Source organism: Triticum urartu, chromosome 3, assembly GCF_003073215.2.
Source record: "Triticum urartu cultivar G1812 chromosome 3, Tu2.1, whole genome shotgun sequence".
NCBI lineage: Eukaryota > Viridiplantae > Streptophyta > Magnoliopsida > Poales > Poaceae > Triticum > Triticum urartu.
The window spans coordinates 190,815,848-190,887,394 of record NC_053024.1 but is presented as its reverse complement, the minus strand read 5'-3'; the positions used below and the strand labels follow the sequence as shown (position 1 = coordinate 190,887,394).

The 71,547-nt window shown below is 50.6% G+C and overlaps 2 protein-coding genes across 2 annotated transcripts; one reads left to right on the top strand and one right to left on the bottom strand.

Moving 5' to 3' along the window:
• Positions 1 to 22,213: 22,213 nt before the first annotated feature.
• Positions 22,214 to 34,349, top strand: LOC125546772. The gene is made up of 2 exons (XM_048710908.1): positions 22,214 to 22,981; positions 33,789 to 34,349. Exons 1-2 carry the CDS (start codon positions 22,214 to 22,216, stop codon positions 34,347 to 34,349), a joined length of 1,329 nt encoding a protein of 442 aa, XP_048566865.1.
• Positions 34,350 to 43,513: 9,164 nt separating this feature from the next.
• On the bottom strand, positions 43,514 to 55,178 carry LOC125543561 (protein TPR1). The gene is made up of 25 exons (XM_048706936.1): positions 54,874 to 55,178; positions 53,428 to 53,607; positions 53,189 to 53,302; positions 52,328 to 52,486; positions 52,074 to 52,248; positions 51,862 to 51,985; positions 50,262 to 50,356; positions 50,046 to 50,181; positions 49,792 to 49,901; positions 49,579 to 49,648; positions 49,391 to 49,464; positions 49,190 to 49,285; positions 49,015 to 49,107; positions 48,645 to 48,772; positions 48,316 to 48,562; positions 48,074 to 48,241; positions 47,888 to 47,983; positions 47,624 to 47,779; positions 47,434 to 47,544; positions 47,174 to 47,353; positions 46,828 to 46,956; positions 46,651 to 46,746; positions 46,397 to 46,579; positions 46,147 to 46,322; positions 43,514 to 44,000 (listed from the first exon to the last, which is right to left on the bottom strand). The coding sequence occupies exons 1-25, from the start codon at positions 54,951 to 54,953 to the stop codon at positions 43,784 to 43,786; spliced, it is 3,393 nt and encodes a 1,130-aa protein (XP_048562893.1). The 5' UTR covers positions 54,954 to 55,178; the 3' UTR covers positions 43,514 to 43,783.
• Between the last annotated feature and the right edge of the window lie 16,369 nt (positions 55,179 to 71,547).

Genomic DNA, 71,547 nt, shown 5'->3' with positions numbered 1-71,547 from the left:
ACGGTTTCAACCCATTGTCACCATTGGACATTCTTCCTCTACCACTCCAAGAGCACATCAATTTGGACGCAAGTGCACGAATGAGACATCTCAAGAATGTGCATGAAGATACAAGAAACACCATCGAGTGACAAGTACAATGACTTGCGACCAAGCGCCACATCAACAAGCACCCTATGGTATTCAACATTGGAGATCTTGTGTGGCTACACCTTCGCAAGGACCGCTTCCCCCACGAACGCAAGTCCAAGCTTCGACCACGTGCGGATGGACCCTTCCAGGTGCTTGCACGCTACAATAACAACGCATACAAGATCGACATTCCGAGCGACAAGTACTCCGTGAGCGACATCTTCAACATCAAAGATCTCTCTCCCTACAATGGTGATGAAGAATTTGATCCGAGGACGGATCTTCCCCAAGGGAGGGGAGATGATGTGGAGCATCCCAACGTCATCCCCATGGACCTACCATCTCCTCACCAAGTGCCTGGCGGACCCATGACACGAGCACGTGCAAGAGCTCTCGAGACCGAGGTGACATCACTCCTCTCAGATTTCCACTTCGATGCACATGAGACATTGCTACTACCTCATATGGACACATTGTACATACTCAGGTATCATGGAGAAGCTAAGGAGCGAGGAGAAGAAGAAGAAGAAGAAGAAGAAGAGGAGGAGGAGGAAGATGGACGTGAAGACAGAGACGAAGAAGAAGAACTGCTCAAAGTCTCCAGGCTCCGGACGTCCGACGAACCCCGGACGTCCGACGACCTCCAGACTCCGGACGTCCGGCCTCCCCCGGACGACCGACACTTCCACACCTGAGCCAAAACAGACGAACATCTGACGCCCCACGAACGATCGACGCCCGGACAACCGACCGAAGACCACCCGAGCTGAATCTACGGACGTCCGACAGGCACCGGGCGTCCAGACCCTCGCGAGCCTCCGGACGACCGGTGACCTCCGGACATCCGACACCTGTGTGCTGTTTCGTGTTGGGCCGTAGCCCATGTACCCCTTTGCCCCCCTCTTTTGCACTAAGACTATATATACTCCACCTCATCCAACTTTCTAGGGTTGGCATTGGTTTAGCTCATTTGAGAGATAGAGCATTTCTCATCCATATCGGATCTACTCCACGAGAGAGACCGCGACCTCTTCGGAGAAGATCATTTTGGATTCAAGACCTCCTCGCGGAGAAGAACATCACGACCTCCTCACAGAGAAGACCGGCTACCCTTGTATCGTCCCTAGTTGATCGTGTACCGTGTGAACTCTTATGTATCCGAGGATCTAGCACATGTGTGACTATCTTGTTGGTTTGAGTGTTCCTCTTTGTGCCCCTTTGTGATTTCCCCTCGTGTTCTTCGTGTTCTTCATGGGATCCGCTCCTTTCATGAAAGATCGGCCCCTAGGGTTCCTACCTTACATCATGTATGCATCTTCCCAAGAGTTCGTAGAGAAGACGTGGTCAATCTTCTCCAGGGTCGCCACTACCCTCTTGCTCGACCAGGTATACCTTCTCCCATTCAAGTAAATTTCCTTCAGTTCCATCATATTAAGCTTGGATCAAAATCTGGATAGCATCCTCCTGTTAATGGCATCATTGCTCTTGTCTTCGGGGTTTACCAATAGATTGAAATCCCCGGCCACTAACCACGAGCCAGCTTGTAACTCCCGAACTTCCAACAGCTCCTGCATGAATTCAATTTTGGCCACCTCTAGGTTGGGTCCGTAGACCCCAGTAAACCAACATGGATCACCACCGGTGGGCGTAACCAGTGATGTTAACATGTTATCAGAGGGGTGGGGTGGGATAGCGTCAACACTAGCGGGTCCCAGGCGATCAGAATGCCCCCACGAGTTCCCAAGGCAGGCAAGTAGTAAAACTCCGAGAATTTATTACCCGTGCAATCAGATACAATGTCTGGCTCAATCACTTCCATCTTAGTCTCTTGTAAGCACACCAAACTTGGGTTCACCGCCACTATGGTTTGGAAGACTGCCCTACGCCATGCCCGGCTATTGAGACCACGGACATTCCACACAAGAATCTTGATGGGTTGTGAAGCCATAGAACAGACCCACAAGTCTACCAAGAAGGAGGCATTACGCACTCCCCTCCACGTCCGTTGTTGCGTCTTGCATGGGAGCAGCAGGTGATTCCCACCCGAATAGCGCCAAAACTGCTGTGATCTGCATGTCGTTGAGTGGGTGGTCGAACAAGCGGATGTAAGCCTCAAGAGCCTTGTCTCTGATCACGCCTCCTTCGTGCGCCAAGCAAAGTTTGCGGATTATGACCTGCTGCTGCTTCGATGCCAAAGAGTTGCGACATGCGCCCCTGGCAAGCCTGACACTCCAGCGTGGAGTGGCCAGGGAAAGCTGTCTGCATTGCCTGGTGTGCTTGGGCTTCAGTAGCGATCTGCTTGGTCAAGTAGGCAGGATGGGAGAGAGGGCGCATTGGACTTGTGAACAGAAGGAGTCCAGGCGAGCACACACGTCCATTGGGTTTAGCTGGGTGTCCGGGTTAGCGTTACCGGCGTTGAGGTCACCGAGCGCGTCCGACAGGTCGTCTGAAAGACTCACCACAAAAGTGTCCCAGGCCTGGGCAGGTGGCTGCCCACAGCGAATCACCGAGCATGGTGAGGAAAAACCATCCGACATGGCCCTGTCGATGATGGAACGCGGGGTACCAGCTTGCATGGGTGTGGACGCAGCCGGCAAGTGAGGCGAAACCATGTGGTTGTACTCAATTTCTTGCATGGGAGCCATCTCATCGGCCATGGCCCCCTGTCCGACCTGGGGATCGGTGCAGATAGACAGCGGGCCACCTGCGACTCCAACATCAAGGAGATCTACCCACCCCACCCGCCAAGCCTGGTTCGAATCCTCACTGGACGAAGCCCCGGCAGGATTGGCAGTCCGCCAACGCAACAGGGTTATCGAGGCCGGGGACCCCACCACGGAAGCCGCAGCTGGCTTGATGGTCTGTGGCCCCGACACGTAGGAGGACTGCAGCCCCTCATCCTGAGTACGAAGCAACCTGCCCACACTGCTTTCCACCGAAAGCACCTGAACCGTCGCGATCCTTTCCACATGTCAATCCCCAGAGGTCTTCACTGGTCGCCCAAGCCAACTGGCCTATCCATGGCGCCATCCGTGTGCCCCAAGGGCGCCTCCTCCCGCAGTCGATCCAAATTTTGAAATTTTGGCGTCTACATCGGCGAGCCCTAGTACGGCGCCGCCGGAGATCCTGGCCGCACAGGGTGGGCCTCAGCACCCGGCGGGGCGCCCCTGAAGGAAATATGCCCTAGAGGCAATAATAAAGTTATTATTTATTTCCTTATATCATAATAAATGTTTATTATTCATGCTAGAATTGTATTAACCAGAAACTTAGTAAATGTGTGAATACATAGACAAACGGAGTGTCACTAGTATGCATCTACTTAACTAGCTCATTAATCAAAGATGGTTAAGTTTCCTAAACATAGACATGAGTTGTCATTTGATTAACGGGATCACATCATTAGGAGAATGATGTGATTGACTTGACCCATCCGTTAGCTTAGCACGATGATCGTTTAGTTTGTTGCTATTGCTCTCTTCATGACTTATACATGTTCCTATGACTATGAGATTATGCAACTCTCGAATATCGGAGGAACACTTTGTGTGCTACCAAACGTCACAACGTAACTGGGTGATTATAAAGGTGCTCTACAGGTGTCTCCGATGGTACTTGTTGAGTTGGCATAGATCAAGATTAGGATTTGTCACTCCGATTGTCGAAGAGGTATCTCTGGGCCCTCTTGGTAATGCACATCACTATAAGCCTTGCAAGCAATGTAACTAATGAGTTAGTTGCGGGATGATGCATTACCGAACGAGTAAAGAGACTTGCCGGTTACGAGATTGAACTAGGTATTGAGATACCGGCGATTGAATCTCAGACAAGTAACATACCGATGACGAAGGGAACAACGTATGTTGTTATGCGGTTTGACCGATAAAGATCTTTGAGGGAGTCCTGGATTAGGGGGTGTTCGGATAGCCGGACTATACCTTCAGCCAGACTCCCAGACTATGGAGATACAAGATTGAAGACTTCGTCCCATGTCCGGAAGGGACTTTCCTTGGCGTGGAAGGCAAGCTTGGCGATACGGATATGTAGATCTCCTACCATTGTAACCGACTTTGTGTAACCCTAACCCTCTCCGGTGTCTATATAAACCGAAGGGTTTTAGTCCGTAGGACAACATACACAACAACAATCAAACCATAGGCTAGCTTCTAAGGTTTAGCCTCTCTGATCGCGTGGTAGATCTACTCTTGTACTACCCATATCATCAATATTAATCAAGCAGGACGTAGGGTTTTACCTCCATCGAGAGGGCCCGAACCTGGGTAAAACTTCGTGTCCCTTGCCTCATGTTACCATCTGGCCTAGACGCATAGTTCGGGACCCCCTACCCGAGATCCGCCGGTTTTGACACCGACATTGGTGCTTTCATTGAGAGTTCCTCTGTGTCGTCGTCGTCAGGCTCGATGGCTCCAACGATCATCAATAGTGATGCAGTCCAGGGTGAGACCTTCCTCCCCGGACAGATCTTCACCTTCGGCAGCTTCGCACTGCGGGCCAATTCACTTGGCCATCTAGAGAAGATCGAAAGCTATGCCCCTGGCCGCCAGGTCAGATTTGGAAGCTTAAACTACACGGCTGACATCCGCGGGGACTTGATCTTCGACGGATTCGAGCCACTGCCGAGCGCGCCGCACTGTCATGACGAGCATGATCTAGCTCTGCCGCTGAACAGTGCCCTGGAGGCCGCACCCGCATCGGCTTCGACCCTTAATTCGGAGCCAACTGCGCCGATCGAGGATGGGTGGTTGGACGCCGCCTCGGGGGCTGCGATCCAAACGGCGATCGAGCCGAACACCAGCCCCGCACTCTACGAGACTCATGACTCCAAGGAGTCGGACTCCTCTCCGGACTCCGAACCCTCCGCGCCCCTGCCGATCGAATCCGATTGGGCGCCGATCATGGAGTTTACTGCCGCGGACATCTTTCAGCACTCGCCTTTCAACGATATTCTGAAGACACGGAAGTCTCTCTCTTTATCAGGAGAGCCCTGGCCGGACTACGGTCAGCAAGGTTGGGATACGGACGATGAAGAAATTCAAAGCCCACCCACCACCCACTTTGTAGCCACTGTCGATGATTTAACCGACATGCTCGACTTCGACTCCGAAGACATCGATGGTATGGACGCCGATGAAGGAGACGATGAAGAACCAGCGCCTATCAGGCCCTGGAAAGCCACCTCGTCATATGACATATACATGGTGGACACCCCAAAAGAAGGAGATGGCGATGGAACAGCGGAGGATGACCCCTCCAAGAAACAGCCTAAGCGCCGGCGTCAGTGGCGCCGCTCAAAATCCCGCCAAAACAAATACGGTGATTCCAGCACGGGAGATAATAATACTCCGGAAAGTGCTGAAGAAAACCCCCTCCAGCAAGATTTAGCACAGGAGGATGGAGAAACCAGCCCTCATGAGAGAGCGGCAGACAGAGAGGTCGAGGACGATAATTATATGCCTCCCTCTGAAGATGAGGCAAGCCTCGACGATGACGAATTCGTCGTGCCAGAGGATCCCGTCGAGCAAGAGCGTTTTCAATGCAGGCTTATGGCCACGTCAAGAAGCCTCAAGAAAAAATAGCAACAGCTTAGAGCTGATCAAGATTTGCTAGTCGACAGATGGACTGAAGTCCTTGCGGCCGAAGAACATAAACTCGAATGCCCCTCCAAGAGCTACCCAAAGCGTAGGTTGCTACCCCGATTAGAGGAGGAAGCACTTAAACCTACATCACCTGCACTCGATACGGCCGATCGGCCACCTCGTGGCCGCGACAGAGAGGCCTCTCGGCCCTCCACTCAAGCCGCACCCCGTACCAAGGCACGGGAAAATGCGCCGGACCTGCGAGATATGTTGGAGGACAAGGCAAGGCAAACAAGATTGATCTACGGATCGCGTGGGCACCCCACGACTCGAGACGGTAACCGTCACGCCGGCCACAAATTCGGCAGGGCCGAACACAGTAGACAAAGCTCATTGGAGCTACGTCGTGATATAGCCCAGTACAGAGGCGCCGCACACCCACTATGCTTCACAGACGAAATAATGGATCATCAAATCCCCGAGGGTTTCAAACCCGTAAACATAGAATCATATGATGGCACAACAGATCCTGCGGTATGGATCGAGGATTATCTCCTTCATATCCACATGGCCCGTGGCGATTATTTCCACGCCATCAAATACCTCCCACTCAAGCTTAAAGGACCAGCTCGGCATTGGCTTAACAGCTTGCCAACAGGATCAATCAGTTGTTGGGAGGACCTGGAAGCCGCATTCCTCGACAATTTCCAGGGCACTTATGTGTGACCCCCAAACGCCGATGACCTAAGTCACGTAATTCAGCAGCCAGAGGAATCGGCCAGGCAATTCTGGACACGGTTCCTAACAAAGAAAAATCAAATAGTCGACTGTCCGGACGCTGAGGCCCTAGCAGCCTTCAAGCACAATATCCGTGACGAGTGGCTTGCCCGACACCTTGGACAGGAAAAGCCGAAGTCTATGGCAGCACTCATGACACTCATGACCCGCTTTTGCGCGGGAGAAGACAGCTGGCTTGCTCGTAGCAACAATATGACCAAGAACCCTGGTAATTCGGATACCAGGGACAGTAGTGGCAGGTCGCGTCCCAACAAGCAGAAGCGCCGCATTAACGGCGACAATGCTGAGGATACGGCAGTTAATGCCGGATTCAGAGGCTCTAAATCCGGTCAGCGGAAAAATCCATTCAAAAGGAATCCTAGGGGCCCGTCCAGTTTGGACCGAATACTCGACCGCTTGTGCCAGATACATGGCACCCCCGAAAAGCCGGCCAATCACACCAACAGGGATTGTTGGGTGTTCAAGCAGGAAGGCAAGTTAAATGCCGAAAACAAAGACAAGGGGCTGCATAGCGATGACGATGAAGAGCCCCGGCCGCCGAACAACAGTGGACAGAAGGGTTTTCCCCCACAAGTGCGGACGGTGAACATGATATACGCAACCCACGTCCCCAAGAGGGAGCGGAAGCGCGCATTAAGGGACGTATACGCGGTAGAGCCAGTCGCCCCAAAGTTCAACCCATGGTCCTCCTGCCCGATCACCTTTGATCGAAGGGACCACCCCACTAGCATCCGTCATGGCGGATTCGCTGCATTAGTTCTAGACCCAATTATTGACGGATTTCATCTCACTAGAGTCCTTATGGACGGCGGCGGCAGCATGAACCTGCTTTACCAGGATACAGTGCGGAAAATGGGCATAGATCCCTCGAGGATTAAGCCCACCAAAACGACCTTTAAAGGCGTAATACCAGGTGTAGAGGCCAACTATACAGGCTCAGTCACACTTGAAGTGGTCTTCGGATCTCCGAATAATTTTCAAAGCAGGGAGTTAATCTTCGACATAGTCCCATTCCGCAGTGGCTATCACGCACTGCTCGGGCGAACCGCATTTGCCAAGTTCAATGCGGTACCGCACTACGCATACCTTAAGCTCAAGATGCCAGGCCCTCAAGGAGTAATTACGGTCAATGGAAACACCGAACGCTCCCTCCAAATGAAGGAGCACACGGCGGCCCTTGCAACGGAAGTACAAAGCAGCCTCTCCAGGCAGTTCTCCAGTCCGGCCACTAAACGACCGGATGCCGTCAAGCGCGCCCAGAGTAACCTACAACAAGACCGCCTGGCATGATCCGAGCAGGCGTAGCAATGCGGCCCCAACCCCAGCCCTAGCAAAAAGGCGATGCCAGTGCTTTGCATACATAACTACGCTCTAGAAATACCATGGGTACAGGGGGAGGGGCACCATCACGGCACACCCGAAGCACGGCTTAAACCGCACCAGGGGCCGCCGATTTTTTAATTTTCTCTTACTTTCAGGACTCCATTCTTCAGAAGGCCTGTTCGGCAATTCAATTGCCGCACAAACGATGCAAGAACCAGGGAAGCAGACAAGCCACGCCGCATTACGGAACTCTCAGGTGGTCTCTATCACGAGCAGTATACCTGTTTCGCATACTATTCCGCAGCTTGCCCCTGGAACGGACATGTTAAATAGTCCAACCTTTTGCTTATCGCATTATTTGTATCGTTCTGCTTTGATCGCAGCCCTCTTTAATAAACAATGCATAGCTTTTGTCTATTTTTGCATTACCTTTTTTTATGTTCCTTAACGACATGTTGCACCCGTACACTTTGGTACGGCTGAAATACGCCAGGGGCTTCAGTACCCCTCAACATGGTGTGAGAAGTCAGAACACTTTAACAAGTGCGGCACCCCGAACTTATAGCATTATATGCATCGGCTCCGAATCATGTCTTGGGTCAATAGTTGGGTTTGCCCGGCTCCTATGTTTTGGTGCCTTACGTTCCGCTATATCGGCTAAGGTAGCACTAGGAGAACCACTGCAATTGTGCCCCAGTTGAGCTGGGTCGAGCACCTCAGTGGAGAAAGCTAAAACTGACTGTCATGATGAAGCGATAGCTGGTCACTGTTTGAGAGGTTTTTCGAGTCCCTAAAGACTTATGCCGCTTAGAGCGAGGAGCCGGCTCTGTCCGGCCAAGGCGTGGATAGCGCCCCGAACTCGGTCTTCCGAATACCAGGGGCTTCGCCGAAATTTAAAATTATAGAATTCTATGGCTAAGTGAGAGTGTTCACGCATTATAGTCCAATTGCCTTGTTCGTTGGGCTGAGCGCCTCCCTCGAAGGACCCAAACATGGGAAAAAGAGCGCTCAGGTTTATCCCCGAACACCCCAGCACTAGCGGCACGGGGGCAGAAGCCGACGACTCGCCATCTCTCAGAATTGATAAACAGCCACACAGAAGGTAATATTTTAAATTCCAACAGCATTGCTTAGTGCATATGAACAAGTTTTCAGCGCACAGGACAAAACGAGCAAGTTTCACTCAAAAATTACATCCCTAGAACATTCATCCACCACAAGGCAGGCACGCTTCAGAACATCCTTATAATAATTCTCGGGCTTGCGATGCTCTTTCCCCGGCGGTGGCCCGTCCTTCACAAGCTTCTCAGCATCCAGCTTGCCCCAGTGCACCTTAGCACGGGCAAGGGCCCTACGGGCACCTTCAATGCAGACGGAGCGCTTGATGACTTCGAGCCTTGGACAGGCCTCCACCAGCCGCCGCACCAGCCCGAAATAGCTCCCAGGCAGAGCCTCTCCAGGCCACAGCCGAACTATGAGGCCCTTCATGGCCTGTTCGGCCGCCTTGTGGAGCTCGACCAGTTGCTTCAGCTGGTCACTCAGGGGCACGGGGTGTCCGGCCTCAGCATACTGAGACCAGAGCACCTTCTCTGTCGAGCTGCCCTCCTCGGCTCGATAGAATGCGGCGGCATCGGACACACTCCGGGGAAGATCTGCGAATGCTCCTGGAGAGCTCCGGATTCTAGTAAGTAACAAGTAACTCACGTTTATGTGTTTTCTTTGCATAAAGAATGCCTTACCTGCCGCTATCTTCTTCACCTCATCCAACTCCTGGAGGGTCTTCTGGGATTCAGCCTTGGCAGACTTGGCATTTTCAATAGCCACCGCGAGCTCGGACTCTCGAGTCTTTGAGTCAAGCTCCAAACTCTCATGTTTTTCCATGAGAGCCTGGAGCTCTTGCCGCACCTTGCCAACCTCGGCCTCATACTTCTCACGCTCAGTGCGCTCCGTGGCCGCCCTCTTCTCAGCCTCGACCGGCGCTTGCTTAAGGGTCGCCACCTCAGATGTGGCCCCTACAATAGCCACGATAATCCTGTCATTTTTTGCAATTGCACCTTTTTATATATATTTAAACAAGGTATTTCTTACCTTCATTGGCCTCGAGCTGCTTCTTGGCACGCCCGAGCTCTTGCTCGGACCGATCGAGGTTCTGCTTTAGCGTGTCCACTTCCGTAGTCAGTGTGGCGGACGCAAGCAGAGAAGCCTGCATACGCATATTGACTCCTTTTTGTTAGACTCCTGCGAATTTTATTTGATCCTCTATTCGGCTTTTGTTCCCGAACGCCAAACAGAGCATCAGGGGCTACTGTCTATGCGGTAATATTATTTACACATTCTTTACTTACCTCAAAGCCTGTTAAAAGGCTAGTACAAGCTTCAGTCAGTCCGCTCTTGGCGGACTGAACCTTCTGGACCACCGCACTCATAATGGTGCGGTGCTCCTCGTCGATGGAGGCGCCTTAGAGCGCCTCCAACAGATTGTCCGGCGCCTCCGGTTGGACGGGGGTCACCGGCACGGTGAGCTTCCTCCTCTTGGAAGGAGGTCCCCCGCCGGACTCTGGAACCTTTGAAGGTTCCGGAGCGGTGTCCGGCCTAGAGCCGGACTTGGAACCCTGGGGGGTTTCATCCCCTTTACTCCTGGAGTCCGGGAGGTCGCCTTGCGGCGCCTCCAGGACCACCTCCTCCCGGCTTGGAACCTGTTGGGACAACACTTCGGTGTCGTCCGTAGGGCGGGGGGAGGAAGCCGTCGGAAGCGAGTTCACATCCGACGAGTCAAGTGAGCCGCTCGATGACGCGCCGAGCCGGTCTTTGGGTGGGCTGCATAAACATATTCGACATAAGGAAAAGCGGTGCAATAAACGAATACCATGAAATACTCTGGCATCCGGATACTTACGATTTAGCCAGGGGCTTGGCCCTAGGCGGCCACTCCTCTCCGCCGTCGTCGGCGTCGGTGGAGTAGTCCGGAGGAAGGGTTTTCCCCTTCTTGGACCCTTCAGCCTCCCCAGCTGGGGCGTCCTTCCTTTTCTTCTCTCCTCCCGCTGGAGGGGGAGAGGTCTCTTCTTCTTCCTCCTCGTCTTCACGGGAGGAATGCGCCTCGGAACCGTCGGATGATGGATCCGACACCTCCTGGCGCCAGGCACTCTTTCGAGTCCCCGTAGCCTTTTTTGCGGCCTTCTTCTCCGGCACCACATAGAGTGCCGGAACCAGCAGCTTCGCCAAGCGGGCATCGGCTGGGTCTTCGGGCAAGGGAGCCGGACAGTCGATCTGTCTGGACTTCGCCTTCCAACTCTGTCAAAGGTAAGGGAGCTTAGATCCCACATTGAGTTAAACTATGGAAAACTAATACCCTGTAAAAGGTACAAACAACTTACCGCGCTAGCGTGACGTTGCGCGCTGAATCTGCGATCCTCGGTGGCGGATGCGGGAGCCTCAACGCCCTTGAAAAGCACCTTCCAGGCATCTTCGTATGTCGTGTCGAAGAGCCTGCTCAGAGTTCGGTGTTGCGCCGGGTTGAACTCCCACAGATTGAAGGCCCGTTGTTGACACAGGAGGATCAGGAGGATGAGCATAACCTGGACTACATTGACAAGCTTGAGCTGCTTGTCCACCAGGGTTTGGATGCATGTTTGCAGTCCAGTCACCTCTCCTTTGTTGCCCCACGATAGGCCCGTCTCTTTCCAGGACGTGAGTCGCGTTGGGGGTCTGGACCGGAACTCGGGGGCTGCGACCCACTCAGGGTCGCACGGCTCGGTGATGTAAAACCACCCCGATTGCCACCCCTTCAGGGTCTCCACAAAGGAGCCCTCGAGCCATAAGACATTGGGCATCTTTCCCACCATGGCACCTTCGCACTCCGCCTGGTTGCCGCGCACCACCTTCGGCCTGACATTGAAAGTCTTGAGCCAAAGGCCAAAATGGGGGCGGATGCAGAGGAAAGCCTCGCACACGACGATAAACACCGAGATGTTGAGGATGAAGTTTGGGGCCAGATCATGGAAATCCAGGCCGTAGTAGAACATGAGTCCCCGGACGAATGGGTGGATCGGAAAGCCCAGTCCGCGGAGGAAGTGGGGAAGGAACACCACCCTCTCATGGGGCCTAGGGGTGGGGATGAGCTGCCCCTTTTCGGGAAGCCGGTACGCGATGTCATTAGACAAGTATCCGGCCTTCCTCAGTTTTTTGATGTGTCCCTCCGTGACGGAGGAGACCATCCACTTGCCTCTCGCTCCGGACATGGCTGGAGAAGGTTGAGGTGGGGAGTGCGGACTTGGGCGCTGGAGCTCGAGTGCGCGAGAATGGATAAGCAAGGGAGGAAGAAGGCGTAGGTGAAAAGGTGGATCCTTATCCCCTTATATGGGTGGACGCAACTACGTGTCCCCACCAGCCTGGTAAAACTCGCTTATCTCCAAGCACCGTAATCAATGGCGCAGTTGGGTTACCCACGCCCGTATTGATGAGAATCCCAGAATAAGGGGACACAATCTCTGCTTTAACAAGATGTGCCAAGGAAACCGCCTCGCATGACGCGCTGAGGTGGGATAATGAAACGACTCGAATAAAGGCTTGGCCGTGGTGTGTCACACTACGGAATACGTCAGCATATTAGATTTGTGTAAACATTATTCTCTCTATGGCAATATGTGGAAACTTATTTTGCAGCGCCGGACACTATCTTTGTGTTCAAAATCTTCTATGAAGTACTTGGAGGAGGAACCCGCCTTGCAATGTCGAAGACAATCTGCCTGCCGGACTCGTCGTCCTTGAAGCCTGGTTCAGGGGCTACTGAGGGAGTCTTGGATTAGGGGGTGTTCGGATAGCCGGACTATACCTTCAGCCGGACTCCCGGACTATGGAGATACAAGATTGAAGACTTCGTCCCGTGTCCGGAAGGGACTTTCCTTGGCGTGGAAGGCAAGCTTGGCAATACGGATATGTAGATCTCCTACCATTGTAACCGACTTTGTGTAACCCTAACCCTCTCTAGTGTCTATATAAACCGGAGAGTTTTAGTCCGTAGGACAACATACACAACAACAATCATACCATAGGCTAGCTTCTAGGGTTTAGCCTCTCTGATCTCGTGGTAGATATACTCTTGTACTACACATATCATCAATATTAATCAAGCAGGACGTAGGGTTTTACCTCCATCGAGAGGGCCCAAACCTGGGTAAAACTTTGTGTCCCTTGCGTCATGTTACCATCCGGCCTAGACGCACAGTTCGGGACCCCCTACCCGAGATCCACCGGTTTTGACACCGACAATCTTCGTAGAATATGTAGGAACCAATATGAGCATCCATGTTCCGCTATTGGTTATTGACCGGAGACATGTCTCGGTCATGTCTACATAGTTCTCGAACCCGTAGGGTCCACACGCTTAAAGTTCTGTGAAGATCGGTATTATGAGTTTATGTGATTTGATGTACCGAAGGTAGTTCGGAGTCCCGGATGAGATCGGGGACATGGCGAGGAGTCTCGAAATGGTCGAGACATAAAGATTGATATATTGGACGACTATATTCGGACATCGGAAAGGTTCCGAGTGATTCGGGTATTTTTCGGGGTACCGGGGACTTACGGGAATACGAGGAAGAAGTAATGGGCCTCATGGGCCAAGTGGTGGAAGAGAGGAGGCAGGGCGCGTGGCCCCCCTAGCCCAAACCGAATTGGACTAGGGGGGCGTCCCCCCTTTCCTCCTTTTCCTCCTTCTCCTTCCTTCTCCCTCTCCTCCTTCCTTTCCTCCTCCTAGTAGGAGTAGGAAAGGGGAGTCCTACTCCTACTAGGAGGAGGACTCCTCCTCCTGGCGCGCCCTACAGGGGCCGGCTGGCCTCCCCCCTTGCTCCGTTATATACGGGGGCAGGGGGCACCCTAGAACACACAAGTTGATCTATTGATCTATTCCAGCCGTGTGCGGTGCCCCCCTCCACCATAATCCACCTCGATTATATCGTAGCGGTGCTTAGGCGAAGCCCTGCGTTGGTAGCATCATCATCACCATCATCACGCCATTGTGCTGACGAAACTCTCCCATGAAGCTCTGCTAGATCAGAGTTCGTGGGACGTCATCGAGCTGATAGTGTGCTGAACTCGGAGGTGCCGTGCGTTCGGTACTTGGATCGGTCGGATCATGAAGACGTACGACTACATCAACCGCGCTCTACTTCCGCTTCCGCTTTCGGTCTACGAGGGTACGTAGACAAACTCTCCTCTCTTGTTGCTATGCATCACCATGATCCTGTGTGTGTGCATAGGAAATTTTTTAAATTGCTACGTTCCCCAACAGTGGCATCCGAGCCAGGTTTATGCGTAGATCTTATATGCACGAGTAGAACACAAGTGAGTTGTGGGCGATACAAGTCATACTGCTTACCAGCATGTCATACTTTGGTTCGGCGGTATTGTTGGATGAAGCGGCCCGGACCGACATTACGCGTACGCTTACGCGAGAATGGTTCTACCGACGTCCTTTGCACATAGGTGGCTGGCGGGTGTCAGTTTCTCCAACTTTAGTTGAAGCGAGTGTGCCTACGTCCGGTCCTTGAGAAGGTTAAAACATCACTAATTTGACAAACTATCGTTGTGGTTTTGATGCGTGGGCAAGAACGATTCTTGCTCAGCCCATAGCAGCCACGTAAAACTTGCAACAACAAAGTAGAGGACGTCTAACTTGTTTTTGCAGGGCATGTTGTGATGTGATATGGTCAAGACGTGATGAGATATAAATTGTTGTATGAGATGATCATGTTTTGTTAAAGTTATCGGCAACTGGTAGGGGCCTTATGGTTGTCTCTTTATTGCATAAGATGTAAGCGCCATATAATTGCTTTACTTTATCGCTATGCGATAGCAATAGTTGCAAAAGCAACAATTGGTGAGACGACCATGTCACGACACATTGATAAATATCAAGATGATGGAAATCATAGTGTCATGCCGGTGACGATGGAGATCATGACGGTACTTTGGAGATGGAGATTAAAGGCACAAGATGATGATGGCCATATCATGTCACATATTTTTATTGCATGTGATGTTTATATTTTATACATCTTATTTTGCTTAGTTCGACGGTAGCATTATAAGATGATCTCTCACTAAATTTCATGGTACAAGTGTTCTCCCTGAGTATGCACCGTTGCAAAAGTTCGTCGTGCCGAGACACCACGTGATGATCGGGTGTTATAAGCTCTACGTTCACATACAACGGGTGCAAGCCAGTTTTGCACACGCGGAATACTTGGGTTAAACTTGACGATCCTAGCATATGCAGATATGGCCTCAGAACACTGGAGATCGAAAGGTCGAGCGTCAATCATATAGTAGATATGATCAACACAGTGATGTTCACCATTGAAAACTACTCCATCTCACGTGATGATCGGGCATGGTTTAGTTGATTTGGATCACGTGATCATTTAGATGACTAGAGGGATGTCTATCTAAGTGGGAGTTCTTAAGTAATATGATTAATTGAACTTTAATTTATCATGAACATAGTCCTGATATTATTTGCATAACTATGTTGTAGATCAATAGCTCGCGATGTAGCTCCCCGTTTATTTTGATATGTTCCTAGAGAAAAACTAAGTTGAAAGATGTTAGTAGCAATGATGCGGATTAGATCCGTGGTCTAAGGATTATCCTCATTGCTGCACAGAAGAATTATCTCCTTGATGCACCGCTAGGTGACAGACCGATTGCAGGAGCAGATATAGACGTTATGAACGTTTGGCGAGCTCGATATGATGACTACTTGATAGTCTAGTGCACCATGCTTTACGGCTTAGAATTGGGGCTTCAAAGACGTTTTTGAACACCACAGAGCCTATGAGATGTTCCAAGAGTTGAAATTAGTATTTCAGACTCATGCCCATGTCGAAAGGTATGAGACCTTTGACAAGCACTTTGCCTACAAGATGGAGGAGAATAGCTCAGCTAGTGAGCATGTGCTCAGAATGTCTGAGTACTACAATCACTTGAATCAAGTGGGAGTTAATCTTCCAGATAAGATAGTGATTGACAGAGTTCTCTAGTCACTATCACCAAGTTACTGGAACTTCGTGATGAACTATAATATGCAAGGGATAACGGAAACGATTCCCAAGCTCTTCGTGATGCTGAAATCGACGAAGGTAGAAATCAAGAAAAGCATCAAGAGTTGATGGTTGAAAAGACCACTAGTTTCAAGAAAAGGGCAAAGGGAAGAAGGGGAACTTCAAGAAGAACGGCAAGCAAGTTGCTGCTCAAGTGAAGAAGCCCAAGCCTAGACCTAAGCCTGAGACTAAGTGCTTCTACTACAAAGGGACTGGTCAATGGAAGCAGAACTGCCCCAAGTGGATAAGAAGGATGGCAAAGTGAACAAAGGTATATTTGATATACATGTTATTGATGTGTACTTTACTAGTGTTTATAGCAACCCCTCAGTATTTGATACTAGTTCAGTTGCTGAGATTAGTGACGAAGCTATGTACCTGGGGTAGGGGCATGGACCTGTCCAAAGAGCCCTACCCTAGGACATCCCTAGAAGAAATCACCTTACAATCGACTTGAAGGTATCCCACACGACAGGTTCAAGACACTCGACCAAGAAGCTATCACTCGACCATGAAGCCAACCACTCAACTACCAGGAGACCTAAAGTCACTCCGCAGGCAAACGGTCGGCTATTAATTAGTCTTTATGGTCATTATAGCACTTTATTAGGGGCGTTATCAGTAACGCCCAACCTTAAATGTACCTTAAACCCTGCATTACTGAGGGCAGGAGAGGGCCGGCGAACTCTATATAAGCCACCCCCCTCCTCAGTATGAAGGGTTCGCACCTCTGTTATTCACACGCCAGTAATCCAATCGACCGCCTCCGGGCACCGAGACGTAGGGCTGTTACTTCCTCCGCGAAGGGCCTGAACTCGTACATCGTGGTGTGTTTACAACTTCCCAATAGCTGAGATCTAGCCTCTCCATACATACCCCCCTACATCACTGTCAGAGTTAGAACCACGACAGTTGGCGCCCACCGTGGGGCCGGAATCTTAGCGCCTGATTGGAGAAGTTGCGATTTTTCCGATCCCTTTGATCATGGTTTCGTGCGGATTTTTGGTGGAGGGCCGCGAGATCCGCCTCAGCGCGCTCACGTTCATCGCTGACGACTCCGCTTGGCTTCAGGAGGCGCCACTCGACATCGACGCGCTCCCCGTTCGCGGTGCGACGCATTTCCGCGCATGCGTTCGTGGCGTCCTCCTGTGGCAGCCGTCGACCAAGTATCGGTCGGCCCCCGTATCATCTCCCCGCTCTGTCTCCCACTGGCGCAAGCGCTCCGGCCGGTCGAGACTTCAGAGGTGGGTGAGGCATGCCGTGGCTCGCCAGTCGGCCGCCCCGCAAGTCGCGGCAATCGAGCCCGACGAATCCCTCTGCGGCCTGTTCGACCTGTCGACTGGCTCCGCGGAGACCGCATCCGAGTGCGACAGCAGCGACCCAGCGGCTGAGATTCTGGCGGTCGATGGAACGCACAGTCCTCCCGGTTTCCCTCGCGCTGATGGAGGCGCGGGTGGGGGCGACCCGTCGCATCCCCACGATGAGTATCTCCCCGAACCTCTCACGTCATTACAGCGAGAGGAGCTTCGCCGCTGGAACATGGACGCACTCCGCACTCCTATCGTCGGAGAGACCCCTGAGGCCCGGGCCTTGGAGGACGCGCGCTTGGCTTACTTGGCCGAGCGCACTCGACTGGAGAATCTCCAGCGAGCACTCGACGAGCAAGCGCGCCAGCGGGCTCCCGAGTCTAGTCGACGCCAGCTCTTCCCGCCGACGCAGGTATACCGAACCCCAGTTCAGAATTTGGCCGCCGCGGCCCATATAGCAGAATCGATTCAGCCCTCCCAGTTGGAGGCTGGCAGGGGCTTGTTGCAGATCAGAGCGTTGCTCCGGGCGGCGGGAAACCAGAATTCCACTGTTTCTCAGTCGCGGAATAGGATCCACAGTCGATCCGTTGCAACAGATATAGTCCAGTCGGCTCACAGCCCGAGGTCACCCCCGAGGCGTGAGGGGCGTGGTGACCGGCATGATCAGTACAGAAGGAATGAGCAGTATGACCACCGATCCGATCGTGATGATCGACGTCGAGTGCCAACCCCTCCCCCGAGGAGTGGGTCATATGCGCCTCGACATCGAGATGACAGGCGCCCTCATAGCGTTGGGCAGAGGATTCCAGTCGACCCCAGGGACCCAGGCTTTGACGCGAGATCCATCCTCGTTCAAGGTTTGGTTGACAGGAACAGGGCTCATCGGGAAGGCCAGAACAGAGATGCGCCCGCCAGCAGCAGAGTACGTGTTTCAGGGCCAGAGTGTTTCAGTCGAGCCATCAGGGCCGCAGTGATTCCTCCCAACTTTCGGTTGGCGACTAGAGTCAGCAAGTTCACCGGTGAGTCTAAGCCTGACACTTGGCTCGAAGATTACCGAGTGGTTGTACAGATTGGCAGTGGCAATGATGAGGTGGCCATGAAGCATTTGCCTCTCCTGTTAGAGGGCTCGGCCAGAGCGTGGCTGAATCAGTTAGCACCCAGCAGCATCTACACTTGGGAGGATCTCTCTCGAGTGTTTTTCACAACCTTTGAGGGAACATGCAAGCGACCCGCAGGCCTTACGGAATTGCGGTCTTGCGTGCAGAAGCCGAGTGAAACTCTGAGGGATTACATCTAGAGGTGGATCACTTTGCATCACACAGTTGAGAACGTACCAGATCACCAAGCAGTTTGTGCCTTTAAAGAAGGCATCAAGAACAGAGAGTTGAACCTGAAGTTCGGTCGGACCGGAGAAATGTCCCTGAATCGGATGATGGAAATTGCCACCAAATACGCTAACGGAGAAGATGAAGATCGACTCCGGCGTGGCAAGCAGAAAGTAGTCGCCCAAGAAACCGGAGGCAATTCCAGTCGGAAGAAGAAGCGGAAGGCCGAGCCAGCCGCCCCTGGGGAGGCCCTAGCCGTAACCCAGGGAAATTTCAAGGGAAAACCCAAAGGCCCCTGGAAGCCCAAGAAAGTCAAGGATCAAGATGGGAATGATGTTTTGGATCTGCCATGTCACATCCACACCAAGAAAGATGAAGAGGGTAATTTTATTTACCCAAAGCATACCACTCAACAGTGCCGGCTCCTGATCCAGCAGTTTCAGGGCAAACAGCCCAAAGATAAGGAAAAAGAGTCGGACAGAGTTGAGGAGAAGGAAGATAGCGACGATGGATACCCCCAAATCAATTCCACACTGATGATTTTTGCTGATGTCGAAAGCAAAAGTCGACTGAAAGTCATTAACCGTGAGGTGAATATGGTTGCTCCGGCGACACCCAGTTATCTGAAGTGGTCCCAGACTGCCATCACATTCGACCAGTCCGATCACCCTACGCACATTGCCACCCCTGGGAGGCAAGCTTTGGTGGTTGACCCAGTTGTCGAAGGCACTCGACTGACCAAAGTCCTGATGGATGGTGGCAGTGGCCTGAACATATTGTATGCTGAAACATTGAAAGGGATGGGCATTCCGATGTCCAGGCTCAGCGCCAGCAACATGAGCTTCCATGGAGTCATTCCTGGAAATAAAGCCGAGTCACTCGGCCAGATTGCTCTCGACGTGGTTTTCGGTGATTCAAAGAATTACCGCAAGGAAAAGTTGACATTTGAGGTTGTGGACTTCCAAAGTGCTTATCATGCTATTCTGGGCCGGCCAGCTTATGCACGCTTCATGGCTCGACCATGCTACGTGTATCTCAAGTTGAAGATGCCCGGCCCCAGAGGAGTGATCACCGTTACCAGCAATCGGAAGAAAGCAGAGGAGTGTTTTCAGAAAGGATCAAAGATTGCTGAGGCTCAGATGGCAGTTGTTGAGCTACAAGAGTACCAGAAGACTGCTGATCCGAGTGAATTGCTACGAGCCAAGAAGCCTGCTTCAGAATCTGCTTTTCAGTCGTCCGATGAAACTAAGCCAGCTCACATTCACCCGACCGACCCCGACGCTGCTCCGACTCACATCTCAACGACGCTCGACTCCAAATAGGAAGAAGCGCTCATCTAGTTCCTCCGTGAGAACTGGGACGTCTTCGCATGGAAGCCTTCTGACATGCCTGGAGTTCCCAGGGGGCTGGCTGAGCACCATCTACGAGTCGACCCGAAGTTCAAGCCTGTGAAAGAACATCTTCGACGGTCCGCCGTCCAGAAGAGGAAAGCTATTGGCGAGGAGGTGGCTCGGCTCTTAGCAGCGGGGTTCATCCGAGAGATTTACCACTCCGAGTGACTCGCCAATGTTGTCATGGTCCCCAAGAAGGACAAGTCACTTCGCATGTGCATTGACTTTAAACACATCAATCGGGCCTGCCCGAAAGATCATTTCCCTCTCCCCCGCATCGACCAAGTAGTGGACTCGACCGCGTGGTGTGAGCGTTTGTCTTTTCTAGATGCTTATTCAGGGTACCATCAGATCCGTCTGTATGGACCCGACGAGATCAAAATGGCTTTCATCACCCCATTTGGGTGCTTCTGTTACGTCACCATGCCCTTCGGCCTCAAGAATGCTGGAGCCACGTTCATGAGGATGATTCACAAGTGTTTGCTCACTCAGATCAGTCGGAACGTAGAAGCATACATGGATGATATTGTGGTTAAGTCACGGAAAGGTTCCGACCTACTGACTGACCTTGCCGAAACCTTTGCTAACCTCAGGGGATACGATATCAAGCTCAATCCATCAAAGTGCACATTCGGAGTTCCAGGTGGAAAGTTACTCGGTTTTCTCGTTTTCGAACGAGGAATCGACGCCAATCCCGAGAAAGTTGGCACCATACTCCGGATGAAGCGCCCTGTGCGTGTACACGATGTCCAGAAGCTTACAGGTTGCTTGGCCGCTCTAAGTCGATTCATTTCTCGTCTCGGTGAAAAGGCGTTGCCTCTTTACCGACTGATGAAGAAGTCTGACAAGTTCGAGTGGACTCCAGAAGCTGACGCAGCGTTTGCAGAGCTCAAAGCTCTGCTCTCCACCCAGCCGGTGCTTGCTGCCCCAATCAGTAAAGAGCCTCTGCTGCTGTACATTGCATCCACGGGACAAGTTGTCAGTACAGTACTCACGGTCGAGCAGGAAGAAGAAGGAAAGACCTTCAGAGTTCAGTGCCCAGTATATTATGTGTCTGAAGTTTTGACCCCTTCGAAGCAAAGATATCCCCATTACCAGAAGCTTGTATATGGGATCTACATGACCACGAAGAAGGTTGCACACTACTTCTCTGACCATTCCATTACAGTCGTCAGCGACGCTCCACTGTCAGAGATCTTGCACAACAGAGATGCAACTGGTCGAGTGGCGAAGTGGGCGATTGAACTCCTTCCCCTAGATATCAAGTTTGAAGCAAAGAGGGCTATCAAGTCCCAAGCAATTGCAGATTTCGTCGCCGAGTGGATTGAACAGCAGCTTCCGACTCAAGTTCACTCGGAGCACTGGACCATGTTCTTCGATGGATCTAAGATGCTGAATAGTTCCGGTGCTGGGGTAGTATTGGTCTCCCCCTGAGGAGATAAGCTCAGATATGTTCTCCAGATTCACTTCGATTCCTCCAATAATGAAGCAGAATATGAAGCACTCTTGTATGGGTTGCGCATGGCCATTTCACTCGGCGTCCGGCACCTCATGGTCTATGGCGACTCAGGTTTGGTGGTTAATCAGGTGATGAAGGAGTGGGACGTCAGAAGCCCAGCTATGACTGGCTACTGCAACGCAGTAAGAAAACTAGAAAAGAAATTTGAGGGGTTAGAGCTTCATCACATCCCCTGACTGAAAAATCAAGCAGATGATGATCTGGCAAAGATAGGCTCCAAGAGAGAAGCCATTCCCAGCAATGTGTTTTTGGAGCACATCCGCTCGCCGTCGGTCCAGGAGGATCCTTTTACAGAAGAAGCCCCGCAACCAAAAAGTGCCACAGATCCGACTGAAGTCGAAATTCCCGCTGTGGTCGACCTGGTCATGGAGGTCTTGGCAATCACTCCCGACTGGACGATACCATACATCGCGTATATCTTGAGGAAAGAACTTCCAGAGGACGAAGAAGAGGCTCGACGGATCGTCCGTCGATCCAAAGCTTTCACAGTCATAAAAGGACAGTTGTATAGAGAAAGTGCGACTGGAATCGGTCAGAAGTGCATAACGCCAGAAGAAGGTCGGATGATCCTTGATGATATCCACTCGGGGACCTGTGGTCACCATGCGTCCTCTCGGACCATTGTGGCTAAAGCATACCGAGCGGGATTTTACTGGCCAAGAGCAAATGAGATGGCGAAAGAGATAGTCGACAAGTGTGGAGGCTGCCAGTTCTACTCCAACATGTCACACAAGCCTGCATCAGCCCTCAAGACCATTCCACTCGTCTGGCCCTTTGCTGTCTGGGGACTGGACATGGTTGGTCCACTGAGAACAGGCAGGAGCGGTTTCACTCATGTGCTTGTGGCAGTCGACAAATTTACCAAATGGATTGAAGCTAAGCCCATCAAGAATCTCGATGCTTGCACTGCTATCAGTTTCGTCAGAGGGCTAACATTCAGATATGGGGTCCCGCATAGCATCATCACTAACAATGGGTCAAACTTCGATTCAGACGAGTTCAGAGCTTTTTGCGCCTCTCAAGGCACACGAGTCGACTACGCGTCGGTCGTGCATCCCCAGTCGAATGGACAAGCTGAAAGAGCAAATGGTCTGATTCTCAAAGGACTGAAGCCTCGACTGATGCGTGATCTCAAGCACGCAGCAGGCGCTTGGGTCGATGAGCTTCCGTCAGTTTTGTGGGGACTGAGGACCACCCCGAACCGGTCGACTGGAAGAACGCCGCTCTTTCTGGTTTACGGAGCCGAAGCCGTCCTGCCGAGTGATCTACTTCACAACGCCCCCACAGTCGAGCTTTATAACAAAGACGAAGCAGAGCAAGCCCGGCAAGACGCAGTCGACCTCCTAGAGGAGGAGAGGGAAATGGCTATGATCAGGTCGACCATCTATCAGCAAGACTTGCGTCGATTCCATGCCAAAAATGTGAAGAGTCGAGCCTTCCAAGAAGGAGATTTGGTCCTCCGAGTGGATCAACAGAAACCACACAAACTTGCTCCTACTTGGGAAGGCCCCTTCATCGTCACCAGAGTCCTCCACAATGGAGCATATCACCTCTACAATGTTGATCGCCAGATCGATGAGCCACGAGCTTGGAATGCGGAACTGCTCCGCCCCTTTTACACTTGAGTTCTCCCTTGGACGAGATGTAATAAGAAAAAAAATCTGCAGTTCATTTTTACCAAAGACAAGAGTGTCCCAATAATTGTTGTCACTCTTGTTTGCATACGAAATCCCCCAGTGGGTGACTTAGCTACGAATCCGTTTTGCCTAAGTTTGAAAAAATCCTACCGAGTGGAGAGCAATCCTCCCACTCGGGGGCTTAGCTGCAGTCCAGTACTCGCCTAAGTTCTCCCACTTAGAGACTTAGCTGCAGTCAGGCACTCGCCTAAGTTTGAAAAAATCCTACCGAGTGGAGAGCAATCCTCCCACTCGGGGGCTTAGCTGTAGTCCAGTACTCGCCTAAGTTCTCCCACTTAGAGACTTAGCTGCAGTCAGGCACTCGCCTAAGTTTGAAAAAATCCTACCGAGTGGAGAGCAATCCTCCCACTCGGGGGCTTAGCTGTAGTCCAGTACTCGCCTAAGTTCTCCCACTTAGAGACTTAGCTGCAGTCAGGCACTCGCCTAAGTTTGAAAAAATCCTACCGAGTGGAGAGCAATCCTCCCACTCGGGGGCTTAGCTGCAATCTAGTACTCGCCTAAGTTCTCCCACTTAGAGACTTAGCTGCAGTCAGGCACTCGCCTAAGTTTGAAAAAATTCTACCGAGTGGAGAGCAAACCTCCCACTCGGGGGCTTAGCTGCAGTCCAGTACTCGCCTAAGTTCTCCCACTTAGAGACTTAGCTGCAGTCAGGCACTTGCCTAAGTTTGAAAAAATCCTACCGAGTGGAGAGCAAACCTCCCACTCGGGGGCTTAGCTGCAGTCCAAGCACTCGCCTAAGTGATTAGAAATCCTACCGAGTGGCGAGCCAGACTCCCACTCGGGGGCTTAGCTGCAGCCCAGTGCTCGCCCAAGTGTTTAAAAATCCTACCGAGTGGAGAGCAAACCTCCCACTCGGGGGCTTAGCTGCAGCCCAGTGCTCGCCTAAGTGTTTAAAAATCCTACCGAGTGGAGAGCGAACCTCCCACTCGGGGGCTTAGCTGCAGCCCAGCGCTCGCCTAAGTGTTTGAAAAATCCTACCGAGTGGAGAGAAAACCTCTCACTCGGAGGCTTAGCTGCAGCCCAGTGCTCGCCTAAGTACAGGACACAACCCAATCCGCAAGTCGACTGCTACCTTCTCCTTCGGAGCTGCGCTGCAAATACAAGGTTATTCCGAGTGAAGATCAAGTTCCACTCGACGAATCAAACCATGAAGATATTCAATGAGAAATCAAGATCAGATAAAGCCTAAAAGGTCCCAGACCTCAGATCAAAGTACTCGAGCCCTCGGCTCGGCGGAGTTTAATGGTTACAAATCCACTCGGCATTCCGAGGCAAATTTAAAGCGAAGCATAAAAGTTTTTTATTCCTCAGGAGGAGGACTGGAAGGGGCGACGAACTCGTCCAAGTCGATCCCGTCTGCAATACGAGTGGCAGCAGCAATAAAAGTCTCCATGAAGTCCTGAAAGTTGTGCTTCCTGGTATTGGCAACTTGGATGGCGGCCAGCTTTTCTTCTCGCGCCTCCTTGCAATGGACACGGACCAGAGACAGAGCGACATCAGCACCACATCTAGCAGAAGATTTCTTCCATTCCGCCACTCGACCCGGGACTTCATCCAGTCGGACCATCAGGGACTCGAGGTCGTTCTGAAGTGTCGTTCCAGGCCAGAGTGATGTGTCGATCCGCGACATCGCAACCTTCAGCCGAGCAAGATAATCAACAACGCTGGTAACACGAGACTCCAGGCGGAGCACGTTCATAGCAGCCTCGTCCTTCACGAGAGAATTGGCGGGATCCAAGCCTGGCTCCACTCGACTGGTTTCCTCTTCGAAGCTCTGGCAGAATTCTGCAAACACAATTCAAGAATAAGACAGTGGCCGTACGCGGGCTCGGTAACTACAAGATAGCCAAGTTGGAATAATTACCTTCGAGCATGACGAACAGCTTCTTGGCGAGTCCACCGAGATAAGCCTCCAAATCTTTTACCTTCCTCGCCAGCTCACCCGCCTTGTCGTGCAGAGCCATCTTTTCTTTCTTCAGTCGACTGGCATCTCGGTTAGCTGTCTCGAGAGCAGTTTTCAGTCTGGAGTTCTCCTGTTCAAGAGTTCCGACCGAAGCCAGTTTCTCTTCTGCGAGCTTCGTTTTGCTCGAGGCCTCCTTCTGTGCCTCTGCAAGATCTTGATCTTTCTTCTTCAGAGCTTCCTCCATTTTATCTGCGGCGCGTCGAGTGGAACCAACATCAAGAATGGACAAGAAAGAAAAGCCACCCGTTAAGAATGGAGAACCTCACCAGCCATACCTTTTGCTTCTTCTTGCGCCTTCTTCAAATTCTCCTGGGCAAGCTTCAAGTTAAGGTTGATCTGGATCTGCTAATTCTCCAACTCAGTATAGCGAGCTACAAGTTCACAGGATTTCTGTAAAAAGAAAAATCAGTCGACAGACGTCCAAAATAAGTTGCTTCCGAGTAACTAAGAGGCAATGATGACGTTTCTAAGACTACAGCTGAATCAAGAACATTCGACAGTAGTCTCGGGGACTACACCCAGTGGGTGCACTCAACGTGCCCCCACTATAAAAAAAAGTCGACTGCCCGCAGTCGACCACATACAGTCCCATTCGACATGGCCTGACCAGACCGAGTGAAGAAATACAGCTACAACAACACAATATAAAGACTACAGTCGACTGCCCACAGTCCACCGTAGTCTCGGGGACTACACCCAGTGGGTGCACTTAGCGTGCCCCCACTCGTCCAAGAATTGGCAGACACACCCAGTGGGTGTACAGATACAAAGATCTTCGGAAAAGAGATTCTTCAAACAGCATATCATAACATACCAAGCGTTGAGTCGACTGACCTGGACGTTGCTCTGAAGAGCCGAGCTCGCGTCATAAGCTGCTTGGCTGGCCTCCCGAGCCACCTTCACTTGCTCCATCATGATCCCCGCCTGGCGTATAGCCTCTTTTGCAGCAGCCGCTTGGTCCTCAGGGACGGGGTATGCGGCAAAAAGCGAAGACGGATCCGCAGTCGACGTCGAGGGCCACACACTCGTCAGAGGAATGGCGAAGGTCACAGAAGCCCGAGTGGTGTCACCACCATCCCGAGCTACGGCCTCAGACGCCGGAGCGGATTGGGGGGTCTTGTCAGCCGACACCCTCTTGTTCCTCCTCACTCTCAATGGTTCATTGTCGTCGTCATCCGGGAGGTCGATAACATGAGGAGGGGCTACAAGGGAAACATTCAATCGACCAGAGTTGCAATAAATGTTCAGTCGACTCAAAGCGGAACGTCAGTAATCGTACCAGGGTTGGAGGTAACAGCATCCTCCATCTCTTGGTCGTTGTCCTTGGCGGAGATCTCAGAAGTAGAGGCACTACAAGTCTTGAAAGTCAGTCAGTTGGCTCAACGAATCGACCAAGGATCTGTCCACGGTCGACAAATGAAAACAAGTTTTATTATTACCCAGAAATGGTGGGGACGGCCATCTTCATCTTGGGCAGAGCCTTGGGCGGCTTGGACGGCGCTGCGCGTGGGTGCTTGGGAGCCTTTCCAGTCGACGTAGGAGAAGAGGTCCGAGGGCGTTTCGACGACTGCCCAACAGGAACAGTCGCCCTACCACGCTCCCATGCTGGGTCGTGTGTGAGCTTGGATCGCCCCTCCGGGCAGGAGGGTTCAACCTCCTCCTCCTCCTCTTCGCTGGAGTCGACGTCGTCGCCTCCCTCTCCTTCACCGTCGGACTCCCACTCGCCTTGATCGTCTCCGCTCTCACCTCCGCTCGCCTCCCCTTCCTCAGTTGGCTCCTGTGCCCCGTTGGGCGTCGAGTACATCTCGGTAGTCGCCTGGAAAACAACATACAAGACGAAAGTCAATCGACCTACTCAAAGAAGACCAATGAAGAAAACAAGATCTCAGTCAGGAGCATAAAGACATACCTGGTCCACTTCATACGAGTTGTCGAGTGGAATTACCCTCCTGGCTCCTCGGGGGTTGTCTTTGTTCCCCGTGATGCTCGACAGCCACCCCTCCAGCATCTCGTCAGTAACCTCCTCCGGGTGGACCCGAGTGGTGTCGTCGAGACCCGAGTACAGCCACATCGGGTGGTCACGAGCCTGGAGCGGTTGGATGCGCCTCCGGAGGAAGACCTCCAGCAAGTCCATACTAGTCACGCCCTCACGGACAAGCTCAACCACTCGACCAGCCAGTACTTTGACTTGGGCCTTTTCCTCCGGTGTCACTTTCAGAGAAGTAGGTTTTTCAGCTCGGTCGAGTGAGAAAGGGGGGAGTCCGGTCGACTGCCCTGGGGTCGCCTGGTCTTGACAGTAAAACCAGGTCGAGTGCCAACCGCGGATCGACTCCGGGAAAATGATAGATGGAAAACAACTCTTTCCCCTCGTCTGGATCGCCAGGCCCCCGCACAGCTGAATCACCTGCGTCCTTTCGTCACTCGACTTGGCCTTCTTGACCGATTGAGAACGGCAGGTAAAGATGTGCTTGAAGAGTCCCCAATGGGGGCGGCAACCCAAGAAACCCTCACACATGGAAATGAAAGCAGCAAGATATACCATGGAGTTGGGAGTGAAGTGGTGGAGCTGCGCTCCGAAGAAGTTCAGAAAGCTCCGGAAAAAAGGATGGGGCGGCAGAGAAAACCCTCGATCGATATGGGTGGCTAGGAGCACACACTCACCGTCGCGAGGCTGAGGTTCGATCTCTCTCCCCGGGAGATGCGCAGCTTCATGGGGAATGACTCCCCCCTCGACCATGTCGTCGAGGTCTTCTTGCCGGATCACCGACGGCATCCAGTCGCCCTGGATCCAGCCGCGGGGCAGAGCAGACCTTGAGGAAGATCCGCCCCGAGCAGATCTCTTCCCTTTCCCCTGCGCCGCCGCCTTCTTCGCGTGCCCCAGAGCGGATGTCTTGTCCTTCGCCATCGTCGTCGGCAAATCTCGCACGGGTCTGCGGCGCTAGGGCGAGAGCGGAGGTGGCGGAGAAGCTTGCGAAGGGAGAGAGGAAGAAGAGAGCATGCTGTTTGGAAACCCCGAGCCGGCTACTTATAAGATGCCGCTCCCGAGTGGCTGACTGGTAGGCCCAGGCAATCCAGTCAAATCCCGCAGCGGACGCGCACGCAGTACGTGGCGAAAAAGGTGGCGCGGAAATCGAGGAGCTTCCGCTTTACCGCTTCCGATTACTGCGGCCGCTCCCGTCCCGCGCGCTTCCCGAAATCCAAATCCCACGACATCCGTGGGCTGCAAAACAACTTGCCAAAATAGAAGACCCCGCTCGCGCCGACACTCGGTATGTCACAAGTAAAGAAATTCACTCAACGAAAGGCCTGGAATGGATCAAGGCGACTGGAGAGGTTGATGACGTCATCCGTGACGACTGACCCAAAACGAGGCACTCATGCAGCCCAAAGGACCAGTCGGAAGGATCTCCAACTCTTTCCCCACTCAAACCTCGATCCATTCAGGGGCTAATGACGAAGCTATGTACCTGGGGTAGGGGCACGGACCTGTCCAAAGAGCCCTACCCTAGGACATCCCTAGAAGAAATCACCTTACAATCGACTTGAAGGTATCCCACTCGACAGGTTCAAGACACTCGACCAAGAAGCTATCACTCGACCATGAAGCCAACCACTCGACTGCCAGGAGACCTAAAGTCACTCCGCAGGCAAACGGTCGGCTATTAAGTAGTCTTTATGGTCATTATAGCACTTTATTAGGGGCGTTATCAGTAACGCCCAACCTTAAATGTACCTGAAACCCTGCATTACTGAGGGCAGGAGAGGGCCGGCGAACTCTATATAAGCCACCCCCCTCCTCAGTATGAAGGGTTCGCACCTCTGTTATTCACACGCCAGTAATCCAATCGACCGCCTCTGGGCACCGAGACGTAGGTCTCTTACTTCCTCCGCGAAGGGCCTGAACTCGTACATCATGGTGTGTTTACAACTTCCCAATAGCTGAGATCTAGCCTCTCCATACATACCCCCCTACATCACTGTTAGAGTTAGAACCAAGACAATTAGTAACTCGAAACTGAAGTTGCAGAATGAACAGAGACTAGTTAAGGGTGAAGTGATAATGTGTATTGGAAGTGGTTCCAAGATTGATATGATCATCATCACACACTCCCTATACTTTCGGGATTAGTGTTGAACCTAAATGAATGTTATTTGGTGTTTGCATTAAGCTTGAATATGATTTGATCATGTCTATTGCAATACGGTTATTCATTTAAAGTTGGAGAATAATTGTTGTTCTATTTACATGAATAAAACCTTCAATGGTCATACACCCAAGGTGAATGGTTTATTGAATCTCGATCGTAGTGATACACATATTCATAATATTGAAGCCAAAAGATGCAAAGTTAATAATGATAGTGTAACTTATTTGTGGCACTACCATTTAGGTCATATTGGTGTAAAGCGCATGAAAAAAATCCATGCTGATGGGCTTTTGGAATCACTTGATTATGAATCAGTTGATTCTTGCGAACCATACCTCATGGGCAAGATGACTAAGACTCCGTTCTCCGGTAAAATGGAGCGAGCAACAGACTTGTTGGAAATAATACATACTGATGTATGCAGTCCGATGAGTGTTGAGGCTTGCGGTAGGTATCGTTATTTTCTGACCTTCACAGATGATTTGAGTAAGATATGGGTATATCGTCTTGATGAAACATAAATCTGAAACATTTTAAAGTTCAAATAATTTTAGAGTGAGGTGGAAAATCATCATAACAAGAAAATAAACTTTCTACGATCTGATCGTGGAGGAGAATATTTGAGTTATGAGTTTGGTGTTCATTTGAAGCAATGCGGAATAGTTTCGCAACTCACGCCACCTGGAACACCACAGCATAATGGTGTGTCCAAACATCGTAACCATACTTTTATTAGATATGGTGCAATCTATGATGTCTCTTACCGATTTACCACTACCGCTTTGGGGTTATGCATTAGAGACAGCTACATTCACATTAAATAGGGCACCGTCTAATCCGTTGAGATGACACCGTATGAACTATGGTTTGGCTAGAAACCTAAGCTGTTGTTTCTTAAAGTTTGGGGTTGTGATGCTTATGTGAAAAAGTTTCAGCCTGATAAGCACAAACTTAAATCGGAAAAGTGTGTCTTCATAGGATACCCAAAAGAAATTGTTGGGTACACCTTCTATCACAGATCCAAAAGGCAATATCTTTGTTGCTAAGAGTGGATCCTTTATAGAGAAGAAGTTTCTCTCGAAAGAAGTGAGTGGGAGGAAAGTAGAACTTGATGAGGTAACTGTACCTGCTCCCTTATTGGAAAGTAGTTCATCACAGAAATCTGTTCCTGTGACTCCTACACCAATTAGTGAGGAAGCTAATGATGATGATCATGTAACTTCAGATCAAGTTACTACCGAACCTCGTAGGTCAACCAGAGTGAGATCCGCACCAGAGTGGTACGGTAATCCTGTTCTGGAAATCGTGCTACTAGACCATGATGAACCTATGAACTATGAGGAAGCGATGATGAGCCCAGATTCCGCGAAATGGCTTGAGGACATCAAATTTGAGATGGGATCCATGTATGAGAACAAAGTATGGACTTTGATTGACTTGCCCGATGATCGGTGAGTCATTAAGAATAAATGGATCTTCAAGAGGAAGACGGACGCTGATAGTAGTGTTACTATCTACAAAGCTCGAATTGTCGCAAAATGTTTTCGACAAGTTCAAGGTGTTGACTACAATGAGAATTTCTCACTCGTATCGATGCTTAAAAGTATGTCCGAATCATGTTAGAAGTTGCCGCATTTTATGAAATCTGGCAAATGGATGTCAAAACTGTATTCCTTAATGGATTTCTTAAAAGAAGAGTTGTATATGATGCAACCAGAAGGTTTTGTCGATCCTAAAGGTGCTAACAAAGTGAGCAAGCTCCAGCGATCCTTCTATGACCTAGTGCAAGCATCTCGGAGTTGGAATATATGCTTTGATAAAGTGATCAAAGCATATGGTTTTATATAGACTTGCGGTGAAGCATGTATTTACAAGAAAGTGACTGGAAGCACTACTGCATTTCTTATAAGTATATGTGAATGACATATTGTTGATCGGAAATAATGTAGAATTTTCTGGAAAGCATAAAGGAGTGTTTGAAAAGAGTTTTTCAAAGAAAGACCTCAATGAAGCTGCTTACACATTGAGCATCAAGATCTATAGAGATAGATCAAGACGCTTAATAAGTTTTTTCAATGAGTACATACCTTGACAAGATTTTGAAGTAGTTCAAAATGGAACAGTCAAAGAAGGAGTTCTTGCCTGTGTTGCAAGGTGTGAAGTTGAGTGAAGACTCAAAACCCGACCATAGCAGAAAATAGAAAGAGAATGAAAAGTCATTCCCTATGCCTCAGTCATAGGTTCTATAAACTATGCTATGTTGTTTACCAGTCCTATTGTATACCTTAGCATCTTTCTGGCAAGGGAGTACAATAGTGATCTAGGAGTATATCACTGGACAGCGGTCAAAATTATCCTTAGAGGACTAAGGAAATATTTATCGGTTATGGAGATGATAAAAGAGTTTGTCGTAAAGAGTTACGTCGATGCAATATTTTTACATTGATCTAGATGACTCTAAATCTCGATCTGGATACATATTGAAAGTGGGAGCAATTAGCTAGAGTAGCTCCGTGCAGAGCATTGTAGACATAGAAATTTGTGAAATAAATACGGATCTGAATGTTGAAGACCCGTAGACTAAACTTCTCTCACAAGCAAAACATGATCACTCTTTGGGTATTTATCACATAGCGATGTGAACTAGATTATTGACTCTAGTAAACCCTTTGGGTATTAGTCACATGGAGATGTGAATTAATCACATAAAGATGTGAACTAGATTATTGAATCTAGTGCAAGTGGGTGACTGAAGGAAATATGCCCTAGAGGAAATAATAAAGTTATTATTTATTTCCTTATATCATGATAAATGTTTATTATTCATGCTAGAATTGTATTAACCGGAAACTTAGTACATGTGTGAATACATAGACAAAAGTGTCACTAGTATGCCTCTACTTGACTAGCTCATTAATCAAAGATGGTTAAGTTTCCTAACCATAGACATGAGTTGTCATTTGATTAGCGGGATCACATCATTAGAAGAATGATGTGATTGACTTGACCCATCCTTTAGCTTAGCACGATGATCGTTCGGTTTGTTGCTATTGCTTTCTTCATAACTTATACATGTTCCTATGAGTATGAGATTATGCAACTCCCGAATACCGGAGGAACACTTTGTGTGCTACCAAACGTCACAACGTAACTGGGTGATTATAAAGGTGCTCTACAGGTGTCTCCGATGGTACTTGTTGAGTTGGCATAGATCAAGATTAGGATTTGTCACTCCAATTGTCAGAGAGGTATCTCTAGGCCCTCTCGGTAATGCACATCACTATAAGCCTTGAAAAAATGTAACTAATGAGTTAGTTGTGGGATGATGCATTACGGAACGAGTAAAGAGACTTGCCGGTAACGATATTGAACTAGGTATTGAGATACCGACGACCGAATCTCGGACAAGTAACATACCGATGACAAAGGGAACAACGTATGTTGTTATGCGGTTTGACCGATAAAGATCTTCGTAGAATATGTAGGAACCAATATGAGCATCCAGGTTCCGCTATTGGTTATTGATCGGAGAGATGTCTCGGTCATGTCTACATAGTTCTCGAACCCATAGGGTCCGCACGCTTAAAGTTCTGCGACGATCGGTATTATGATTTTATGTGATTTGATGTACCGAAGGTAGTTCGAGTCCTGGATGAGATCGGGGACATGACAAGGAGTCTTGAAATGGTCGAGACGTAAATATCGATATATTGGACGACTATATTCGTACATCGGAAAGGTTCCGAGTGATTCGGGTATTTTTCGGGGTACCGGGGAGTTACAGGAATACGAGGAAGAAGTAATGGGCCTCATGGGCAAAGTGGTGGAAGAGAGGAGGCAGGGTGCGCGGCCCCCCTAGCCCAAACCGAATTGGACTAGTGGGCCAGCCCCCCTTTCCTCCTTTTCCTCCCTCTCCTTCCTTCTCCCTCTCCTCCTTCCTTTCCTCCTCCTAGTAGGAGTAGGAAAGGGGGAGTCCTACTCCTACTAGGAGGAGGACTCCTCCTCCTGGCACGCCCTATAGGGGCCGGCCGGCCTCCCCCCTTGCTCCTTTATATACGGGGGCAGGGGGAACCCTAGAACACACAAGTTGATCTATTGATCTATTCCAGCCGTGTGCGGTGCCCCCCCTCCACCATAATCCACCTCGATTATATCATAGCGGTGCTTAGGCGAAGCCCTGCGTCGGTAGCATCATCATCACCGTCATCACGCCATCATGCTGACCAAACTCTCCCGTGAAGCTCTGCTGGATCGGAGTTTGTGGAACGTCATCGAGCTGAACGTGTGCTGAACTCGGAGGTGCCGTGCGTTCGGTACTTGGATCGGTCGGATCGTGAAGACGTACGACTACATCAACCGCGTTGTGCTAACGCTTCCGCTTTTGGTCTACGAGGGTACGTAGACACACTCTCCCCTCTCGTTGCTATGCATCACCATGATCCTGTGTGTGTGCGTAGGAAATTTTTGAAATTGCTACGTTCCCCAACAGCCCCGGCCGCCAGAGCCTCCAGACGGCGGGGTCTCGCCACCACTGCCTGACGGAGGGGAGGCAGGTGGCGGCAGAGGTGGCAGCTCCGGATCGTCCTCTTCATCCACAACCGGCTGGGCGAGCTTGAAGATGTTGATGGTGTACCAGAGAGATGCCGTGCGAGTCGCACGCACCGCACCGCCATGCAGCCTATGTGGCTCCTCAATGAAGATCCGCCGCCGCTCAGGGATACGCTCTGGCTTGTCGGTACGCAGCCAAACCTTGAAACATGACATGTCCCACCGTGAGGCCGTGCTCTCCGCCAGGCCGACGACCATCCCCAATCCACGAAGCACGCAATCCACAGTCCTCCTCGTCCAGGCGTGGGCTAGCACACCCACCAGGGCCAACGGCACGAGGAACGGGAGCGTAACCCCGGTCGCCTGGGCCTACCGGAGCCAGGGGCGCAGCGACAAGGAGAAGCTGAAGACCTTCGGTGAAGGACCACCATGCCGAACCATCCTGTCACGGGTGCTCTACCTCTTGCAAAGGACAAGGAAGTCCTCCAGATGGAAAGCATGAATAGACATGTTTTCCGGGCCGATATCGAAGTCAGCATGGAGCGCCGCCGCCACCGTGGCAAGGTCGAGCTCAGGGTGAACTCCGGTGATGGTGACCAACACAGCCTTGGAAAGTTCCTCCTCCATCTAGCGCAAATCCTCGCCGTCCTCCAGAAAGTAGCAGTCTTCATCCACATCCACAGCACGGGCAACATCCCTCCTCGGAGCGGGCATGAAGGGAACTGAGAAGCATGGCCCCGCCACACTCTCCTCCGAGTCGGCCCGTGCGACTTGACACCAGGTTCTTCCAACACGAACCGCGCCCGAAGGAGGCAGGCCTGGCGGGGGAGGGGGGAGAACGGTGGGTGGCGGGGATGGCGGTGAAGGCAGACAGTGGCGGAACGCCAGGGCCTGTCGGCATTCTGGGAACGGGGGTCCCCAGACTTGCCTGCCTACGGCCTGCAGCGTGGCTCAAAGCGGGGCCCAGCACAACCCATCTTCACCAACACAAACCCAAGACCCTCGCGAGGGGTCAAGCCTCGCGGGGCGGACGATGCGGAGCTTCCTCAGGCACGGCCTCATCAGGCTGGCTCACGAGGGGGCGGAGAGATCAAGGCAGGGTACCTCACGAGGTGCCCATGACGTAAGCCATGACGATTCAGGGCGCCAGGCGGGTGCCAGCCCGCGCAGCGTCCTCCTTCCCTCTTTGGTGCAAAGGGGGCAAGCGCAGCCGCGGAGTACCGAGGCATCAGGCAAAGGTTGCCATTTCGGTGCAACGAGACCAAGACCAGGAGGACTACGAGACGGAGGTCACCGTGGAGCCCAAGACGGCGTCATCACCAGAGCTTTGCACAGGCGAAGACTACTTTTGTCAGGATAGCTGATACTTGCTGTCCCCCTTCAAATTAGCCCGCCATTGTTGGCTCCCTTCCCGCTCAATATTTGGGGAGAGGACCAGGGCCTCTATAAATAGGACCAGCCACCCACATAGCAAGGGGGTTCGGTCGGTTGGAAGAAGCAAAGAGAGAGAGAGAGAAAGAGAGAAAGGTGATTGAACTCCTCCGAGCAGTTCATCGCCCTAGCCAAGAACAGACCCTCGCGAGGCTGTTCTCCCTTGTATTGTTCATCATCATCAGCCCAAGAGGCAATCCACCACACCACACACTGGAGTAGGGTATTACACCACAACGGTGGCCCGAACCAGTATAAACCCTGTGTCTCTTGTGTTGTTCTTTTCTTAGTTTAGATCCTAGCATGGCAGAGGGGTGCAGGTAGGTAGGAGGCGGAATCTCCGTGCGCACCCCAGTGTTCGAACCTCAAGGGTCTGCCGGAACCCGAAATCCGACATTTGGCGCGCCAGGTAGGGGTGGGCCGGAATTCGTCTTCCACCGCTCCGTGCCCCGTCGCGTCGTCATCACCATGCCCGGCGACCAGGAGGGCAACCCAGACCCATGGGCAGCATTGCCCGCCCGCGCAGAGCCGCTCGCCTCAGGCGACCCCGTGCCCCAGGCAGCTCGCGGTCCGCAGGGCGCTGCGGGCCGCGGGCGACGCGGACAGGCTTCGACAGCTCTCACACCGCGGCAGGCGCGGTCGGCAGCAAGGGCCTCCAATCACGCCGCGACCACGACACCGTACACCCGCCGGGAGCAAGCGAACTCGAGGGCCGCGCTCATGGTGGCCCGAGAGCTGCTGCAGTGCAGACTACTGGAGGGCGGCCGCGACGTGCTGCTGGAGCGGGTGGCAGAGCTCCTGGGCTTCGCCGCCTCGGGGGCTCACCCCTTCTGCACCCAGCTCCCATCTCCAACCCAGGGCGGCCCGCGCGGGGGCCCCGCGCGCGCCCGCAGGCTCCAAGGCTACTCCAACACCAGCGAGGCTGTCAGCACCGGACCGGCGGCGGCGCAGCCCCCGCTCCTGGTCCGCGAAGAAGAAGAGCTCGACGCGACCCGCGGCCCCAGTGGACAGCCGCGCTGCCACCCCACGGTAGGCGCGTCAGGCAGGACCGCGTGGCACGCAGAGCACTACGGCATGGCCTTCGGGGTGGCGGCGCCAGAGGAATATGTGCCCCTCATGATGGACCAAGGACACTCACACGAGGGCGAACCAGGCTCGCTCCTCAGCCCAAGCTGGGGGGACGAGGCGCCAGAAGCTGATCCCTTCCAGGAGTCTTGGGACGGTCCCACTAGGCACGCTAGAAGCAACGATTATCGGGTACCGCTAATTCTTCAGCAGGCATACGCTAACCATGGATCGCAGGAGGTGCAGGTTGCCGCAGCGGGCAGCTGCCCCGCTCCCACAGCCTCCTACCCCTCGGGAGGAGCACGCAGGGGGCTGCAGGAGAGGGGCAGGGATTCGACATCACCACCGCAGCGTTCGGAGCAAGGTGTTCTCAGGACGTAGGCCCTCCGCTGGGGAGGTGCCCCAGGGCCTGCCCCCGGCGGAGGACCCGTGGTCATCGGGGGAACCGCTAGCGACCGCTCTACCCCATCGGCGGCGTCCTGGTTTCTGGTCGTCGTTGATGGCACTAGAGTGTGGCGCAAGGCGGGGCCCTCATCTGGCGATATGAAGCAAGGCCAGTACCTGTGAAGAAGGCCCGGTGCCTGTGAAGCTCGCCGCCCCGTGACACTCTCACGTAATAATGAGTGGGGCTGTACACGCCCCGGAGTCTCGGGGGTGCCGGCCTCAGGCCCTGGGGCTCCCTCCCACGCCCAGTGGCAGCACTTAGCTCCGCGCTGGTGAGAAGACGTCCAAGACTAGACTAGGTGCCGGACGCGGCCTTTTGTTTGCTTTCGTTGCTCTTCCCCTCGGTTGTCGCTTTCCCCCGCTGGATTCAAGTTGGATTTGAATTTGAGATTTGCGTGTGTTCGGGGAAGGGGTGCTTAGTCTCGTTCGAGCAATTTCTCGCGTTTTGGTTACCTCTTCGCCCCAGCCGCCTCCCCTCGCGAGCCCCTCGCGAGCCGGGTCAGGCCTAGCTTGCGCGCAACCCAGACTGCCGCTGCCGCGTCCTCTCAGGAGGGTGTTTTACTGCAGATCCTACGGATTCAATCAGGGGACACTCAGGACACCACAACCCCCGCGGGCTGCCTCAGGGCCAGCGCAGAACAAAGGTATACTAGCCGACCAGCGCGTCGCTTAAGCCAGCCACTTAGCGTGGGCGCATGGGCGATGTAGCTTCTACTGATACAATAAACACAAGTTTTACATGAGGGCCCCCCCTCCAAAATGCTCTCACAGTCATCAGACCCTGATAAGAGCGTCCACATTGTCCTCCACCCAGTGCGCCAGGTCGCCTCGGACAGCCTGAGGGACTGGGGCGATGGCGGCATCAAAATCAAAATGGGGATCCATGTTCCGGAGGTGACTGAAGACGTGGGAAAAGGCGCGCCTGAGCAGGGCGCGGCTCCTCTCCTCCACCAACCTGTCAGCCCTGGTCGACCGCGCCTCCAGCTGCGTCACCACATCAGTGAAGAACTGGTGATTGCCCGCGTAGTTGATTGCGTGCGGCTCGCCGATGGCCTCCTCGCAGATGTTGCCCAAGGCCGCGTTGGCTCTCTCCGGAGAGTGGTGAGAATGGGGCCGTGCTCATGCTCCAAGATCCGCCGCTGACGTATCTCGTCCGCATTCTGACACGCGACGGCCTCAGCCTCCTCCACCCGCTGGCGAAGAAGGAGCACCTCAGCCTGGGAGGTGGTTAACTCACCTCGCGCCACCTCGAGGGCGGCCCGGGAAGCATCGGCCCGCCGCACCGCCTCCTCCAGCTTGGCCCTCAAAGCGGCAGTCCTGCCTTCAGCTTCGGCCCAGATCAACCCCAGCTTCTCTTTGAACTCGTGCTCGAGGTTCAAATGCGCCATCGCCACTCGACGTCCGACCTCTTCTAGGACGCGGGCTTCCTGTGCAGCAACATCATCCTCCGCCTGCGTCACCAAGCGCTCCCTCGTCTCCAGACGCTCATACTCGCGGGTACGTTCGGCGGCTTCCAGTGTCAGCGCCTCCTCACGCTTCTGGAGCTCTGCTGAGTCACCAGAGGCCACCTTCATCGATGCGAGGGCTGCCTCGCGCAGCTCCACCTGCTCCTCCAGCGAGTGGCACCAGGCCAGAAGCTCCCGAGCCCGCTCCTCCGCAGCCGTTCGCCGCCGGTCAGCTTCCCGAGCCTCCTCAGCGGCCCGAGACCGGGCCTCCCGAGAGGCCACCAACGACGCCTTGGCCTCTGCTTCATCAAGATCATGCTGACGGCGCGCAAGGGCGATGGCGCCCTCCAGCTCGCGCCTCTGTGCAGCCAGGCGCAGGCCCTCGGCCTCAAGGCACGCATCTTCATCAGCAAGCTCCTCACCAAGCAGGCTCACTGCGTCAGTCGCCCTTCGAAGGAATCCTTGGCGGAGAGCGCGACGCTCCCGAGCGTGCTCGAGCACGTCTTCCACACCATCATCCGCCCCAAGCAAGCGCCGGGGGCCGCGAGTCAGCACTCCCCCTCCGGGCTGGGGGCTGGGGGCTGGCGCCCTCGCGAAGGCCGGGCACGCCGCGTCAGAAGCCCGGCCTAGGGCCAGCCCGTCCTCAGGAGAAGAGCGCAGGAAGCACCTCAGCCAATCGCAGTTCACGACCAGGCGAGAGGCCCATGGCAGGCTGGCTATGCCACGAGAAGGCCCGCGAAGGAGGATCACGAGGTGCGCGGGGCCACGGTGCGCCTCGGGATGGTTCGCCTCTTCGATCGCCCTCACCACAAGGGCTCCGCTGCTCGGAGCGCTCGAGGACGGTGGAGGGGGCGAAGCCAAGGGGGACGGCTCCTCAGCCGTCTCCGCAAGCTCGGCTGGAAGGGGCCTGCGAAGCAAGGGTCAGTACAAGTAACAGAAGGATCGGGAGCCGGGAAAGGAGAAGGCTTACTCATCAGTGGCGAAGTACTTCCTACGCTTCAGCAGGCGACAAGGGTAATCGTCGCCTAGGGCCACCCTTCTCTTCCGGAGAGCCTCGAAGTTCACGCGGAAGCGACCCAAGAGTTGGGCGCATGGATCAACCTTCGACGAAGGAGCGTCAAGGCGATCTGCGGCAGAGACGCCTGCCTGATGTGCGCTGCCAATCGCCTCCCCAAGAGACGCAGCTGGAGCCTCAGGGGCCCCAGTCGCAGGCACTGAGGGCAGCTGCTTGCCACCCTCAGCCTCAGTGGCATGGGCCCCAAGAGCTGCTTCCTCATGAGCCTCGCCCGGCGCTGTCACCGCGCCGGGAGCCCCCTCGGCCTCTGGCGCCTCGTGCCTCCCTGCTCCGCCACTCGAGGATGAGTCGCCTTGGCCGACTGGTAGGGAAGTCACCACCACTGGGTTCTCGCGAGGCCCCTGAAGGCCGGCGGGGCGCGGCCCCCACTCATCAAAGACAGGCATCTGCTTCACAAAGTCGCCCCTGCTCTGGCAGAGGTACAGCAAGGTCCCTCCCTCCGGACGCTACCGGGGTTGGGGTCCCCAGCCAGGGTCAAGAGCGTCGTCCTTAGCACCTCAGGAGTCAGGTCCTCTTCCTGGAGCTTCATACGATCCTCGCGCCCACGAAAGGCCCACATCCGGCGAGAGTGGCGTAGAAGAGGAGCAACGCGGCATATCAAGAACTCCTTCACCACTTTGGGCACTGTCACGCCAAGCGACCTCAAGAGCGCGAAGCGGCGCCAGACGAAGATGAGCCGGGGGCTCTCGAGCGTCTCCTGGCCCCAGCCCGAATTGGGGACGGCAGGCGCGGTCGGCTCCAATAGCAGGGGGCTGGGCACCCCTGCGTCCACGTACAGCCACCGCTCGCGGAACCCGACCGCGGGCAGGGGGAGCTTGAAGTCAATCCTAGAGGCCGCCGTCTCAGGCGCGGCAACGAAGCTCACGCAAGCCCAGCATTGGCTAGGGTCGACAAGGTGCAACGAGAAGAAGTGGCGCAGCAAGGCAACCGAAGGAGGGATGCCCACCATAGCTTCGTAAACAAAGGCGAAGACCGAAAGGAGGGTGATGGATTCAGGACCCAGATGCATCATGTGGATCTGATAGTGGGAAAGCACGGCGTTGAAGAAATCAGAAAAGGGGGGAACCAAACCCGCCCACAGGGCGTCGGCAAGATACGAGACCTCGGTGGTTGTCCTGTCGATGGAGAAGTGTGACGCGGGCCAGGCCGTCGTCCTCCCGCATTCATTGAAGATGGTGGCCAGAGCCAAGCCGACCTTGCCCAAGCCCTCGGCGGGGGCCGCCGACAGCGGCGGGCAAGGCGGAGACACGGGTTTCTTCCCTCTCCCCTTCTTCGTCGGAGCCATGGCGATGGGAAGGGGGGAGGAGGGAGGTTCGAGATTGAGTGGAAAACAGAAACCGGAGTTCGAGCGGAGGAAGGACAGAGGGTGCACGAGCGATAAAAGGGGAACGGCTGTGTACGACTACGGGTCCGCCTAGCACGGCACAAGATAAGGAGGGCGTGGGGGAACAGTGCCGCCCACGTCCAATCAACCGCCACGCGGCGCCCAAGGCCGCAGACTGTTAGGGCCCGCGGCGCTTCGCTCTTGCCCTTCCGCCTCCCTGCACAGCCAAGTACGGGCGCGCCTTGGGCCCGGGGGCTACTGTCGGTGTTCTGGGAACGGGGGTCCCCAGACTTGCCTGCCTGCGGCGTGGCTCAAAGGGGGGCCCAGCACGGCCCATCTTCACCAACACAAACCCAAGACCCTCGCGAGGGGCCAAGCCTCGCGGGGCGGACGATGCGGAGCTTCCTCAGGCACGGCCTCATCAGGCTGGCTCACGAGGGGGCGGAGAGATCAAGGCGGGGTACCTCACGAGGTGCCCATGACATAAGCCATGACGATTCAGGGCGCCAGGCGGGTGCCAGCCCGCGCAGCGTCCTCCTTCCCTCTTTGGTGCAAAGGGGGCAAGCGCAGCCGCGGAGTACCGAGGCATCAGGCAAAGGTTGCCATTTCGGTGCAACGAGACCAAGACCAGGAGGACTACGAGACGGAGGTCACCGTGGAGCCCAAAACGGCGTCATCACCAGAGCTTTGCACAGGCGAAGACTACTTTTGTCAGGATAGCTGATACTTACTGTCCCCCTTCAAATTAGCCCGCCATTGTTGGCTCCCTTCCCGCTCAATATTTGGGGAGAGGACCAGGGCCTCTATAAATAGGACCAGCCACCCACATAGCAAGGGGGTTCGGTCGGTTGGAAGAAGCAAAGAGAGAGAGAGAGAGAGAGAGAAAGAGAGAAAGGTGACTGAACTCCTCCGAGCAGTTCATCGCCCTAGCCAAGAACAGACCCTCGCGAGGTTGTTCTCCCTTGTATTGTTCATCATCATCAGCCCAAGAGGCAATCCACCACACCACACACTGGAGTAGGGTATTACACCACAACGATGGCCCGAACCAGTATAAACCCTGTGTCTCTTGTGTTGTTCTTTTCTTAGTTTAGATCCTAGCATGGCGGAGGGGTGCGGATAGGTAGGAGGCGGAATCTCCGCGCGCACCCCAATGTTCGAACCTCAAGGGTCTGCTGGAACCCGAAATCCGACAGGGCCGGCCGAGGGGGATGGTCCAGGGGGGAGGGGCTGCGGGGGCGGGTGCACCTGCGGGCGATGTGGCCGTCGTCGCCGCATCTCAAGCACCTGGTGTCGTTACTGCACTTGGCGGAGATATGCCCGGGGTCGCCGCAGTTATAGCAGCAGCCGTAGAGCTCCACAGGGATCCGCGAATCCGGCGAGGGCGCCTTGCAAGGAGCTGGTGAGGAGGGGGAGGTCCACGCCTGCCTTGTCCATGGGCGGGAGGGGAGGGGCGCCGCCTCGGCGGGCCTCGATCTCGGCGGTCGCGTGCGATCTGCCAGGCCCCGGTCCTCGAAGCTGGCGGCCGACTCGGGCCTGGATCCCCGCCGCGAACAATGGGGCCGAAGGCAGTGCCGACGACATCCGGGAACACCACGATGGAGCGGAGCGCAGGGGGGAGGGGGAGGGAAGAGGGACTCCGACGAGGACGCCGTGAGGGAGACGCGGGACGCCATGGAGTGCGACACGAGAGGTGGCCGCCACCACCGGAGTGGAGAGCGGTGGGAGAGGGTGGCCGCCAGCGCAGAGGAGGGGGGAGTCGCGCTAGAGGGGGGAGGCGAAAACACCAACTTTTACTATGGATTGGATTAATTAATATACACCATTTCAAAGAAAAACACTAACAGCTTCGTTTGAGATGGAAATGTCTCCCAGAAACCAAGCTGAATACATGTTCAGGGAGCACATGCGCTCCACAAGAAGAATAGCACCATAGGTAGATTGAAAATCTCTCTAGGCTTTTTCATGTATACTACGCAAGCAGTGAGCGAAAGTACCTTTCTACATCCGGACTCAAATGCTTCAGGTGTGAATAGTAAAATCAAAAATAGAAAAAAAAAACTAAAAAGAAATTTGTGGTATACTTTTAAGAAATGTTTGGCGTGCATGCAAAATTTGATCACGGAATCACATTGATAAAAGTCATGGCAAAAAAAAATTCAGAGCTTCAAAATGCATTTGAAAGTAACATCTTCAAAGCATCAATTTTATTTTTTCCACCACACCTTGCAGCAATGTGATTTCGTGATGAAATTTTGCATGCACAACAAACATCTCTTCAAGTGCCAAAAAAAACAGAGTTTTTTGATTTTAATGTTTACGCCAGGAGCATTTGAGGCAGGGTGTAGAAACTCCACGTCCCAATCACAATAGCTTTTCTCCGAAGCAACCATTACGAAGGGTAAACCAAAGCGTACCGATGCTAGCAACGCTTCAGGCATCATGTAATCCCGTTGCTCTTGTCGGCTGTATCAACCTCTGAAAGGGCCTACATGAACTTGTACTCCCTTATGTGATGTTGGATTCTTAGGGCATGTACAATGGTTGATAAGACAGTACTATCTTAAATCTTGCATGTAATTTAGAGATGGCAAAAAGATATGTCTACGATGAGTTATATCTTAGCCTTATCTTCAATAACCAGAAATTTCTTAAAACATGGTGAGATAAATTATGCTAAGAGATCATCTCTTGTCTTATCTTAAATAAGAGAAGACAAACCTTTTTTTATGAATTCTCTCTTCTTCACCTCATCATTTATTCTATGTGGCACTCCTAAGATAGCACTATTGTACATGCCCTTAGCGATTATGCAATAACAAACGTATATGTGCATCAATCCATGCCGAGGCCCGGGGCTTTATCCCTCTTTCCGGAAAAAATGGATGCAAAACCATGAACTGATTTACATCATTATGCATCAAGATACCTACAGGGTCCGGCTATTCCGTTTAAACTGCCCAAAACCTAAGGCGAACCTTCTTATGAACTTTATCCCTATCACAAGATCATCACTCATAGGAGCAAGGGTAATCATGTCACAATCTACAACATAAACACACAGCTAATCTTACATTCCCAAGAAACGCAACAATAACATTGCTGACACCAACATGCGGATGACAAGATTTTACAATTAACTCAACATGCATCTATCTTTGGTTTTGATCTGTGGCTGGATTGCTTGTAGCTGATGATGCTGGCGCCCTTCCGTTGGCCACCCCATTTTCCACTGGAGCAGGCGTCCCCCACTTCCCGTCGGACTCCAACGGCTCCATCACTTTAACAGATCCATCTGACAGCCCGACTGCGAATTGATTTGGTTCTTGGGGGTGTGCAGCGACAACAAAAGGGTAAACGGGTGGATTGCTGGAGCCAAGAGAGGTATGGTTGTTAGATCATATAAGAAGCAAGTAAGAGCAGTAAACTTATAGTGGAACGGAAATTCAAAAATACAAATGTCATAGTTTCTTGTCTATGTCTATTGTACTTTACACTAGATATCCAATGATTTGGCTTGTATTTACGTAAATGGTTAATGGACGTCAACAGTCAACACCTATCCCACATGTTTCCCACAATAATGTCAAGACATTGGTGATTACCTATCTTACATTGCATCGGTCATCAACTAAACACTGCCTCCGTGTATTACCTTGCTCTTGAAACCAGGAAGCTAGGTCTTACAAAGTTGAGTACTCATTAAGCCAGTCCACCAATACCAAAACTTGAACGAATAAAAATGCCAGTAAATACACCTCGACATTAGCCAATCAACATGTAGCTGATGATCTTACCCACCAACAATTTCTACACTGCCTTGTTCTCAACAATTTCTACACTGCGCGCTTCCCCGACCTCTTCTCCATCGCGGTAGAACCCCTGATCTCGGTTGAGAGGGCCCTTATTGACCTAGGGCGCCTTGCTTTTCGGAGGCCCTTTGGCCCTCCGGAATCCGCCGCCTGGCGTGCGTTGCTGGACTGTGTTGCTCTTCACGAACCGGTGGTTGATAGTGACCTTGACCGGGTGAGATGGCGCCTCGAACCTTCGGGGCAATTCTCCAGCAATTTCTACACTGATGATCTTACACCTCGACATTAGCCAATCAACATGTAGCTGATGATCTTACCCACCAACAATTTCTACACTGCCTTGTTCTCAACAATTTCTACACTGCACGCTTCCCCGACCTCTTCTCCATCGCGGTAGAACCCCTGATCTCGGTTGAGAGGGCCCTTATTGACCTAGGGCGCCTTGCTTTTCGGAGGCCCTTTGGCCCTCCGGAATCCGCCGCCTGGCGTGCGTTGCTGGACTGCGTTGCTCTTCACGAACCGGTGGTTGATAGTGACCTTGACCGGGTGAGATGGCGCCTCGAACCTTCGGGGCAATTCTCCACCAGGTCTCTATACCAGGCCATCGCTCCCTCCTCCGCCCCCCCCCCCCCCCCCCCCCCCCCCCCCCCCCTTGTGACGGTGTGGTCCATCCGCCTGCCCCTGAAAATCTGGATCTTCATGTGGCAGTGGATTCGCGGTCGACTCCCGTCTGGCGTTGAGGTCCGCAAGCGCAATGGCCCGGGATCCGGCCTCTGCCCTCTTTGCGGCGTTCCCGAGGACTCAAGTCACATCTTCTCCTGCGTCTCCGCGCGATTCGTTTGGAGTTGTTTCCGTGACGTGGTGGGCGGAAATTGGTGTCACACCAACTTCCCCGACTTATTTGACGAGCTCCAGTCCTCCCCCTTGTCTTCTCGCCACATTAGGTGGCTTGAGATCGGTGTCCTCGCTTGGACCCTATGGACGATCCGCAATAAGCTTGTGATCCAGCGCGTTCCTCTTCGACGAGCTACTGACGCTATCTTCAAACTGTCTGGTTTCTTGCAGCTTTGGCGGCTGCTTAGCCGCCCCCAGGACCGCGACGCCATCTCAGCCTTCATCGCCGACCTTCGCTCGATGGCTGTCCGCCTGTCGCCGCCGCCCCTGCTGCCACCGCCGGATCCCGACTAGTCGGTTGTTGGGCCCCTGGACCCCTGGGCCCCCCGCCCTTTTCTTTGTGTTTTTGTCTCTTTCTTTTTTGGGCTTGTTGAGTTGTGCCCTCAGCAGAACCTTCCTCTTGTTTGTGAGACTTGGGTGCGTGTGAACTTTGTCCTTGTATGTGTGCTCTGTGGCGGTTTGCTTTATTTATAAAGCGGGGCGAAAACCTTTTTCGGTAAGCACACATGTTCTTTTTTCTTTCTTAACTTGAAAGTTTGCGTGAAAAATATAACGGGTTAAATGTTTCTGAGACTGGAATTTGAACGAATTTTGTTGTTATTAATACATTAATATTCATCGATTTCCCCAAATATATGTATTTCCATAATATCCGATGCAATTCCATACTGAAAATTTGCTTGCTGATCAGTTATCGGATGGTTATAATCTTTCAGAGGGCAAATGAAAATCAAAATGTAGCAGCACTCAGAATTTGTGGCATGATGTTCAGGCCAATATTGTGCAACCAATGTACAAAAAGGGATTACCTGTTTATGGCTGTCGTAGACATGTAAGCAGATGATGCAATTCGGCATCGTAATCTCAAGTTATCCGCATCAAAGATGGCAACATTACCATCAGTAAAAGCAGCAAAAACTAGTTGGCTATTGCACGAGTACGATGCGTGTGATATGGCAGCTGACAAAGTGCCCTGAGGTATCCACTGAAACAAGATCGAGAAAGAGATTATTAACAGACACAGACAGTAAGAAAATGTTTCCATCAAATATATGCTACCTGGTAGATTCTCTCCATCTTGGATGCATCATAAATAGCTATCTGAGTCTCATGGACTACTAACAAGCGATTTTGGTCAGAATTAAACTGAACCCTTGTGTCTCCTGATGGAGTCTTCCCAGCTGGCATTTGTATAGCGACCAATTTCTTCTTTTCCCAAGAATCGGTGGCCCACACACATAACTGCAAAATGAGGACAGTAAATGACTGACCAATGAAAATGCAAAAATAGAAAGAGTGTCATTAGTAGTAACCTGTGCATCAGCGCCAGAAGACACAAGTATATGCAGGCTGTTGGAAAAGGCCAATCCAGTTATCCTCTTTTGATGTCCTTTGAGTCTAATTTTGACCTGAAAAGGTAAAGCTCAATACAGCAGCAAAGCAGTGATTCAATAACATGATAATCTGTGGCAGTTTTTAAGTTTTAGTACCTCATCTACCCTGACATTGTATATGTGGATGGTTGAATCTTCCATTCCAATTGCTATGATGTTATTATCTTGAGGGTGAAATGCTAAAAAGGTCGATGCTGGTGGAGGTGGCATGAATGTTGTCATCACCTGTAGGAAAGATGCTGTTAATGTTTCAGCAAAATGCACCTTATTCTTGATTTAAAGAGGGGATACAGCACAGTACAAAGGCCTCATGGGCCACCCCAGAAATTGGACCTGATTGGCCCATCCACATACAACATACATATATACTTAAGACATACAGATGCATCATTCAAAATTCCTGAAGTTTTGAAATACATCCAAATAAAATAACTAAAATTACCTTAAATGTCATCATATTAAACAATGAGACCTTTCCACCACATGCAGACATCACATAAGAATCATTCTTGGAGAGTGCAATGCATGGGACTGACTCCTCAGGAGGTGTTTCCCCGATATCATTTGCCATGACAAGGCCACTGTTTGGTTGCCAATGCTGTGGCACAACACTAGCCGTGGCCTGTTCAGATGAAAGGAAAATTTTATACAACAATCTGAATTAACCTAAACACAAGGAATCAATAGAAAAAATATATATACCTTCCCACTTGGATTCTGCTCATTTCGGTTCCATTTCCACAGCCTTTGAATGGCATTAGACCCTAGTGCTAACAAACCGACACCAGAATTTGTGTACAGAAGTCTGACAACCTGCATATGTTGGTAAGCTTCTCAGAAATTTCGTGATGAAAAAGTACAAACACACAATCAAGAATAAGATGGACCGAACCTTGCTGGTTTGGTCTGGAGTTTCTGGCAATGTAGCTACACGGAATTGCTGGGGATTTAGAACTTCCATCAGCTCCCAAGGTTTCGCTTTATCAGGTTTTTCTTCTGAGATTCTTGGCTTTATATCTATGCTTCTAGATGCTGGATCAGCGCCATTCTATCATAATCATGATTAAGTAAGATTGCATTGTTGTTGATAAGGTAGCATAGAGGCATTAAAACATATGAAACTTATCAAAGTCTACTTTCTTCTGGATCAGCATACCAGTATAGGAGATGGCTTTGCAGGAGAGTTCCTGTCTAAGTTATCCATTCGGCCAATGTTAGGAGAGATGCCCGCAACAACAGGAGCACCTGAGACCTATTAATTCAACACTCAAGGTTAGAAACTTTCTGAAAACTACGCCCGCAATCTGTCATGACAATAGCAGGCAGGAATACATGTGCTTACCTTCATCGCAGAAGCTTCATATGGTGACCTAAACGCCTCGAAAGGCCGGTTCCCAAAAGCCCGTAAAGACCTGAGCCCATCAGAATTTGCAAGTATCTTAAAGCCATTGTCTACTGTAGTAACAGCAAGAAGATTCCCCTCTTTATTGAACCTTAACCGGGGAAGGCCCTGTTGCAATGTACAGAGGTTAGATTACTAAATGGAGAAAAGGTTGGCAAATATAATAGGGAACAGAGACTAACTGGCAAGCCTCCATCGGCATCAATAAAGGTAAGCATGTTGGTGTTATCAACATCCCAAATTTTAATTTGGTTATCTTCCCCGGCAGCTAAAATGTGATTCTGAGCTGTATCAAACTGCACAACACCCTGCACTACACCAGATGCCTTTTTGCGGAATCCAGAATATGTTCTCTTGATAGATCCTTCGCTTTCGTTCCACTCAACCAAATGTGAGTCTCCCTCTTTGCTTGTTCCGCATGAGAACAACCTTCAAATAATCGACAAGTAAAATATTACATCTAGAATAACTCGAAACACTTCTAGTGAGCAAAATAACACATCATGTTTACCTAGTTCCATCGGCACTATAAAGCATTGTAGTACACCATTTTCCTGGAGCATCATAGTCCACCCTAGATCCCGCATTGTCATAAAGCCATGCCTTAATTTTCCCATCAATGGAAGTTGAGAATATAAACTGTAGGGAACACAATAAAATTGTGTATCAGTACACCAGAAAAACGCTTAAGTGCTTGAAAAAGCCATGCACCCATAAACCTCGCTCAGTTCACAAAGTACAGGCATCATCCATAATGGCTCATACTGCCTCAATTCAAATTAAAGTTGAGTACACTTTGGAGGCATATATAAGGAGCAACCACAGATATCATCATTGCATTCGAAGTGTTGATGCCTAAATATTCTATTCAGACAACATACCTGAATAGTCTCTTTGTGGTGAGGGCAAATAGAATACACAGGTGCCTCGTGCCCTTCAAACGAATATATTTTCTGTCCATGCATATCCCAGACCTACAAAATGGAAAGGAAGTTACAGAAGACCAGGCCTGGGGAAAATGAAATAGATGATAACCATTTACGACAAGTCAAATACCCTTATCAGCTTGTCATCTCCGCAAGTGACAACACAGAGTTGCTTATTTGGCCGGGAGAATGCTATGTCATTAACTCCTCCAGAATGAGCCTCAATCTGACATGATGAATAAATGATTTAGTAACAAAAGTTATTTAATAAAATATGAAATGTAACATCTATAAAATTGAAGTTCAATGCGGAATTAGAAGTTCTACAAACCTCTAAAACTTGGCGTGCTTCATTTGGTTGTTGGTATGCGTACAGATGGATCAAATGTTTTGCGAATGCAACTCCTAAAAACCAAAAAAGAGGAAGCTTAAGCAACAATGGAGCACAATATGGGGAACTTAAGCAACAATGGAGTGCAATGCAGAGTTACTGACTGAAGATTGAATATTAGCACTAACCAATCAAGTCTCCATCAGGGCTCCATGTAACTCGATTAATGGGCATGGAAGAGTCTTTAGCCAAGACACTCTTTTCTCATAAGACGTAAAATAGTCAGGCACATATATAATATCAAAACATGTAGACACTTGCAAACAAGTACAAGACTACAAGTAAAAGCAAACAGGAGTAAATTACATTCAGAACTTCAACTTGTTTGAGATCTCAGTTACCTGAAATTGTGCTGAACATGCTTGCATGTCCCAAATTTTGAAGGGCTTTGAGACCAGCCTCTCACGCAGACCAATCTCCCAAAGTGCAAATTCACCATTAGCAGATCCAACTATTGAGCAGTAAATAAGATGAGAAAATCAATAAGGTGTTGTTCGAAGATTTGCCCAAACCACATGAGACACCTTTTGTACTTGCCAAGTTGGTACTACATCATTTTTTTAAGATAAGAGTAAATGAGGAATCTTAATTGTACCTAGTAGTAGTGTATGACGAGAAGGATGAAAGTCCATGCTAGTTACATTAGATCCCTGTGATAATGTGCACGCCACTGTCCTAGGAAGGTCATCCAATGACCATGAAGGTTGAGGAGTAGGTGCAGGATAGGTGGCCTGCAAATAAGTACAGATAATTTTCTTCAGCTCATGCAAAATGCACCGTGGTCGTAAATCTTGACTCAGTGCAACATTACCTCATCAATACCATGTCCAGTGGGCCTCAATCGCTTCATTAGTTGCTCAGATTCTGCACTTTGATAGTCTGATATAGCTGGGCGTTTCATCATGCCTGGGGAAATAATGTACTGTTAAGTATAGAACTGAGGTCATAGGACAACCAAACACATAGTACATTTCCCATCACAACAAACAAAATGGCAATAATAAAACTACATGTTCATTTTTCTTGCCATGAAGAACTAAAGCTCTACATCCTGAAAGAACTAAGCCAGGACTGTTAAGTTAATCTCATAAAGTAACTGTAGAACATTGATCCATTATACTCCTTAATATACAAGTCAATATGAAGTATTACATATACATAAAAGGGGCCTTGGAGAAGAGAGAAAAGTACTATACATATATCTCCCTACAAAACAGAAACTACATGACGGAGGTAATAACAACAGTGGCATGTATGTGATCATCTCAGTACAGAATCACACACATGAAGAGCATAATGCTCCAAAGATGAACTGGCATAAAGTATATGGCACACCAAACTCTGCATTGAAAATAACTTATTGCTCTAGTTTATCGTGTAATTACTTCATTGTAGATTCGTTACTTCTCACAACATTGTTACTTCGGACACACAAAGGCGAGAATAGGTAGAAGGATCTGCCATTTTTCAAGAAGGTAAGTGGGGACTTAAACCCAAGAACCCAACAACAACAACCTTGTGCTTAACCACTAGGTAACATGGATGTCCCTTCTTAATTGCATATAAACGTCTGATTTACGAATCCATGCGTTCTAATGAGTTGAGACCAAGGTAACAGTGCATGTTTCTAAGATACAAATTAACAACCCATTCCCTCTCCAAAAATAACTTCCTGATTGCAAAAACGAGAATAAAATCCTAATAACACCACAAGACATGCAGACTAATGGATCTGTGTTTGCGCTCTGGCAACAACAACAATGGTAATGATGACTGGCAAACTTGAAAGAATATTTAGCATGAATATAACAGCAGAAATATTTATCGACTTGTCTTAGCAAGGAAACTTTATTCGAGACCTTCCCCATAAAACCATTGCAAGGGTACTCTGTGGAGAATGCTTAGCATTGGATACAATTGCAGAAAGTCTAATTAGGGCTACAACGGTCAAGGTAACTGCAACTCCAACGAAATAGAAGTGCCCAACCACCAATTGCACAGGCTGATTGCAAGGATCATCTCATAACTCATATTTCTTGTTCAGCAGATCTTAAGTTTTCATTAAAAATCAACACCAGAAAATTTTTTATAAAAAAATAACCAGAAAGCCAGGTATGTCAACTATGTTTACAGATTATGCTTGAATATGCCATCCCTAGTGAGAGAAAAAGGTATGCATAACCAGATGGCCAGGTTTAGGTCAGAGGAAGATTACAAGGGGAGTGTTTTTTTATTTTGAACTGCAAGGGGAGTGTATTAGTAACAACATCTTCTGTACGTAAAAAGGTAAAACTCCAGACATAAGACGTGTTAGTTATTATCAACTAGCGAAGTATCAAGTTTGGTTCAAAGATGTGTGAAACAAGCCACTCGATGCATGTCAACAGAAAGGCACAAGTTTACCACAATACCTTGATTTGGTGGAACAGACATTGATGATGCTGCCACGGCAGCAGACTGAATGGATGAAGAAACAGCAGCACTTGTCATCCAACCAGCTAAAGATGGACCGGCAGGAGGAGGAGGCTGGAATGGCTGCGTTAATGAACATACTGGATGTTAGTAAACTATAAGGATCATAAAACGCACATAAGCAGGAAATGATATTATAGAGAGAACATACAGCATGGCCTGTGAGTGGCTGGTATGCTGCACCAGCCTTCGGAACAGCTGCCAATGGTACAGATACAGGAGATGTACGTGCTCCATTGGGAGGAGAGCAAGTGTGATCCGTGAATAATGTCTTGATATCTGGATTTGGCCGAGGGTTCTTACAAAGTTGATGCTGCCAGTTTAAGCTGCACATGTTCTCAAGGAATTATGAAACATGAAAACAGACTCAGATAGCATAACACCATTAGATTATTTAGTGCAAACCTTTGGTTAATTAAAGTCCGCAAACGGGATGCCTTAAGGGTTGGAAAGACAAGTTTTTCCCGGAAAAGGGGATTTGCTTCGATTAGTTTTTTTAGCTCAATCAGCATAATACTGCGAGCAGATTTTGTATCCCCATACTTAGATAGCTGTTCATTTTCCCTGCAGGAAAATAGCAAACTGTAAATGGTTTGAGCTAATTTACAGAGAATAGTAAAACCAAAATACTAATAATATATACATAAACAAATTAGATTGATGAAAAAGGCACACACATACCACATAAATTGTTAAAAGCAACAGTTCAGGAATGCCACCACACTCAAGAACAAGAATTTACAAATCATAACTAAGTACTACATGTGGACCCTGGTTAATAATGTTTTCCAAGTAGCCATCTTATAATAACCCCTTGTATTGTTTCAAGTAGCCATGTGCACCCATATTTAGTAGATAATAACTGGATTATCAAAGTGTTAACAGGTCGATGCAGTTGCCCTGCCTGTAAGCTCAGTCAGCTAAAAGTTTCATTTTAATCCATGATATGACAAAAAAAAAATGAACGATGTGAGACAAAATGAAACCGTGCCAAGCGTAGAAGTTCAATACTATAAGTTAAAATATCAAGAAAGATATTTGAATTTGTGTTTCAACAGTCCGAAGCAATTGAAGATCCAAACACTTTTCTAAACAACCAACTATATCATTTTCCACTGTATTACTGGTAACAGCCCACAGAAAGGTACAGATTAGTGAGGAACCATATAACACAAACATCAATTACAAGAAGCTTCCAGGATGGCTTACGCATAAAGAAAAAGAAAAAACAGACAATAATGATAACATGGGGTAGGAAAAAAGAACCTGAAATTCTCAAGAGTGAGAAGCTGTGTTATCTCTTTATATAACTCCTCGTTGAATGTCGAGAAGACTTTAAGATCCTTGACAAGAATATCTACCGCCTTTGCTCTATCATGCCTGTTAGAAATTATTACAGCAAATTAGTAAACTTTAGTTTCAACCAATGCCAAAAACATGGGACAGGAAACCCCTGATACTTTTCAGAGTGGGGTACAAATCCACAAGAAATGCAAGAATATTACCTATCAAGAGCTTCCAAATACTTCTGCTTCCTGATCTCAAAGAAGATCTTCATCGAATACCTATTGTCGTCCACCTTGGTGAAACCTGAGAGATACCTTTCCACCTCATCCCACTCCCCAGCATGGACCTTCTCCTCAAAGTACTTGACGTTGAAGTAAAAGCCTGACTCTTGTTCAAGCCTGCAGCATCATGCATCATCAAAATCACATAAAAAGATTGCAATATTCCATTGCACTAAACATAATAATAGATGGACCAGAGCTCGAAGGGACAAAAAATGGTAGTATAAGCACTTAGGAAGACCCTGGCAGTGCAGTTCTTGAGCTCACAACATTGTTTTTCCCAATACCAGTAACTCTAGCGCTCACTACTGCCAACCCGAGCTGTCCACCGTAGGCGTCACGCATGACCGTACTACAGAATACAAGTGAAAACAAAACAGAGTTCCAGATCAATCCATTTGTTTAGATGGATGGTTGCATACCCAGTTGCGCGCTCAATGTCCAAATTTGGCAGGGATTTCGCAACAACACTGCAATCCAGGTAAATGCCATCTACGCTTCTCCATTTACTGATGTTTTACTCGGAAAAGGCGCCGCACAGGAGACAACAATGCCACGCAATCACTGGACTAACTACTTTTTTTATCTGGACTAACCACAGTTGATCTAGAAGATCTCACTTTCTACCAATTGAAGTGGCCGGCAGAGAAGAAAAGGAAATAGTCTAAGTTACGGCAGAAAAAAAACTAGTAGCTCATTATTATTTGCGCACGCTGAAGGAAAAAGAAACAAGAGGAAAAAGACACGACTCACGCGATCGCGAAATTTCGAATCTACCCCTGAACTGCCCAACTAAAAGGGAAATTGCGGTAGAGACTAAGCGAATCCATTTTGACTAAAATGGATTAAAGAATGGGAGTACCTAGAACTTATCTAGATGAGATATAATTTGGTCTCATTCACTTGGAAAACAAGAACATATAACATCCACGTCAGCACACACGCATCTTATAGCATCACATCCAATGGCTATAAAAGATGAATGAGACCAAATTATATCTCATCTAGATGAGTTCTAACAAAACTGTTAAAGAATAATTATCACGGAGAAGAAAAAAAAAGATAAGAACGACCGAACACGAAACTTGGCAGGGATTTACCGCGCGTACGGAACAGATCAAACGGAGCAAAAGTAATAAAAGGAAATAAACATTTCTCCCCATGAACTCAAAACCCAAAACAAAGTAGTACTACTAGACGCGAGAAAAAACACCCGGAGATTTATTCCGGGGAAATCGCGAAAAGGAAAAAAAATCACAGCGCACCGAAACAAATCCCTAGGGGCTGGCTTCTGGAGCCCAGCCAGCCACCAACCGAGAGAGAGAAAAAAAGAACAGCCCACGGGCCGGCAGGGGAGGAGAGAGACGGCGGCAGGGTACCGACTTGTGCACGGTCTCCTTGAACTTCTCCTCGTCGAGGAACTGGAGGATGAGGAAGACGAGCTCGCGGCTGAGGGACGACATGGCGCCCGCGCCGCCACCCAGGAGCTCGATCTGGCCCGCCGCCGGCGCTCGCGCGGGCTCGGAGCGAGCGGGCGAATTCTAGGGTTCCGCTGGCGTCGTCGCCGCCCCTCTCGTGAGGAGAGAGAGATGGATGGGGGGAGAGAGAGACGGAGAGATGTGGAGGGAGGGAGGGAGGGAGGACGGATGCAGAGGGAGAGAGAGAAACTTTAGTCTCGCTTTCTTCGATGCGTTGCAGACCTCTCGCCCTTTTCTCTCTCCCCACGCCACCCCCACTGGCTTATCTGCGATACGCGGCGCGTCGTATCGATATGCCCGAGTGCTTATGGATAGGCTGGTGGTCTTATATGAGAGGCTGGGAGAAGCGGAATCGAAGGGCGCGGGATTAAATTGGGTGGATATTCGTGAGCTGGCGTCCGGTCGTGAGGGCGACGTGGGCGCGAGACGAGTCGGGTGCCCGTGGATCGCGACGCAAGAGCGTGCCGCCACACGACACGACACGAGACGAGACGAGACGAGACGATACGTGGGTTAAACCGCGCTACGAGTGGACGGTCTCTCGGATCGGTTTGCGTAGCGTGGACAGGGTAGTTAATGGCGTACCACCGACTGAGTGAATGGGGTGACGTGTATCCATCGTGCGCTGTCCAACCAGCGGGTACTGGAAAATTGGAGCTGTGGCAAAGATTGACTTGCCCGATCTAAAATGACCACGAACGCCCGCTGATCAATTCAGTGCTCATCTCGATTGTGAAATTGATCGCCCAGATGTGTCTCCAACCAATCCGTTTGACTTGGTTTTCTCAGTTTGACCGAGTGAATGCAAAAATGTTGAAAACTTTTTTATCCTTTATTTCTCTCGCTACCAATGCTCCACTCCAATCTTTTTTTTTCGAAAATGATCCAGATCTATTACCAAAGTTCAGCGGAAGTACAAAGCATCTCAAACATAATAAAAATTACATTAAGATTCCAAGACCCCAAGCAATCACTATTGCCGTCAGAACGAGCCGCCGACGCGTTGTTGTCGCCTCTCCCCTACCGGCGCTGGCTTGACCTTGACGCTGACAGCCAAGAAGTCTTCGTGCACGTGCTCCTAAGAACCAACGCCCTGAAACCACAGTCATCGCCATTGAACCCGTGCATAGATCCGGAATACCTGACACCAAATCTCGCCACAAGACAATAAACCTAACCTCACCGCCCCAAAGAGACGGCAGGAATCTACGCCGGAGCTTCATCGACTACGCCCAGACAAACATGCTCGAGAAGGATCGGAACCCGGAAGACAAACTCGAAGAAATAGCGCCGCCATCCGCGTGAGCACCACACCTGCGAGGACCGAAAATCCTAACCTAAACTACTAACCGGAACGGGGGCACTGGGATTCCCCTCCCCGCCACCATCCAATAGGGCGGCAGGCAGAGGAGAGGCGAATCCACGAACTCGTTGGCGAAGTTTGGAGAGAAGAGTTTGCCCTAACCGCCCTGGGTTAGGGAAGGAAAATGACCCCCCCCTATGCTTCACTCCAATCTAAGAGCATCTCCAAGGCGGACCCTCAGACCGCCCGCAATTGTCCGAACCACATGGTCCACACGTAGTTTGCCATCCAACGTGGCATGTATCGGTCCATCGAGCGGTCCATACGTACTTTTTCGACAAACTCGAGACAGACATGGGGGGCTTTGCAAGAGTCCGGACAGCGGCCATGAAGGCCTCCGACACCCCCGACCCACACAAAACTCTTCCCGGACCCCGCGATTCCATTCTCCCCATTTTCTCTCCTTCCACTTTCTTTCTTGCCTTCACCGTCGCTCCACCACCCCGCCCGCCACGCCACACCCCTGCCGGAACTATACCTGTCTATCACCACCAGCGTTCCAGTCGAGCTCCACCCCGCTTCTCCTCTATCGCCGTTCATGAAGGAAATATGCCCTAGAGGCAATAATAAAGTTGTTATTTATATTTCCTTATATCATGATAGATGTTTATTATTCATGCTAGAATTGTATTAACCAGAAACTTAGTACATGTGTGAATACATAGACAAACAGAATGTCACTAGTATGCCTCTACTTGACTAGCTCGTTAATCAAAGATGGTTAAGTTTCCTAGCCATGGACAAAGATTTGTCATTTTATAAACGGGATCACATCATTAGAGAATGATGTGATTGACTTGACCCATCCGTTAGCTTAGCATAATGATCGTTTAGTTTATTGCTATTGCGTTCTTCATGACTTATACATGTTCCTACGACTATGAGATCATGCAACTCCCGAATACCGGAGGAACACTTTGTGTGCTACCAAACGTCACAACGTAAATAGGTGATTATAAAGGTGCTATACAGGTGTCTCCGATGGTGTTTGTTGAGTTGGCATAGATCGAGATTAGGATTTGTCACTCCGTCTATCAGAGAGGTATCTCTGGGCCCTCTCGATAATGTACATCACTATGACCCTTGCAAGCAATGTGACTAATGAGTTAGTTGCGGAATGATGCATTACAGAACGAGTAAAGAGACTTGTCAGTAACGAGATTAAACTAGGTATTGAGATACCGACGATCGAATCTCAGGCAAGTAACATACCGATGACAAAGGGAACAACGTATGTTGTTATGCGGTTCGATCGATAAAAATCTTCATATAATATGTAGGAGCCAATATGGGCATCCAAGTTCCGCTATTGGTTATTGACCAGAGAGGTGTCTCGGTCACGTCTACATAGTTCTCGAACCCGTAGGGTCCGTGTCGTGGATCTAAGACTGACAGTAGAATGGGGGTAGGTATGAGGAGGCAAGATCCTAGCTATGGCGAAGTTGTACACATGAGTTTTACGAGTTCAGGCCCTTTGCTGAGGAAGTAACAGCCCTACGTCTCGGTGCCCGGAGGCGGTCGACTGGATTATGTGTATATGTGTTACAGGGGTGCCAACCCTTGTGCCAGTGGAGAGGGGTGGCTTATATAGAGTGCGCCCAGACCCCAGCTAGCCCACGTTACAAAGGGTTTAAGGTACATCAAGAGGGGGCGTTACTGGTAACGCTAGCAATAAAGTGACATAAATGCCCATTAAGTCTATGAAGTAAACGTCCGACCGTTGCCGTGCAGAATGACTTTAGATCTTCTGTCTGTCGAGTGATAGTTGTCGTGGTCGAGTGACTTTGAGTCTTTTGAGTGGAATGCTTCGTAGTCGAGTGGATGATGCTATCCCTCGAATGCTTCTGGTTTTAGGGTGATGTCCTAGGGGAGGGTGACTAGGTCAGGCCTATGACCCTACCCTAGGTACATAGCTTCATCATTAGTCCCCGAATGGTTCAGGGCTCGAATGGAGAAGGAGTTGAGAATACCTCCGATTCAATTTTTGCGCTTCGGAAGCGTCTTACTGGGATCAAATGAGCAATCATGATGACTTCAACTTCTTTTTCAGTCGCCTTGGTCCATTCTTGGTTTTGCCGAGTGAACTTTTACTGCTAAGCTTCGAGTGTTGATATGGAAAAAATCTTCCGTCTGACAGGTTGCTCTGCTGCTTGCGGATCTCGCGGGATTCGGATTTTGGGAAGCGTGCGGGATGGAGGAGGCCGCAATAATCGGGTTGGATTAGGCAGAACCGCCTCGATCACCGTGCCGCCTTTTTCGCCACGTATCGCGCACGCGACTGTTGCGGGATTTGATAGGATCACCTAGGCGCACGGGTCAGCCACTCGAAAATGACCTCATATAAGGCGCCGGATTGTGGTTTTTTGCACAGTGTGTTCCCATTCTTCCCCTTTCTCCTCCGTTTATCCACCGCATCCACCTCTGCTCCCGGCGCCGCCGCTCAGTTCGAGTTCCGCCCGCTACAATGGGGAAGGAGAAGACGATGGCCTTGGAGTGCGCGAAGAAGGCGACGACGAAGGCGAAGGGGAAGAAGTCCAGCCGGGGCGGATCTTCGTCGAGGTCTGGCCTGCCGCGAGGCTGGATCTAGGGCGATTGGATTCGGTCGACGATTAGTCAGGAAGACATCGACGATCTGGCCGAGGGGGGTCTAATTCCCCACAAGTCAGCGCGGCTCCTGGAGGATGAGACCGAGCCGTGGCCGCGAGAGGGTGAGTGCGTGCTTCTCGCCACCCACGTCGACTGTGGTTTCTCTTTGCCTCCCCACCCTTTCTTCCGAGGTTTCTTGAACTTCTTTGGATCACAACTTCATCATCCCCCCCCCCAACACTATTGTGTATCTTGCTGCATTCGTGTACATGTGCGAGAATTTCTTGGGTTGTCGGCCGCACTGGGGCCTCTTCAAACACATCTTCACCTGTCGTTCTCAGTCGGTCAAAAAGGCCAATCCGGGTGATGAGAGGACACATGTGATCCAGATGTGTGGGGGTCTTGGGATCCAAATGAGAGGTAAAAGCACTTTCCTAGCCATGATTCTTCCCGAGTCAGTCAGAGGGTGGCAGTCGACCTGGTTCTACTGCAAAGACCAGCCAACTCCATGTCAGTCAACTGGACTTCCCCCCTTTTCCATGGCTCGAGTCGAGAAGCCCTCCGCCTTGAAAGTGACCCCGGAGGAGAAAGTGGAGGTGAAGGTGCTGGTCGAGCGAGTGGTCCAGCTCGTCCGCAGTGGCGTGGGCGGCATGTATCTGTTGGAGGTCTTCCTCAGGCGACGCATTCAGCCGCTTCAAGCTCATGATCATCTGATGTGGATGTATTCGGGCATTGATGATTCCACTCGGATCCACCCAGAAGAGGTCGACGAGGATACGGTGGAGAAGTGGTTGAGGGGTATCACCAGCAACAAAGATAACCCCAGGGGGTCTAGGAGAGTCCCTCCACTCGACAACTCGTATGAACCAGACAAGATCCAACTCTAAATTGCCGAGTGTTTTTCTTGATTTATCATGTAACTGCTTGTTGTCAACCGACTGACTTTTTGTTTTGCTTGTTGTCTTTCAGACCCTTACTGAGATGTACTCGATGCCCAACGGGGAGCAGGAGCAGGATCCAGAGGGGGAGGTGAGTGGAGGCGAGAGAGGCGAGTGGCACTCTGACGAAGAGGAGGACGAGGAGAGTGACGACCCGAGTGATGAAGAAGAGGTCGACTCACCTCCCCGTAGGGAAAAGCGATCCAAGCATACTCACGACCCGGCAAGCATCCGTGACAAAGCGACCACGCAGACCGGGCAGTCGTCAAAGCGCCCTCGAACGTCTTCTCCGGCGCCGACTGAGAAGGCACCAAAGCAACTAAAAGCTGCGCTGTCAAAACCGTAGAAACCCTTGCCCAAGATCAAAGTGGCCATTCCCACTGTTTCCGGGCAATAGTTGGACCTGATTTATTGGTTTAGTACAAATCGAGTTTTGATCGTCCCGCCGTGATAGATATGACCGACGGAATCTTGAAATTTGTAGTGCTGCTACCTCCGGGACTTCTGCTTACAGGAATGAAGATGAAGAAATGGAAGATGCAGTCACCTCCAACCCTGGTACAACTCTTATAATCATGTCCTCAGTTACTCGGCCGATTTGTCGGCCGATTAAATTCTGGCGATTGATTCTTTTTGCAGCTCCTCCCAATGTCATTGAACTTCCAGACGACGACGAGGACGTGCCGCTGAGGCCTAGGAGGAACAAGAAGGCATCAGCTGGCAAGACATCCCAATCGGTGCTGGCGGCAGAGTCAGCGATTCAACAGCGTGAAGATATGACTTGGGCTTCTATTACTTTCGCTGATCCGGTATCAAGTGAACACCCCACATCGTCGACTGTACCAGTGGTTGCTTCAACCGTCCAGCCTCATGCCTCGGAACTTCAAGCTACCTCATCTGCACCGTCAATCCCATTCTTCACCACTCATCATGTTCCAGAAAGTCAGGCAGACGCTGCCACAGAAGCCATTCGCCAAGCTGGCATAATGATGGAGCGAGTGAAGGTGGTGCACGAAAATAGTCATGCTGCTTACGACACCAGCGCGGCCCTTCGAGACAATGTCCAGGTAAGTTGGCTTCTGACTGAACTCTTATCTTGTTGCTTGTTCTGTTAGGATATGCTACCTAAAAACTTTTCTCCGTGCAACTTCTTGTTATTCTGCACTTCGCATCTGCGCACCCACTGGGTGTTTGACGTCTTTGTTGTTTCACTCTTCCACTCGTTCTGGGCGGACCATGTCGAGTGGAATCTGAACCAGGAGGGCACGCTAAGTGCACCCACTGGGTGTAGTCCCCGAGACCGCAGTCGACTACTGGCAGTCGGTTGGGGTCTGAGTATGTCTTTCTCTCTTATTCTTTTTTCTTTTCCACTCGGTCTGGGCAGACCATGTCGAGTGGAATCTGAACCAGTGGGGGCACGATAAGTGCACCCACTGGGTGTAGTCCCCAAGACTACTATAGAATGTTTGATTCTGAAGTAGTCTTAAAGTTTTATTCACTCAGAACCAAATGATCTTTGATCTTGTCCATTGACATATCTTTTACTAATTGTAGAAATCCCATGCGCTTATCTCTCGCTGAATTCGAGGAAAAGCAAAGACAACTCAACCTTGACTTGGAGCTGGCCCATCAGAACTTGAAAAAGGCTAAAGATGAAGTGGCTGGTACGGAAGGTAACGACCTGTCAACTGTTTATTTTGACCATCCCTCAAGTTATCTCTTCGTTCTTCTGTCTGACCCAAGTGCATATCTTGCAGAGAAAATGAGGTAGGCTCTAGCGAAGAAGGATCTCGATCTTTTAGCTGCGCAAAAGGAGGCTCAGGAGAAGACTGCACTAGCTGACAAGAAGCTGCCTTCGGTCGGTGCGCTAGAGGAGGAAATCACCAAGCTGAAGACATCTCTTGCTGAGTCCAACCGAGAAGCGACTAGTCTGAAGAAAGATAAGGTGACTCTGGACGAGAAGCTGGAGGGCATTTCTCATAGGAGAAACAACATGGAAGCTTATCTGAAAGCACTCGCCAAGAAGCTCTTCCTTATGCTCGAAGGTACTTCTCTTTATCCGACTGATTTACTGTTTGCAAGTCACCATGAACCGGTCGACTCATTAACTCCTTGAATCTGCAGAATTCTGCCAAAAATTTGAAGAAGAAACTGGACGGATCGAGACAGGCTTGGACCCCATCCTTTCTCCTATCAGCGATGAGGCTGCCATGAACGTGCTCCGACTGGAATCTCGTGTCGCCAGTGTTACGAGCTATCTTGCTCGCCTGAAGGTGGCGGTGTCGCGCATTTATACATCACTTTGGCCAAGGGTGACGCTTCAAAATGACCTCGAGTCCCTGATGACCCGACTCAGTGAGGTTCCTGGTCGAGTACAGGAATGGAAGAAGTCATCTGCCCGATGCGGTGCTGATGTGGCTCTGTCGCTGGTTCGGGTCCACTTCAAAGAAGCTCGAGAAGAGAAGCTGGCAGCGATCAAAGTTGCCAACACCAAAAGGCATGACTTCCAATCCTTCATGGAAACCTTCATTGCTGCTACCACTCGGATCACTGACGGAATTGATCTAGATGAATTCATCGAGCCTACAAGCCCTCCTCCTGCAAAGTGAGCAAACTTTATACCTCGCCTTAAATTTGCCTCGGAATGCCGAGTGATTTTGTAACCGTTAAACTCCTTCGGGCCTGATGCCCGAGTACTTTTATCCATGTTCTGGAACTTTAGGATTTATCTGAACTTGGTTTATCTTCTAAATATGCTTGTGTTTGCCTTCGAGTGGAACTTGTTCTTCACTCGGGATAATCTTTGTACTTGAGATGCAGCTCTGAGGAGGAGGTCCCAGTCGACCTGTACCTCGTCGTCCTTGCAGGTCAGGATGGAGTGCACGATATACTTGTGGCGCAACCCCGAAGAGAAGGTTGCAGTCGACATATGCCTCCTCGTCCTTACGGACGAGGATGGAGCGCACGTTGTATTTGTGGCGTAGCTCCGAAGAGAAGGTTGCAGTCGACCTGTGTCTCCCCGTCCTTGCGGAGGACGATGGAGCACACGTTGTATTTGTGGCGTAGCTCTGAAGAGAAGGTTGCAGTCGACCTGCACCTCGTCATCCTTGCGGGTAGGGACGTGTTTCAAACTTAGGCGAGTACTATACCATAGATAAGCCCCCGAGTGAGAGGGTTGCTCACCACTCGGTAGGAGTTTCTAAACTTAGGTGAGTACTGGACTGTAGCTAAGCCCCCGAGTGAGAGGGTTGCTCACCACTCGATAGGATTTTCTAAACTTAGGCGAGTATTGGACTGCATCTAAGCCTCTGAGTGAGAGGGTTGCTCACCACTCGGTAGGATTTTCTAAACTTAGGCGAGTACTGGACTGCAGCTAAGCCTCCGAGTGAGAGGGTTGCTCACCACTCGATAGGATTTTCTAAACTTAGGCGAGTACTGGACTGCAGCTAAGCCCTCGAGTGAGAGGGTTGCTCACCACTCGGTAGGATTTTTCAAACTTAGGCGAGTACTGGACTGCAGCTAAGCCCCCGAGTGAGAGACTTGCTCATCACTTGGTAGGATTTTTCAAACTTAAGCGAGTACTGGACTGCAGCTAAGCCCCCGAGTGAGAAACTTGCTCATCACTCGGTAGGATTGTTCAAACTTAGGCGAGTACTGGACTGTAGCTAAGCCCCCGAGTGAGAGACTTGCTCATCACTCGATAGGATTTTTCAAACTTAGGCGAGTACTGGACTGCAGCTAAGCCCCCGAGTGAGAGGCTTTCTCATCACTCGGTAGGATTTTTCAAACTTAGGCGAAACGGATTCACAGCCAAGCTTTCGAGTGAGAGGCTTGCTCACCACTCAGTAGGATTTTTTTTAAACTTAGGCGAAACAGATTCGCATCTAAGGCACCCACTGGAGGATTTAGAACATATAAAAAAGGAACAACAATCATTTAAGAGACTGTAAAACTGTGTATTTGATAATCAAATTAAAGGGTATTTCTTATTACATCTCAACAGTCTGAATGCTTAAGTGTAAAAGGGGCGGAGTAGCTCCGCATTCCAAGCGCGTGGCTCCTCTTTCTTGTGCTCGACATTGTATAAGTGGTATGCTCCGTTGTGGAGCACTCTGGTGATAATGAAGGGGCCTTCCCAACTAGGGGCGAGCTTCTGTGGTTTTTGCTGATCCACTCGAAGAACCAAGTCTCCTTCTTGAAATTCTCAACCCCTCACGTTTCTGGCGTGGAATCGACGTAGGTCTTGCCGATAAATGGTCGACCGGATCAGGGCCATCTCTCTTTCCTCTTCTAGGAGATCAACTGCGTCTTGCCAAGCCTATTCTGCTTCATCTTCTGAGAAAAGCTCGACTCTGGGTGCATTGTGAAGCAAGTCACTCGGAAGTACAGCTTCAGCTCCATAGACCAAGAAGAATGGAGTTTGGCCAGTCGACCGATTAGGAGTTGTCCTCAAACCCCAAAGCACTGATGGAAGTTCTTCGACCCAGGCGCCTGCCGCGTGCTTGAGATCACGCATCAGTCGGGGTTTCAATCCTTTGAGAATCAATCCGTTTGCTCTTTCAGCTTGTCCATTTGACTGGGGATGGGCGACTGAAGCATAGTCGACTCGAGTGCCTTGGGAAGCGCAGAAGGCTCTAAACTCATCAGAATTGAAGTTCGCCCCATTGTCAGTGATGATGATGTGCGGAACACCATATCTGAATGTCAACTCCCTGATGAAACTGACTATAGTACTAGCTTCAAGACTTTTGATAGGTTTGGCTTCAATCCATTTGGTGAACTTGTCGACTGCCACGAGTACATGAGTGAAACCGCTCCTACCCGTTCTCAGAGGTCCAACCATGTCCAAACCCCAAACAACGAAGGGCCAGACGAGTGGAATGGTCTTCAGGGGTGACGCAGGCTTGCGAGACATGTTGGATAAAACTGGCAACCTTCACATCTGTTGACTATTTCTTGTGCCATCTCATTTGCACATGGCCAATAAAATCCCGCTCGGTATGCTTTGGCCACAATGGTCCGAGAGGACGCATGGTAACCACAGGTCCCTGAGTGGATGTCGTTGAGGATCACTCGATCTTCTTCTGGTGTTATGCATTTCTGGCTGACTCTAGTTACACTTTCTCTGAACAGATGCCCTCTTATCACAGTAAAAGCTTTGGATCGGCGGACGATCTGTCGGGCCTCTTCTTCGTCCTCTTGGAGTTCCTTCCTAAGAATGTACGCGATGTATAACACTGTCCAGTCGGGAGTGATGACCAAAACCTCCATGATCAAGTTGACCACGGCCGGGACTTCGACTTCAGTCGGATCAGTGGCGCTCTTTGGTTGTGGGAGCTCTTCAGTGAAAGGATCTTCCTGGACTGAAGGTGTATGAATATGTTCCAAAAACACATTACTGGGAATGGCTTCTCTCTTGGAACCTATCTTCGCCGAATCATCCGCTGCTTGATTTTTCAGTTGGAGTATGTGATGGAGCTCTAAACCCTCAAACTTCTTCTCTAACTTTCTCACTGCATTACAATAGCCAATCATACCGGGCTTCTGATGTCCCACTCCTTCATTACTTGATTCACCACCAAATCTGAGTTGTCGTAGACCATGAGGCGACGGACGCCGAGTGAAATGGCCATACGCAACCCATACAAAAGTGCCTCATATTCAGCTTCATTGTTGGAGGAATCAAAATGAATCTAGAGAACATAGCAGAGTTTGTCGCCTCGGGGGGATACCAATACTACCCCAGCACCAGAACCATTCAGCATCTTAGATCCATCAAAGAACATGGTCCAATGGTCCGAGTGAATCTAATTCGGCAGTTGCTGTTCGATCCACTCGGCGAGGAAATCTGCTATTGCCTGGGACTTGATAACTTTCTTTGCCTCAAACTTGATATCCAAGGGAAGGAGTTCAATCGCCCACTTTGCCACTCGACCAGTTGCATCTCTGTTGTTCAGAATTTCTGACAATGGTGCATCGCTGATGACTGTAATGGAGTGATCAGAGAAATAATACGCAACCTTCTTCGTGGTCATGTAAATCCCATAAACAAGCTTCTGATATAATGTGGATATCTTTGCTTGGATGGAGTCAGAACTTCAGAAACATAGTATACTGGGCGCTGAACTTTATAGGCTTTTCCTTCTTCTTCCCGCTCGACCGTGAGTACTGTACTGACAACTTGTCCAGTGGCTGCAATATAAAGCAGTAAAGGCTCTTTGCTGATTGGGGCAGCGAGCACCGTCTGGGTGGAAACTAGGGCTTTGAGTTCTGCAAATGCTGCATCAGCTTCAGGAGTCCACTCGGACTTGTCAGATTTCTTCATTAGTCGGTAAAGAGGCAATGCCTTTTCAGCGAGGCGAGAAATGAATCGACTCAAGGCGGCCAAACAACCAGTAAGCTTCTTGACATCATGCACACGCACAGGGCGCTTCATCCGGAGTATGGCACCAACTTTCTCTGGGTTGATGTCGATCCCTCGTTCGGAAACGAGGAAGCTGAGTAACTTTCCGTCAGGAACTCCGAATGTTCACTTTGATGGGTTAAGCTTGATATCACATCTTCTCAGGTTGGCAAAGGTTTTAGCAAGGTCAGCCAGCAGGTCGGAACCTTTACGCGACTTGACAACAATGGCATCCATGTATGCTTCCATATTTCGACTGATTTGAGTGAGCGGACACTTCTGAATCATCCTCATGACTGTAGCTCCAGCGTTCTTGAGACCGAACGGCATGGTGACATAACAAAAACACCCGAATGGCGTGGTGAAAGCTATTTTTATCTCATCGGGTCCATACAGTCGGATCTGATGGTACCCGGAATAAGCATCTAGAAAAGACAAACGCTAACACCCTGCAGTCGAGTCGACAATCTGGTCGATGCGAGGGAGAGGAAAATGATCTTTTGGTCAAGCCTGATTGATATGCTTGAAGTCAATGCACATGCGAAGTGAATCGTCCTTCTTGGGGACCATGACAACATTGGCGAGCCACTCGGAGTGGTAAATCTCTCGGATGAACTCAGCTGCCAGGAGCCGAGCCACTTCCTCACCAATTGCTTTTCTCTTCTATACGGTGGACCGTCGAAGATGTTCCTTGACTAGTTTTACTTTCAGGTCGACTCGCAAACGATGCTTAGCCAGTCCCCTGGGTACACCCGGCATGTCAGAAGGTTTCCATGCAAAGATGTCCCAGTTCTCACAGAGGAACTGGATGAGCGCTTCTTCCTATTTGTTGTAGAGTGAAGTTGAGATATGAGTAGGAGCATCATTAGGATCGGTCGGGTGAATATGATTCGGCTTGGTTTCACCGGACGACTGAAATGCAGAATCTGTGGTAGGCTTCTTGGAGCGCAGCAAATCACTCGGATCTGCATTTTTCTTGTATTCTTGCATTTTGACTGCTGCCATTTGTGCATCGGCGATTTTTGAGCCCTTCTGGAAGCACTCTTCTGCCTTCTGCCAATTGCCAGTGATAGTGATCACTCGTCTGGGACCAGTCATTTTCAATTTGAGGTACACGTAACATGGTCGAGCCATGAAACATGCATAGGCAGGCCTACCCAGAATAGCATGATAAGCACTTTGGAAATCCACTACTTCAAATGTCAACTTTTCCTTGCGGTAATTCTTGGAATCACCGAAAACCACATCAAGGGCGATCTGGCCGAGTGATTCAGCCTTCTTGCCAGGTATGACGCCATGGAAACTCACATTACTTTCGCTGAGCTTGGACATCAGAATCCCCATTCCTTTCAAGGTTTCAGCATAAAGGATATTCAGGCCGCTACCACCATCCATAAGCACTTAAGTTAGTCGAGTGCCTTCAACAATTGGGTCGATCACCAACGCTTGCCTCCCAGGGGTGGCTATACGTGCTGGATGGTCAGACTGGTCGAACGTGATGGCAGTCTGGGACCACTTCAAATAACTTGGTGTTGCCGGAGCAACCATGTTCACTTCTCTGTTGATAACTTTTAATTGACTTTTGCTCTCAACATCAGCAAAAATCATCAAAGTGGAGTTGATGTTGGGAAAACCATCACCATCCTCTTCCTTATCCTCACCCTTGTCCGACTCTTTTTCCTTCTCATTGGGTTGTTTCTCTCGGAACTGCTGGATCAGGAGTCAACACTGTCGAGTGGTGTGTTTAGGATAAATCATATTACCCTCTTCGTCTTTCTTGGTGTGAATGTGGCATGGTAAATCCAACACATCATTTCCATCTTGATCTTTCACTTTCTTGGGGTTCCAGGGCCCTTTGGGCTTCCCCTTGAACTTTCCTTGAGCCACAACTAAAGCCTCACCAGGAGCAGCTGGCTCGGCCTTACGCTTCTGTTTTTGATTAGAAGTACCTCCACCGGTGTCCTGGGCGACTGTTTTGTGCTTGCCACTCCGGAGTCCGGAGTCGGTCTTCTTCTTCACCGTTAGCGTATTCGGTGGCAATCTCTATCATCCGAGTCAGGGACATATCCCCTGTCCGACCGAATTTCAGATTCAACTCCCGATACTTAACGCCTTCTTTGAAGGCACAACCTGCTTGGTGATCCGACACATTCTCCACTGTATGGTGTAACGTGATCCATCTCTGGATATAGTCTCTCAGGGTTTCGTTCGGTTTTTGCACACAATGCTGCAATTCTGTCAACCCCGCTGGTCGCTTGCAAGTACCTTTAAAAGTCCTAACAAACATTCGGGCGAGTTCCTCCCAACTGAATATACTGCCAGGTGCTAACTGGTTCAACCATGCTCTGGCCGAGCCTTCCAACATCAGAGGAAGGTGCTTCATGGTGACTTCATCATTGCCACCACCAATTTTTAGAGCCACTCGGTAGTCCTCAATCCAAGTGTCAGGCTTAGACTCACCCTGTAAACTTGCGGACTCCAGTCGCCAACCTGAAATTGGGAGGAATCACTGCGGCCCTGATGGCTCTGCTGAAACACTCGGGACCTGAAACGTGCACTCTGCCGCCAGTCGGATAATCTCTGTCATGGCCTTCTCTGTGTGCTCTGTTCCTGTCAACCAGACCTTGAATGAGAATAGATCTCGCATCAAAGCCTGGCTCCCTTGGGTCGACTGGTATTTTTCGCTCGCCGCTGTGAGGGCGTTTGTCATCATGCCGCCGAGGCACATATGACCCACTCCTCGGAGGAGGCGTGGGCACTCGACGACGGTCATCGTGGCCGAGTCAGTGATCATATTGCTTGTGGTTTCTATACTGATCTTGCCTGTGCTCGCGTCCTTCACGCTGCGGGGGCGATCTTGGGCTGTGGGCCGACTGAATTGTATTCGCCATCACAGACCTGCTAAGAATCCTATTCCATGACTGAGATACCGCTGTGTTCTGCTCGCCGGCTGCTCGGAGCAAGGCCCGGATCTGCATCAAACCTCTGCCAGCTTCCGACTGGGAAGGCTGAATTGACTCTGCTATTCGGGCTACAGCTGTGAGATTTTGAATCGGAGTGCGGTATACCTGAGTTTGAGGCGGAAAAAGCTGTCGTCGACTGGATTCAGGGATCCACTGCCGAGCATGCTTGTCGAGTGCATGCTGCAGGTTCTTCAGCCGAGTGCGCTCAACCAAGTTGGCTAGGCGCGCTTCCTCCAAGGCCCGGGCCTCGGGGGTTTCCCCAATGATAGGAGTGTGAAGTGCATCCATATTGTGGCAGCGAAGCTCTTCCCTCCGCTGCGAAGAAAGGGACTCCGTACGGTACTCCTCGTGAACACGCGACAGATCGCCGCCGCCATCATCACCGTCGTCGTGGGGGAAGCCAGGAGGACTGTGTCGTCCATTGACCATCAAGACTTCCGCCTCGGGATCGCTGCTGTCGCACTCGGATGTGGTCTCGATGGAGCCAGTCGAACAGGCCGTAGAGGGTTTCATCGGGCTCGATTGCCGCAACTTGTGAGGTGGCCGACTGGCGGGCCATCGCGTGTCTCACACACCGCTGGAGCCGCGACCGACCGGAACGCTTGCGCCGGTGAACAGCGGGGGACGAGGACACCATAGGAGCCGACCGATACTGGCTCAACGGCTGCCGGAGAAGGACGCCGCGGACGCTTGCGCGAAAGTGCGTCGCCCCACGAACGGGGAGCGCTTCAACGTCGAGTGGAGCTTCCTGAAGCCAAGAGGAGTCGTCAGCAACGAAGACGAGCGCGCCGAGACGGATCTTGCGGCCCTCAACCAGTCCGCCGGCGGAAACCATGACGATGAGAATCGGAAAAAATCGCAACTCCACCAAAAAGTCGCTAAGACACCTACCCCACGGTGGGCGACAACTGTCATGGATCTAAGACTGACAGTAGAATGGGGGGTAGGTATGAGGAGGCAAGATCCTAGCTATGGCGAAGTTGTACACACGAGTTTTACGAGTTCAGGCCCTTCGCTGAGGAAGTAACAGCCCTACGTCTCGGTTCCCGGAGGCGGTTGACTGGATTATGTGTATATGTGTTACAGGGGGTGCCAACCCTTGTGCTAGTGGAGAGGGGTGGCTTATATAGAGTGCGCCCAGACCCCAGCCAGCCCACGTTACAAAGGGTTTAAGGTACATCAAGAGGGGGCATTACTGGTAACACTAGCAATAAAGTGACATAAATGCCCATTAAGTCTATGAAGTAAACGTCCAACCGTTGCCGTGCAGAACGACTTTAGATCTTCTGTCTGTCGAGTGATAGTTGTCGTGGTCGTGTTACTTTGAGTCTTCCGAGTGGAATGCTTCGTAGTCGAGTGGATGATGCTATCCCTCGAATGCTTTTGGTTTTAGGGTGATGTCCTAGGGGAGGGTGTCTAGGTCAGGCCTATGGCCCTACCATAGGTACATAGCTTCATCAGTCCGCATGTTTAATGTTCATTGACGATATAGTACTATATGAGTTATGTATGTTGGTGACTGAATGTTGTTCGGAGTCCCGGATAAGATCACAGACATGACGAGGAACTCAGAAATGGCCCGGAGATAAAGATTGATATATGGGATAATAGTGTTTGGTCTCCAGAAGGGTTCCAGAATTCATCGGAAGGGGTTCCGGATGTTTCCCGAAATGTTTGGGTACGAGAACACTTTATTTGGGCCAAAGGGGAAAGCCCACAAGGTTTTTGGAAAGAGCAAAAGGAAGTTTTGCGGAGCCTAGGGGCCAGACGCCAGGGTCCCTGGCGTATGGGTCCAGATGACGGGATCCCTGGCGTCTGGTGATAATCCCCAAGTGCAAGGAATCATCATAGCAATTTCCAAAGGTGGAAGTGATAAGTATGGAGTGTCGAACCCACAAGGAGCTAAAGGTAAGATCAATATTCTCTCAAGCCCTATCTGCCACTGATACGACTCTACGTACACCGAACGTTTGCTTCCAACTAGCAATGAGAAATAAAACTACGTTGTGGGCATGAAGTGGATAATTTTGTATGGTATCGGAGAGCTAAAATATGAAAGTAGGTGCTGTTATCATAAAGTTAGAATATATTACTAAATATTACAAATAGCGAGTGTGGAATAATGGTGGATCGGTGTGCGGAATTGTCCTAGGCAACCGTTAACAAGACCGGTAATCACTATTGCAGTTTCATATGAGGGAGAGGCATAAGCTAATATACTTTCTCTACTTGGATCATATGCACTTATGATTGGAACTCTAGCAAGCATCCGCAACTACTAAAGATCATTAAGGTAAAACCCAACCATAGCATTAAAGCATCAAGT

What these genes read in the sequence shown, in the direction of transcription:
- LOC125543561 (XM_048706936.1), bottom strand. Translation starts at nt 54,953, where the DNA reads ATGTCGTCCCTCAGCCGCGAGCTCGTCTTCCTCATCCTCCAGTTCCTC. An exon ending in AGCCACTCACAGGCCATGCT is followed by an intron (nt 51,986 to 52,073) that starts GTATGTTCTCTC and finishes TCATTAACGCAG; the next exon opens with CCATTCCAGCCTCCTCCTCC. An exon ending in GTCTGTTCCACCAAATCAAG is followed by an intron (nt 50,357 to 51,861) that starts GTATTGTGGTAA and finishes TTATTTCCCCAG; the next exon opens with GCATGATGAAACGCCCAGCT.
- LOC125546772 (XM_048710908.1), top strand. Translation starts at nt 22,214, where the DNA reads ATGTCACACAAGCCTGCATCAGCCCTCAAGACCATTCCACTCGTCTGG. An exon ending in AACAGAAACCACACAAACTT is followed by an intron (nt 22,982 to 33,788) that starts GCTCCTACTTGG and finishes GTTCCCCAACAG; the next exon opens with CCCCGGCCGCCAGAGCCTCC.